Consider the following 72,089-nt stretch of genomic DNA (forward strand, 5'->3'; position numbering starts at 1 on the left):
AAACTATAATTTTTAATGAGTTAAGGCTTCATACAAGTTATTTGAAATGCCCTGGACTAATTGGACAATTAACTTTGTCCATCAACTGTTAAGGGAGAATATTTAAGTTAATCATTTTATATAAATTTTTGATAAATTTACTTGTACAAGCTTTTCATGCTGACAGCAGTGTAACTTTATTTCTCAGTTTTCCACTGATCTTGTTCCATAACTTTGCCAAAATACAGATGGAATGTTATAGCCAAATAGTTTTATATATGCATATTTCTGTTTTCACTCTTTTCTTGTTGAAACCCATGTCTCATAAACTCACTACCACACTGGAGTAGCAGGAAGCCTTTGCATTTCATTGCTCCAAGGACTTTGTTCTTCCAGAAGTTAAAGAGAGTAATAGAGTGATGTAATCACATATTGCATTAAAAAGAAAGACAAGGAGTATTTGATGGCAAAAGCAGCCATGTGTTTATCACACTGACCTTTATGGCTGTGTGTGTACGTAGTGTGTGAGGAGATATGTACTGTTATTATCCATCATATATCAGAAGAAGAAAATGTCAGGGAACTTGCTAAGTCTACTTGGACTGCTGTAATAAATTATCACAGACAAACTGACTTAAACCAGTGGTTTTCAACCTTTTTACACTTGAAAACTAGTGAAAAGAAGAGAATTATTTCAGGGACCACTAAGGCAGAAATCACCTGGAGCATAAATGAATTTGAGTAAGATCATTGGGTCTAAAAGCTTCATACATCAGGATGGTAAATTCTTTCATAGGCTGGCACAAAATTTCTGGTGGACTGGACCACAGACTGGCAGTTGAAAAACACTGACTTAAACAGCAGACATATATTTCTCACAGTATCGAGGCTGGAAGTCCAAGATCAAAATGTCAACAAATCTGACATCTGGTATCTGGTGAAGACCAGCTTCCTTGTTCATAGATGGCATCTTCTCCTTATGTACTCACATGGGGAAAAGGGAGAGGAAATCTCTTAGTCTATCTTATTTGTTTGTTTGTTTATTGAGGTGGTCTCTTTTATAAGGATCATCCCATCATCTGGGCTTCACTTCTGACTTAATCACCTCCATAAGGCCCCCACCTCCTAATATCATCACATTGGATATTAGATGTCAATACATAAATTTAGTGGGTAGAGGAGGGGCCACAAACATTCAGTAAGTACATAATACATGCCCAATATCAAAAAGCTTGTAAATTATAGAGCTGTGGTACAAACTCAAGCGACCTGGTTAAGGGTTCATATCCTTAAACACTGAGATATACTGTTCTTATTTTACCTGTGAAGACATATTTTATTCTATTATTATGTGCAAATATATTTACTGAATCCTAGACTAGTATATTTCATATATATATATATATATAAAATGTATCTCAATTAGAGACAAGTGAGTATTCACCTTATCACTTTGTATCTGTCATTTTAGTTGTCTGTTTGCCCCAAGATTCTTAAAACTCTTCAAGGCCAATACCACTTTATATTTAGTGATGTGTCCCCAACACTCATATAAGCACTTGTCCTAAGGTAATAGCTTAACTGTTTAAAGAGTGAATTAATAACATCAGTCTCTTATGCAACTTGAGGTTAGGCAAAAAAAAAAAAGCCATTGATGCATTATCAAAAGGTCATTCAGAACACAGTCTTGTGGATCAGGAAGATGGAGAAAAACTAGAGTGAAGCCTTCATGTTGTCTTGGTTTATGCAGGTTTGGATAGTTTTGTCACCTTTTCACCTGACAAATTTTGATAAATTGTGTCTTCTGTTGAAGCTTTTCTGACTACCTATGTGTTTTTTTCTCTCTATAAATTGGATTCACACATTTTTAGGGGAATAAATAAGTAATTTCTACAGAATAAAAATTGCAGTGTAGTATAAAATGACCCACATTTTATTATACTTCGGTAAGCAGGTTTGTTTTCACCATTGTACTAGGATATCTTTGAAGGTTTAAAATAATCTAAAATATCTTAGCACCCAGTCCTAGTTCATTTCCTGGCACATAATTGCTACTCAGTGAATTTCTTGAAATACAGTGTCCAATAAATCTTTAGAGACAAAAATTGTGAAAAAGTAAAAAAATGTATTTTAATAGGGATTAAACTAGGTATCATAATGGAATCTGAATGAAAAAGAAAATGTAACCTTTAGTCTGAAGAAGAACAGATTATATGAATTCTACAGAATAGTTCTTAGTAAATTTAATAAAAAGTCCATTGATTAAAAGAAATTGGATCTATTGCTCATAATAACATCTCATTGATTGAAAAGCACTCCTTATAATAGCTTCCTTCACTGCAGCATCTGTCAAGCATTAACCTTTCAGCCTCATGATCATGTAAAAGGAATTTCTTGCTTATATTACTGGTCATATGACCCCATCATGACATTTAATTAATTGCATCTATTGAACATAGATTTGGAGTTTTCTAAAAATAGAGAGACACCCATTAGAAAAACAAGATGTTTCCCCATGTATTCTATAAAAAATTTAACCTTATGATCTATATACCTGGAGACATTTTAGTAAACTTGATTATCTCTGGTAAATGATTTATACAAGTAGATAAGTAAGGTTTAATTTTTTAAACATGTATTGTTTGTATTGAGATATATTTAGTAGCTATTATACTATGTTGTAATACATTTTCAAATGCAGTGTATTAGTAATCTCATTCTAAAAGACAAGTTAAAATTATACCAAATTCTGTGAATATGAACATCAATACACTAGAAAATAGTTAACAAAATTTTATTATTAATACAGGTAATCAAAATGCATGTTTTAACAAATAAATAACAAAATAGATACATTTTACAAAGCATATTTTTTTCCAGCTTTAAATTTGTATTAGTTTTTTAAGCAATAAAAAAGGAAAGATAAAATGTTTTTAAAGTAAAATAAAACTGTTTCACTTTAACAAAATACCCAATTTTATTATTCACTTAACAAATAAAATCTATAAAATTTAGAGGTTATATAAACAAAATTGCATACCCTTTTATGCCATGTCTCAAAAGAATAAATGACTTTTCCTATTGATTGTCTATATTTTTTCATGCAATTACTTTAATCCTTGTAGAAGCAAAATTAATGATTAACATTTTAATTTAGTTTAAAATTTGAATCTGCAACTAACAAAATATATTTTATTGAAAATTCTCAAAAAGAGTTTAGAAGCACCTAGGATCCATCACACTCTACTCTTGGCAGTGTTTTTGCATTAATATATATATCCACTCTCTTTCAAAATAGGTTTTAATGGCCCTGGCAGGTTGGCTCAGCGGTAGAGTGTCGGCCTGGCGTGCAGGAGTCCCGGGTTCGATTCCCGGCCAGGGCACACAGGAGAAGCGCCCATCTGCATCTCCACCCCTCCCCCTCTCCTTCCTCTCTGTCTCTCTCTTCCCCTCCCGCAGCCGAGGCTCCACTGGAGCAAAGATGGCCCGGGCACTGGGGATGGCTCTGTGGCCTCTACCTCAGGTGCTAGAATGGCTCTGGATGCAACAGAGTGACGCCCCAGAGGGGCAGAACATCGCCCCCTGGTGGGTATGCCGGGTGGATCCCGGTCGGGCGCATGCGGGAGTCTGTCTGACTGCCTCCCCATTTCCAGCTTCGGAAAAATGAAAAAACAAAACAAAACAAAAAACAAAAAAAAAATAGGCTTTAATGAACTCACAGGTTTGTAAATGATTGCTGATCTTAATGGAAAAATAATTTCAAAGAAAATCCTCAGCTATTCAAATGTCTCTCATAAATACAGCAGAAAGAATTACAATAGAGGAGATAAACAGAAAGTTGTGGTCATGAAGTTTATCTGCACCTGATAAGAATGAATCCATTAGTACTGTAGAGGATTTTGATTTCAGCCTTGCCCTGCATTTGGCAAAATGCTAGAGCTAATAATGCTCTTTCTGGCACTTCTGTAATTGATGGCCATATCTATTTGTATCATGCCCACACAGAGGCAGTGTCTAGATAATAGCAAACCAGTTGTTGAAAATTGAAATAATCAGGAAAATTATTTTGACAGCACAATTTTTAAAAAGTGTTTTTCACTAATTTAGTTTTTGATCAGAGTTTAGATTTAAGTGAGAATTATATCATTCCTGATTCAACCAATACATTAACATTTCTGGTTTGCTATGAAATAAACCAAACATAACTCATAGCCAATGGGTAGAAAGAAATCAAATGGCAAGTGATAATTCAGATTTTTCTTTCCAGTGTCCCTCAATCCATGAAAAAAAAATTGAAATTAGAGGTAATTTGATCAGCTAGTCCCCTACCATTTAATCAGACAGTTCAGAACATTGCTTGAATAGACCAGATGAAATGAGGTCAGAGTGACAAATGGCTTCTGCTTAATGATCACTGACTCACAAATCCCAGACTAAAGAGAGAGAGAGAGAGAATTTTCAAAAGATAGAATACCAAATATGAGTGAATTGGTGCATTATCCATTGGTTCAAATAAACCAACAAAAAAATCTCAGGAACACATGACCCCATGGGATTTTCTCATTTGTTTATTCATTAATTCAGCATATTTACTGAATGCCTGCTTTGGGTCAAGTACTATTGTTAGTTACATTTACTGATATCTAGCATATGCTATATTTCAGTTCTTCTTCTTTTTACTGTTGGTTTTTATCTTCAACAGCAATGTAACCCCAGAGTGCATGGACCATAGGCCATCGGCTCAGTGCTTTTTCTCCAACAACCAAATAGTGCCTGGAACTTAGCAAGCACCAATAAATATTTGTTAATAGAAGTAATAAACAGATTAACAATCTATTGTTTATCAATCAATCAATAAATACTATGAAAAGACAAAAAAAACAGGAGGTGACATGCAAAGGATTTCACAAACAAATGAACAAAACTGATGAACAATTTTTTTATAGGAAAAGCAGGAGCTCAAACACTGTTAAGCATATAAGAGAGGCTCAAACTTAGTAGAAATTAAGTATATGTAAATTGAGTTTCAAAAGCAATTCCATTTCACACTCACTGAATGGGCAATATTTAAGAAATATGATAATATAAATTACTGGTGAGAAAATGAATCAATGAAGCTTTAGTGCACTGTTGGTAAGAATTCAAATTGGTAAAACCACTTCAGGAAACAATTTGACATTATCTGGTAAAGTTAAATATCTATATACTTCTAAATTTATTTATTTTTATTTTTTTATTTTTTTACAGAGACAGAGAGAGAGTCAGAGAGAGGGATAGAAAGGGACAGACAGACAGGAGTGGAGAGATGAGAAGCAGTCAATCATCAGTTTCTCATTGCGCATTGCGACACCTTAGTTGTTCATTGATTGTTTTCTCATATGTGCCTTGACTGCGGGCCTTCAGCAGACCGAGTAACCCCTTGCTAGAGCCAGCGACCTTGGGTCCAAGCTGGTGAGCTTTTTTGCTCAAACCAGATGAGCCCGCGCTCAAGCTGGGGACCTCGAGGTCTCGAACCTGGGTCCTCGGCATCCCAGTCCGATGCTCTATCCACTGCGCCACCATCTGGTCAGGCAAATATCTATATACTTCTACAGCCCAGCAATCATATTCAGAGGTGTGTGCCTTGGGAAATTTTGCTTATGTGTATCTGGAAATATTTATAAGAATAGTCAGTGCTGTATTGCTTATAAAAGAAAAAAACTGGAAACAAAGTAGGTGTTTATCAACAAAAAGTGAGTAAATAAGTTATAATATAGATTTCTAGTAGTCAATTTTATAAAGCAATAAAAATGATAGTTATGATTGGTATATTATTAAATATATTAAACCTTTATATATGTAATATATATGCAGGGTGGGGGAAAGCAGGCTTATAGTTGTTTGTATAGAAAATTATACAATAATTAATAAATAATAATACAAAATAAACTCTGTGTTTCTTATACTCACAACTGTAAAACTACCTTTGCCCTACCCTATATGTGTATACACACACACACACACACACATCTGGGGTTGAATCCCCCATATCTTGTCTTAGGCATTCAATGCATTACCAAGTTAACTCCATTCTTCCAATATATTTCTTCTAGTTTGCTGTGTTTACACACCTGAACTGCCAAAAAGGACTCATGACTTTGCCTTAACTTTATTTTGTATGTTTTAAAAACAAGCTCTTACATGGCCAATACAATTGAAAATCTATCACACCACTCTCCAAAAATCATCCAAAAGTTTCATACCCTATTGGGATAAAATGCGAACATTTTTTTATAACTTACCTAGATCCACAGGACATGGTCCCTTCCTACATTTTGAGCTTCATTTCCCTGATCTCTTCCATGCAGTTTTGGTGCCACCGTACCTAAGCAGGTATAGGTTGGCACATGCTTTTTGACATTTGCATTCCTTTATGCCTTTGCACATACTGTCTCTGAGATAGGCAACCAGCATACAGGATGGGGCATGGGCTATGGAATCCTTCTGACCAGACTCAAATGTTTCTCTGCCCTCTACTTGTGCAAGTTACTGACCTCTCTGCACCTTACTTTTCTTTGCTGTCAAATGCTGTTAATAATAGCTCCTACCTCATAGGATTGATATAAGGTCTAATAATTTAATATTTGTAAAGTGTTTAGAACACTTCTTTGGTACTGCATGAGCTCTATTTAAATTGCATAAAAATAACTGAAATGCCTCCTCCAATGTCTGTTCAGAAATTCCTCACTCAAGCCTTTTCATCTTTGCAAGGTACTTCAGAATCTCATGGCTCTTCCAAGTCCCCTGGAGACGCTTAACATCAGGTAACACACTGGTTTATCATTGTCTGTTTCCTGCTCCAAGTTCATGATCTCTCTGATGAAGAAATCTCTTTTCAGCCTCTATTTTTTAAGAATTATGTTTCATATGTACTATTCTGTATCATTTGTGCATTGTACTGTATGCTCACCACCTAAATTCAAGTCTCCTTCTATCAATCACCATGTATCCCCTCTTTATTCTCTTCTATCTCCCATAACCCCTCTTTCCCTCTGGTAACCACTATACTGTTATCTGGACCTATTATTATTATTATTATTTTGCTTAATCCCTTCCCCTTTTTTGCCCAGCTTCCCAACCCCTCCCCTCTAACAGCTATCAGTCCATTCTTTGTATCTATGAACCTTCTTCTAATTTGTTTGTTAATTCAATTTGTTCATTGAATTTCTCATATAAGTGAAATCATATGATACTTGTCTTTCTCTGATTGGCTTATTCTACTTAACATAATACTCTCCAAGTCATTCATGCTGTTGCAAGATAAGATTTCATTCTTTTTTGTGGCCACATAGTGTTCCATTGTGTAAACATACAAGAGCATTTTAATCCACTCATCTATTGATGGGCATTTGGGCTGCTTCCAAATCTTGGCTACTGTAAAAAGTGCTGCAATTAACATAGGGATGCACATGTTCTTTCAAATTAGTGTTTTGGGTTTGTTTTGTTGTTTTGTTGTTTTAGAAAGTTCCATTTAAATTTTTAAGGTAACTCCATACTGCTTTCTACAGTGGCTGCACCAATTTTCATTCATACCAACAGTGTAGAGGGGTTCCCTTTTCTCTGTATCCCCTGTCGTATTGTATACTCTTATCTCCTTTATCATATATTAATTGTCCATAAAGGCGTAGGTTTCTTTCTGGGTTCTCTGTTCTCTTCCATTGATCTATATGCCAGTCTTTATGCCAGCATCATGCTGTTTTCATTACCATGGCCTTATAATATAGTTTGATATAAGACAACATGATTTCTCCAACTTTTTTTCCTCAAGATTGCTATAGCTATTCAGGGTCTTTTGTGGTTATATATAAATTTCTGAAATATTATTTTTACTTCTGTAAAATACACCATTGGTATTTTAATTGGAAGTGCATTGAATCTGTAGATTATTTTGGGTAGTATGAATATTTTAACGATGTTAATTCTTTCTATCTATAAATACAATATATGCTTCCATTTATCTGTATCTTCTTTGATTTCTTTTTTCAGTGTCTTATAATTTTTCAAGTATAGATCTTTTACATTCTTTGCTAAATTTATTTTTAGGTTTTTTATGCAGTTATAAATAAAATTGTTTTATTAATTTCTGTTTTTGAAAGTTTATTATTGGTGTATGAAAATACCAATTAATATTTGACAAAGGAGGTAAAAACATACAATAGGGTAAAGATTATCTATTCAGTAAATGGTGTTGGGAAAATTCGACAGTATATGCAAAAAAATTAAATTAGTCCACTTCTTACACTATACACAAAAAGAACTTAATGGAATAAAGACTTAATTCCAAAGGCTTGAAACCATAAAAATCTTAGAAGAAGAAAATATAGGCTGTAAAATCTCAGACATTTCTCATAAAAATAATTTTTACTGATGCATCTCCTCAAACAAGGGAAATAAAAGAAAAAATCAACAAATGAGACTATGTCAAACTAAAAGTTTTTGCGCAACAAAGGAAACTATCAATCAAATAAAAAGTCAACCTAGTGAATGGGAGAACATTTTCACCAATAATACATCTGATAAGGGGTTAATATTCAAAATTTATAAAGAAGTTATACATCTCAACACCATAAAAAAAGAAAGAAAATCCAATTAAAAATGTGCAAAGGACTTGAATAGACACATCTCCAAAGAGGGTACACAGAAGGACAATAGATATATGAAAAGATGTCACAAATCATCAGAGAAATGCAAATTAAAATCACTGGAGATGTCACTTTACACCTGTCAAAATGACTATCATCAATAAATTGTTTCTGTAGTTTATGTAAATGTCCAGTTCCCTGAATAAACTGTGGAAAAGCTTAAAGAATGATAAACTGAAGTAAAACGAACAGAAAAAGACACAGGACATGAGCTTGAGGCAGCATAGTTACCTCTGTGTATGCCAAAGTGGAACAAATGGAAGGGTTCATCTTGTGACAAATAAGAGTACAGAGATATGTTGAGACAAGCTTGTTTTCAATTGTGAGGGCTGATTGATAAATTTTCAGAAATATAGCAAGCTAGTTGCTAAATACAGACATTATTAAAAATTAAATTACATGGACTTATTGTTTAAAAACTACATTAAAAAACAAGGTAACACATACTCAAAACTTTTTGCTTCTAATATTTTACTGTTACTTATGTTCGTGAGGTTATTTATATCTATTGTGTCTCTATGATGGGAATACCATATAATCATGTGCTACTGTGCACTTCCTCCTAATATGACTGACATTCAGTGACTAAATGTTGGTGACTTGAATTCCATAAGAAGAGGCAAACACTACCAGTCAGTACGTGATTAAATGTTTGCTCAACTATGTAGACTTAAGAAAACAAGAGTAAATACTAAGGTGAAAATTAAATTTAAACATGTGTAGTATCCACAGCTATTAATTTGTAAAAAGCACAAAAAATGGTGAGATTTTCTCCCAGTATTTGACATCCATTGTCTTACTCATCAAAAAATCAATCACATCATTGATGAAATAGTGAAGTTCTGACATATTTTTCTGTTGCTTGACTTTCTCTAACTAACGTCCATGCCAGATCTATGCTTGCCATCAAATGCAACCATAGGTTGCTTATGGAGATACAAATTTGGAAAAAATCAGTGAAAGCCATCTGTATGAGAATCAATTAGCTATATGGAATTTATAATAACTTTTATTGTGTGTTATTATTATTATTTTTTTTTTGTATTTTTCTGAAGTGAGAAGCAGGGAGGCAGAGAGACAGACTCCTGCATGTACCCAACTGGGATCCACCCGGCAAGCCCACTAGAGGGCGATGCTCTGCCCATCTGGGGTGTTGTTCCATTGCAACTGGAACCATTCTAGTGCCTGAGGCAGAGGCCATGGAGCCATCATCAGCACCTGGGCCGACTTTGCTTCAGTGGAGCTTTGGCTGCAGGAGGGAAAGAGAGAAATAGAGAGAAAAGAGAGGGGGTGGGGTGGAGAAACAGATGGGTGTTTCTCCTGTGTTCCTTGGCTGAGAATTGGACCCAGGACATCTACACACCAGGCCGACACTCTACCACTGAGCCAACCAGCCAGGGCCTTGTGTATTATTACTTATAAGTTGTGTGCTACATCATCTTTATATCAGTAAAACATATGATGAATATATGTACACATATAAAATGTATTTTTTCAGGGCCCAATTGTTAAACATTGACCTAAATAACACTGAAATAATATAGAACATGTTTACAGATAACTGTGTTGAAATTGTCAATGAAATCCAGTTTTGGTTGTAAGGCAAGGACCAATGTGCTCTAAAAATCATATAGATAGTAAGTAAATGGCACTAACGAATAAGGAGCAACAGTCAACTTCAGATTTGTGGTATAGGCCAAGGAATGGCCATTCTGTATTAGAAAATTTTGGCAAAGAATAGTCTCATGTAAGACTTAAAAATAACTTTAGATAATAAATGCTAATATTGACTAAGTATATAATGTGTCAGGAATTTTTGCTTTTTAAATTTTTATTTTTCTATTACAGTTTACATTAAATATTATTTTGTATTAGTTTCAGCTATACAATATAATTGTTAAATAATTATATACTTTACAAAGAATATAATTTTTTTGGTATCCACCTGGCACCGTCCATTTTTAATGTTATATATTGCTTATTATACTTTGCTTAATTATGACAATATTATTAATTTAACAATATTACTAATTATGTTTCCTATGCTGTACTTTATATTACCATGACTATTTTGTAATTACCAATTTGTTCTTCTTAATCCCTTCACCTTTTTCAACCAATTCCCAAACCTCTCCCCTCTGGCATCAGTCTGTTCTCTGTGGCTATGACTCTATTTTAATTTTATTTTGTTTTTTTAGATTCCACACATAAGTGAAATTGTATAGTATTTGTCTGTATTTGATTGATTGATTTTACTTATCATAATACCCTCTAGTTTTACTTATGTTGTCACAAATTGTAAGGTTTCATTCTTTTTTATGGCCAAGTAATATTCCATTGAATATATGTACCACAGTTTTTTTACTCATTTGCCTATTGATGAACATTTAGGTTGCTTCCATATCTTGGCTATTGTAAGTAACACTGCAATAAACGATGGGTACATATATTATTTTAAATTGGTGTTTGGGGTTTCTACAGATATTTATATATACATGTTTGGTGGGTTTTTTGGGTTTTTTTTTTTTTGTATTTTTTAAGTGAGAAATGGGGACACAGAGAGAGAGACAGTCTTCTGCCTCCACTCAATCAGGATCTACCCAGCAAATTTATTAGGGGGTGATGCTCTGCCCATCTAGGGCATTGCTCCATTGCAACTGGAGCCATTCTAACACCTGAGGCAGAGGCAATGGAGCCATCCTCAGCACCCATGACCAACTTGCTCCAACCAAGCCATGGCTGAAGAAGGGGAAGAGAGAAAGAGAAAAAGAAGGGAGAGAGGGACGGGTGTACAGCAAATAGTTGCTCCTCCTGTGTGCCCTGATTAGGAATCAATCCAGGACATTCACACATTGGGCTGACACTCCACCACTGGGCCAACCAGCCAAGGCCTATACACATGCATTTTTAATGTCATACTTTGCTTAATCCCCAAACTGTCCTGTGAGTTGATAATATACTTATCTCTGACTTACAAATTAGGAAACTAGGTCTAAAAATTTACATAATTTGCTTAAATTCATACTGTAAGGGATTTAAACCTAGTCATTAATTTCCTTGAGCTCATGCTTCAAATCTCTCATTAGAAATGGTAAAAAAGACTACAAACATATGACATGATGTGGGAGAGGAATAGAAGTAAGAATCTTTGGAGGGGTCATGTATAGTTGAGTTGCAACCTCTAGAGAAGTCGGGCAGAATCTAAGGCTGGGGAAAGAAGACTATGTCATTGAAATTGATCAAACTGAAGACTAAGCCCCATTTAAAAAAAAAACAACTAATACTACACAGTTCATCCAATCTCTGAGCTTTGTTGGGGCAACAGTAGAATAGGGATAAACACAGAATTAGGGCTATAATTCTATGCTACACATACTTAAATTAGAGCAAACAAGAGATTGATAAAACAAGGGTCAACATGAAGTTCCACAGTAGAGCCCAGGTAAGGATAAAGAACCATTATTAAGGAGTTCCTTTAATTGGAGGTCTGGTGTTCTCTATCAAGACAGTCAATATGGCCTGACCTGTGGTGGTGCAGTGGATAAAGCATCGACCTGGAAATGCTGAGGTCGCCGGTTCGAAACCCTGGGCTTGCCTGGTCAAGGCACATATGGGAGTTGATACTTCCAGCTCCTCCCCCCTTCTCTCTCTGTGTCTCTCCTCTCTCTTTCTCTCTCTGTCTCTCCCTCTCCTCTCTAAAATGAATAATAATAATAAAAAAATTTAAAAAAAAGACAGTCAATATGATAAAGCTCCAGAGCTAACCCAGGGAATTACAAGAATTAACCTGAGATAATGTACTTTTAAAACCATGTAGTGCTTCATAGGTACTTCAGAGTAGATTCTCACCTGGATCCCCCAAACAGGCCATTAGGATGTTATTCCAACTGTTATATGATAAACAGAAGAGCCTTTTTTTTTTTTTTGTATTTTTCTGAAGTGAGAAGCAGGAAGGCAGAGAGACAGACTCCTGCACGTGTCGGACCAGGATCCACCTGGCATGCCTACCAGGGGGCGATGCTCTGCCCATCTGGAGTGTTACTCTGTTGCAACCGGAGCCATGCTAATGCCTGAGGTGGAGGGCATGGAGCCGTCCTCAGCGCCCTGTGCCAACTTTGCTCCAATGGAGCCTTGGCTATGGGAGGGGAAGATAGAAATAGAGAGAAAGGAAAGGGGAAGGGTGGAGAAACAGATGGACGCTTCTCTCGTGTGCCCTGGCTGGGAATCGAACTGGGACTTTCACACAGTGGGCGGACATTCTACCACTGAACCAACCGGCCAGGCCAGAAGAGCCTTCTGATGAGCTGTCTGTCCTCAATGCTGTTGTTTAGTGTTATTTCAGGTGTAAACTTCTCCTCTGAATAATAATATAAATGGACTCAGCCTTTTAACCTATGAGAAGTTACCTTTCCCACATAGGGACGATGCTCCCACAGTTTTGTCCAGCCTGAGAACATAGTAAAGCTAGAATCACCTCAGGATGAGGGAGAAAAGGGGTGAGTTCTCTAGTGAATATTTTTTATTGGTACAAATAAAGTTATTGCTAGGAAATGTCTTCTTTAGAGGTACTGAACATGACTGCTTAACAAACCTTGATTGATGAAAATGGCAGCATGCAGAATGAGAAAAAGTATTTTTCTGCTTGTAATGGTCATGGACTCTCTGAATGTGAATGCCCTTCAGTTGGCTTCTTTTGCTTTTATACCATAATCATTAGTTTTTTCCTATAGTTCAACAATAAATGAAGATGAATGAAGTGGATAAAACCTACAAGACCATGTACTATCTCAGCTTTTGGGTGAGCCAGGCCTCACCTTTCTGTCTTTACTGCACATAGGGATTTTGAGGAATTTCTGGCTAACCTTGATAGAGACACAGAAGAATAGCTACAAAGAAATGGAGTCAGAAAACAATTTGCTTATTTTGAATGCTTTGGTGGTCCTAGGCTGAGAATGAAATAAAGAGAGGACCATGGGACAGAGATTAAATGAACTACAAATAGAAATTTTTATTTTGGATATATTTATGACAAGAATAGATGAGTACCAGCCTCTAATCTTGCTCCTACTAGAAAGTACCATGTTCTGAGAAGCTCGCAGACATTCTCTTGTCCTTACTCAGTTAATGAGTTCGCTGGGTCTTCTTGTAAATCAGGAATTTTTAAACTTTATGCAAATCAAAAAGAAATTCCCTTTTGCATTCAGGGATCAGCTAAAAGTATGACATGTTTAAATTTTCTAGGAGTAATGTCTGGTTAAATGGAAACTAGTACTTCTCCAGTCATCTTAAAATATCTTTCTCCTAGAATCTCCACACCAGTTTTCTAAATTTCAGTTGCTACAGGACCTAATAGTTATTGGACATAATTAGTAATACAGTCATTAAGTTATGTTAATTAATATTACTAATAAATTAACATTAGTTGCAAGTTAATGGAAGGTTAAATTAGACATGACATTTTATTATTGTTTTAAAGAAACATGAAGGAATATTCAGATATACCTTGCTCAACAAAACTTGTCACTACAGAAATTTTACAACACAACAGAAAGTCTCCTTTACAAAAAGTACTTTAAATAAAGAAGTAGGTGCAAAGAAAATTTAAGAGTTATGACCAATTTTAAAAACTATTAAACGGTTCATACATGTTATTATATGCTTCTCCTGACCAAAATACATTTTTCAGCCCAAGGATAAAGAAAATTAACAAGGCTCAGTATTATTGCCTCTGCCAGTGGATAGTGAATTATTTTTATATTACTGTGAATATGTTGGTACTATAGTAATTTTGTTTTAGCAGCCCTTGGCTCATTTTATCAAACACTGAGTTAGCCATTTAATACACAGGGGACCACAGTGATGTGCAAAATGCCATATCAGTCTACTTGCATTGAAAAAAAATTGGAAACGAAACTTTTACAAACACCTCTGATGACTTAACTATTGAATTTATTTTTATGTTTCTTTATTATATGTTATAAAACAGTTATTACTTCTGCTAAGTAGTGTGGTATATTTTAAATTAGATCAAAAGATGAAACCTTGACACGGAGATGAAACCTTGAATGACACAGAGAAATGACACAGAATACATGACACACTAACTTTCTAAAGAAGGGGGAAAAAAGAAAAAGCTATCCCACGGCCTTGAAGTGTTAGGGTCATCAACTGATAAAATTATCCAGAAAAGCCTTAGAGACATCAGAATATTTCCCATTTAAGCAGCAATATGTTGAGGAATAAATTTCCATTTTTAGTAGCTCAGTTCTATTCTCTATAAAGCCCGAAAGGGGAATGTTGTTCAATACATCTTTGTAAGGACAAAATTGAGGCTGTTTACTGTGCTTATTTAACCAGCTAATGTTGATCTCCATGTCTGCCTCTTAAACACACTAATATTGAAGTAATGTCTTTTGTTAGTTCTTCCTACAAGGAATTCTTATAAGGGTTGAGGAAAACGATATTCTATAGAATACTTTGGCTTTCTTTCTTCACAAATTTATATATTGGTAGATTTAAGTAATTAAAATATTATAAATGAAATGGCAACCTTAGAACAGTATTTTTTTATTTATAGTACAAGTACCCATTACACAGCACATATTACCCTAAAAGCAAGAAATTATGTCAGTTTATTAATTTACTGAGATATTAGAACATTTGGTGACAATCATATTATCTGTAAAATCAATTATATGAATAACTTATTGCAAAAAGCCTAATTTTTTATGTAAGTCAAAAATAAATAAGTTTATTAATGTCATGTATCAACATAATAATCATCTATTAAGTAATTGTCCATTTTTATAATCTCAGCTAAATAATATAGGCATAATTTCTTACCTGTAATTTCAGTAAATGCATTTGGGAAATAGAATCAAAGAGAATAAATATACTGTTTAGATTGAACAATAGTCTATTTTAGTCTTAAAATAATGTACATATTATTTTATTTTAACTTTATATATTTCTTGTGTTAGAGAAAAAAAGCAGTCACCTAAATGAAGGAAAATATATCTTTTAAAAAGTACATATGAAAGGAGAAAGGAATGAACAGGCAAAGCAAAAAGGATTTTTAAGGCAGCGTTACACTAACAGTGGATACAGGTCATTAGACATTTGTTTAACCTATGAAATGTAGAACACTAAGCATGAACCCTAATGTCATCTATGGACTCTGGGTGATGATAATGTGTCAGTGTTGGTTCATCAACTGTAACAAATTTATCATCTTGTGGAGATGTTGAAAGTGGAAAATGATATGGGAGAGATAGGAAATATATTTGCAATTCTGTATTTTCCACTCAGTTTTCCTGTGAATCTAAAACTATACTAAAAAGTAGTTTAAAAAGTATGTCTTTTAAGAAATTATATGGCTTTTATAGTGAACATATATATATTTCTGTATACTTCTTTCTATTTTATTTTTAAGACAAATGATTGTGTAATGTTCCTATTACACAAAGAAATATAAGGAATGTCAACTCTAATAAAAATAATAATAGTGTTTATTAAATATAGTGTATCAATATTGTGTCATTCATTGAATCAAAAGTATCATACTAATGTAAGATAATAGAGTAAGGTGTTGGGTAAAAGGAACCTCTGTACTATTTTTGTGTATTTTCTACAATTATCCTAATAAAGTTTCAAGTTTCTATAAAATAAAAAGCATACATAAAGAAAACATGGAAAACAAAATAAAGCAAAAAATTAATGTATTAGAATATGTCAAATTAAAAATTTTTAAAAATGTATACCTAAAAGGGATGGAGCTTTAAAAAAACTATCAAAAAAATCTGGACATATATAAAAACCATAAATTTAATTATAAAATAAAACTTATTTGCAACTTGGTATAAGCAATTTTAGTTTGTATAGGATATAAAATATTGTAGTGGGCCCCAACTTACCAAATCATTACTCATAAAGCTGACAAAGGGAGAAAAACAAGTTTTTTTCCTGCCATCTCTGTGTGTATTCTTAGTTCTAAGTAGTTGATGAGAAAAATATCCTTCTTTAACAAAAACTTTCAGTTAATAATTACAGAAGGAATGATAGAATTAAGACATAACAATCTTACAATCCATAATAAACTTCTTTTTCACAAAATTATCAATTAGGTTTTAAAACCATAAAAAATTTTGATGGAGAACTTTCTGATCAGGCTGAACACACTCATTAATCTTAACATCAGTAAAATGGGACAAACAGACACTATGTGCCAAACAACGTGATACAATAGAGAGAACATAGCACCACCTATGAATCATCCTGTCAGAATCATTACACCTGAATCTAGTCAAGGCACTAGCTCTAAGGATTATTGTACAAAAAGACAACAAAGTGAATCATTCAGCAGAGTCACAAATGTGAATTGGACACATGTCCTGGTTTTCCTAGCTTAGGTGAACATGACAATAAAGCAGTTTCATGGCTAAGTCAGTGGCATAGAAAGAAAAAAGGAAGGGACAGTTAGAGAAAGATGCGATCTATTAATGCTGGGTGAGGTGTGCCAGCGGCATGGAGTCTGCACTCCTGTGATGGGGTCTGTCTTTCAGAGAGCCAGTGCCCTTCGCCTGTCTTCTCAGATATCTCTCCCCCTGAGTAGGACAGGATGGTGGCACTGAGCAGCAAGCAGCTAGGACTCTCCATCTCCCAGGTCCATTAGGAGTGAGATGATACTCTTAGTTTATCATTTATAGACTTCAACAGTTGTAGAAATATGCACGTTTAAATAGTCTTTTACATACTGGATGTAATTTTTATCTTTTAACAAATTTATAACTCTTTGTGGAATCTATGTGTATGTATATTTATGCTCTAGCACCACACTCTTTAAATTATAGTCACTTAATATATTTTTATTCATCAGTTTCTATACCTACATTATTTTTATTTATCACAAATGTTCTTGCTAATTCTGCATTTTACTTTTTTACCTATAAATTTTAGGGATTAACAAAATAGAGAACTTTAATATCTTTTAGATTAAGTTAAATTATAGATTTTTTGTGTAACAATAAGACATTCATTTTGAGATATTTTACCTACAGTAGAAATTTTTTTTATCTAGTGTTTTAAATTTATTATTTTAATAAGAAATGAGATAAACAACAATAAAATATTTTATGTTTTATTTAAATATGACTTGTAGAATGAAAGTAAATGTAAGTCATGTGACAGTGGGATTCCATCTGGGAAAATCTCAGTTATAAAAACCTTAGTTCACAAACAGCACAATACATAGACATCAAGTATTTTCTGATACGTTTCTGCTCTGGGGAACACTGCTTTGGAGCAGCTGCACCAGGAAATTGGCTCAGGGATTCCACATTGGCTCAGGGATTCCTGACAAGCTCACCATGAAGGTAAAGGATTTGGTCTTCACAAATACAGAATATTTACTGGCAAATAAAAACAAAATGTCCAGGAGTTGGACACCGTTCCTACAGCAGCTGTAGGAAGAGAAGAGTCAGCACAGAAACACCACCTGACTCATTAGAGATGCTAAGGTTTTTCTACTTCCTCTGTTGTTATGGACACCATGCTTGTGCACCCTCGAAATTAATATGTTGAAGCCTAAACCCAGGGTGATGGTGTTCAGAGGTGGGATTTGAGGAGGTGATGAGATCATGGGGATGGAGCTTCCATAGTGGGATTAGGGTTCTTAAGAAAGAGACCCCAGGAGCCTCCTCTCTGCTTCCATCACCTGAGGAGCAGGAAGATGCTGTCTATGAACCAGGGAGGGTTCTATCTATGGGTCCCGACTTGGGCTTCCATTTCCTGGAACTGTGAGAGAGGAAAGTCTGTATTTCTAAGTCCCCAGTCTGCAGGGTTCTGTTACAGCAGCCAGAGCTGACTGAGACAAACCAAAGCCATGAAGAACAGATGAATGTCATTTTGAATCAAGATATTGATTATAAAAATCTTATAATTGTTCTATTCTAATCATCATTTTCTTGGTTCTTATGTAGAACAGACAGAGCTAACTATATTTTTTTAATGTTCCTTATCTGAAATCAGATTTATGTGATGTAACTACATTGAAGTTTCTCAATAAAGGTCAATAATCCCAAAAACATAACAGAAAACATGACAACTACTTTAACGTGACATGTAAACCTTTAGTTAAGGGATTATTTAATTGCTAGTTAGAAGAAGAATGTTGCACTCATGTGGTAAGGAGGGTGTGCAGAGGGCTGGTGCAGACAGAAGGCCAACAGGCTTCTGTTACGAACAGGACTGCACGACACTTCCTGGAACCCATCTGCAAAAAGGTCATAGTGGGATCCGACACCTGGAAATGATTCCACCTTTTCGTAAAGTAGTCAATTATAATCAAGAGGAAATAATATGAAATTACTATTGAAGTAATAAAGTATTTCACAGGTTTGCTCTGCTGTCCATTTAATTGGCTTTAGTTTATGCTTGCATTACTACCGTTAGCATATGTTATCTTTCAGCAAGTGACACACACAGGTGAGAAATTCTTCTCTAGCTTAAAAAAGGATCCCTATCTCACAGCCTGGATGGTCACAACAAGCTGAAAATCTCTTTGGAAATGAGGTTTCTATAAGATTATGAAACAGAAATGATCAGTAGACCTGATTTCTGCTGAATGAGAAAACTCACTACCTATGTCAGGCTGCTGCATGATTCGGTTAGCATTTTGGAGAGTTAACTCAAAGAGGAAATTTAGTTTATCAATTAATTGAAAGATGTAGGGCTAAGGAGACTTTAATGAGGGGTCATGTTCTTTTACATTACATTTGTCTTTTTTCTTCTTTTCTCCTCCTTTTGGAATGAATTAGAGAACTATAAAACATTTTTTAAAATATAGTATGATACTTCATTTTTCTCTCCTTTTTCTTTTTTCATCCTTTAGCCTTGCCAAAACAGACCTGAATTGCTTTCAAAATGGGAACATATAGCATTTCTCTGGAGAATATGATGCTGTAAAATATCAAAAGAGAAGATGGCAATTTAATGTGCTTCATGAGTTCCTATCCATGCACATATTTGTGCTTAATCATGTGCAAAACCCTCTTAGCTAATCTTACAGAGAGAGTCAGCATTCTGACTTCGTGAATGCTTAAAAAACTGTCTAGACAGGTCTGTTTTTTAACTCATTGGCATAAAACACTGCAAAGTCTTCTTACAGACTGTGTGTTCTTGTTCATAGGTCCATTAACCAATAGAATTATTATATTGGCAGCTCTGGTTGGTATAAATATATTTGCTCTTTAATATGTTACTCTTTACTTTTATATTTTTATATTTCCATCAGTGATGCTGTACTGCATCATTCCAAGATCTGGTGGTTTAAACAATGAGTATTCAGTTAGTGCATGAGGGGAGGATTGACAGTTTAGCCTGGGCAAGGCTGGGTGGTCCTTCTAATCTGAGCTGATCTCACTCACACATGGGAGCTTTGACTGCCTGCTGGCTGACCTAGACTGAGCTTAATGACAATGACTTGTGCAACCAAATTCTGCTTCATACTCCAGAAGTCTTGCCCAGGTATGTTCCCACAACAAGACAGGAGAGAAATCCTAAAGGCAGACACACAAGGCACTTAGGTCCAGACCAAGAATTGACACGTCTTTACTTGGCTGGATGCTATTGGCCAAAGCAAAGCCTCTCCATAAGACCAAAACCCCCAGTTTATCTCTGTTACCAAAAATCCAAGGATTTTTATTCAACCAAATAGCCCAGTAAATTATAAAAAGGACTGCAGATCATTTAGTCAGGAACATTGCTTTGTTGCCATAAAATGCCACAAAAAACAACAGAGTTGAAAAAAAATGCTAAATTGGAAACGAGGTTCAATATATATATAAATATATTTGGTATATATTTCTGTTTTCATTTGTAACTATAGCTGATGTTAATATTATATAATATTTATAACCAGTATTGTCCCAAGACAGTATTGACCTGCATTAACTCACTTCATCTTAATAAAAAGCTCATTATTGTTACCACCTCCACTTTCCAGATGAAGAAACTGAGGCAGAGGAGCCTCTTGCCCCGTGTTATTATAACCACAGAACCAGCCTAAACTGGCACTAGCCTATTTTTAACAAGATACTGAGTTGTTTTTCAGAGGCAACAGATCCAAACTGCAAGTTATGCAGCCAAAGCACATGCAGAGGAGAGAATCTTGACCTCCTGCTGAACCAAAGGACCAGGACATGACAGGAACACCAAAACCCTTTCATAAACAATCAGTCTGTTATCCACGAAGATCCAGTGTTAACAATCCTTTTCCATAAGTGGCCAAACTCCAAACCTTATGACCCACTAGCACTTACACGTACTAGCCAGTTCCCCCAAGCCACTCACACTCCCCCAGGCGCCTCGAGCTGAGAAAGGTGTGTGCTTTGCCTCCTGTCTCCTGGTAGTTGACTTCACAGGAAAGCCTTTTCTCTTCTCAAAAGTCAGTGGCATAGTGCTGGTTTCTATGCCCATCAAGCAGTGAGCTCTTGCTCAGCAACATACGTAGCTCTTAAATATTAGAGTCAGAATCTAAACTCAGGCAATATCTCTACAAGGCTAATGCTTTTAATCATTATGCTATGCTAAGTTATCTCTTAATAGCTTTCCTTCTGAATAAACAAAAGCATAAATAGTAATAAAAAATAAAACCAGTAGAGAATCCTAGTATTTTAGAATATTAGAATTAAAATATTTTTAATTACATATTTGGAGCTTGACCAGTGGTGGTGCAGTGGAGAGAGCATCAACCTAAGGTCCCAGTTTCAAAACCTGAGGTCACCAGTTTGAGCGCAGGTTCACCAGCCTGAGTGCAGGGTTGCCGGCTTGAGCATGGGATCAAAGACATGACCCATGGTCACTGGCTTAAGCCCAAAAGGTCACTGGCTTGAAGTCTAAGGTCTCTGGCTTGAGCCCAAGGTTGTTGGCTTGAGCAAGGGGTCACTGGCTCAGCTGGAGCCCCCCAGTCAATGTACATATGAGAAGCGTTCAGTGAACAACTAAGGTACTGCAACTATGAGTTGATGCTTCTCATCTCTTTTTTTGTCAGGCTCTCTCTGGTACTCTCTCACTAAAAAAATTAAAACTTACATGCTTGGACTGTTTCATTTTCCAGTTGAGAAAACAAGCCATGAGAAGTTAAATGAATGTCCCTGGTTATAATGCAAACAAGTGACCAGCCAGATCCCAACCTCCCATCTCATTTGGTGCTTGTACAATTACAACACAGGTGGCAGAAAATCAAGTTACCGAAACACCAGAAAATCCATACAGAAAAGACAAACTTAGAATAATGAGTGATAATTTGAAGAGGAGTATAAGTTTTGATGACACTTGCCAGACATAGACCATTTCTAGAAAAAATATGAACTTTAAATCTGAAACTCTGAGATTTCATTTGATGTAATATTTATCCAATAAAGTTGTGTGTCTTTATAATCAATCTTCAAGTAAAAATTTATCCAGTTAACATCACCCAAATTATATCCAAATTGGGAAGTTTAAAGATTTATTCAGTAAACTGGAATCACAGGTGGAGAAGGGGCGTTATGAAAAAAAGAAATGACTAAAACTCTGGAAGTTTATCAACCAGTACGCGATCCCTTTGAAACAGAAAATTATTATAATGCACAGAGCATATGGAGACGTGGGCTGGAGTGGGCGCAGCTGGGCTGGGCATCGGGATCATCGCTGAGGATTCTACCTCTCCCGCCAAGCTATGCCCGAGTTAACAGAACTCAGCTTTATTTTCTTCACTTGTAAAATAAAAGTAACAAAATCACATATTGAGAAAATAAAATGAAATGCCATGCATCTTATCTTTATGCATGCATGTATATTTACCCATATATACTTTATACCAGTGGTCCCCAACCCCCGGGCCACAGACCGGTACCGGTCCGTGGGCCATTTGGTACTGGTCCGCAGAGAAAGAATAAATAACTTACATTATTTCCGTTTTATTTATATTTAAGTCTGAACGATGTTTTATTTTTAAAAAATGACCAGATTCCCTCTAAGACTCACTCTTGACGCTTGTCTGGGTCACGTGATACATTTATCCGTTACACCCTAAAGGCCAGTCCGTGAAAATATTTTCTGACATTAAACCGGTCCGTGGCCCAAAAAAAGGTTGGGGACCACTGCTTTATACTATGTGTTTTGTAAACTTTCAAGCGTTATCTGAACATAAAATATTATAATTGTGTACGTCATTCGCAAAACATACTTCAAGCCGTTTTTGCCTTCTCCCACTGATTTATTTTTTCTGTTTTTGGTTGAGTTCTATTTATTTGGCTTACTTGTCTGAATTATGCAGTAGATGTCAATAGCTCTTTATCATTTCTGCACAGGTCAGACTGTTGCTGTCCAGGGACCCAGTGTCCCCTGACAGACGTGCTCTGGGTAGGGTGACGGAGAAGGTGTGGCTCTGGCCGCATGCCAGGACTCAGTAAAAATGCCAACCAACCCGAGACCATGGAGTTGGGGAGAGAGGCCAGGCCTGGCTAGTAGACTGGGGAACTGCCAGAGAGTAGTGGTCACTGACTTTCAGACTTCTGGTGTCTCTTTACTTAAAAGCTGACTATGGTCTCTTTTGTTTAGACTTTATGAAGTAGCTTAGGTCAATTATCCACAGTCCGTTGGCCGTCCTCCATCACCTCAGTGTGTTTCCCATGTGCTGGGATCAGAACGAATTCTATACTCACATCATGGACTTCAGTTCACACATCATTCTCAAGTGTCATCAGCCGTTCAACTGCTTTGTGTCAGCAGACTGACCTTACAGTTACTTGTCCAAAGAAGTAAGGTCATTTTATAAGCAGTTTCATCCCAATTTCCCAAATGTCTTTTCTGATTAGAAAACCCTATAAACTACTGTGGCTTCAAATTCACAGAATCATTATTTCTGAAGGTTTTGCTGTCCTTCATGCTCAGAGATGACATCTGTGACCCAGGGGTGGTGGACATGTTCTCTGAGCTGTGCAAGTGATCACTTCATTCTGTGCTGCCCACACCATGCCATGTCATCCAGCAAGTGACGTGTGAGTGTCAATACCTACCAAATTAACACAGTCCATCCAGTTTAGTTGTCCCCAGCTTTTTGACCATGGTCAAGAGCAGAAAACACATTTTACTTAACAATACAGAATACATGTGCACAGATAGACATTACAAACACACACACACACACATATAAAACAAAAAAGTAACAGAAAAAATATTTTGCTTTAGTAACAATGCTTTCTATTTTTATCCCTATTTTTTGCATTTACAGAAAGTGTTGATATGAATTAATTTGGTTATTATTCACAATTATTCATGGTTTGAAATATTTGTCTGGTGTGTGGTAATGAAATCTATATAATCTTGACCATCCCTATAATAGTTGTGCATAACAAACCTCACAAAACATTGATGGCACACTAAGTGAGCCATGATTATCACCACGACTGAGTGTGTGGTCACAGTTGCAACCTGGGTGGGGCTGACTCCCTCAGGGCTCTCTCTGGTCTCTGGTCCAGCCAGCGGTTTAGGGATAGCTGGTAGCAGGATAGTCTGGAATGGCCTCAGCAGGAATGACTAGGGAAAACCGACTCTGTTCCACATATGACATCTTCCAACAAGCTAACTGAGGCGTATTCTCAGTGTCACATGGGAGGCTAAGAGTGACAAGCTAAAATCTGCAGGTACTTTTCCGGCCTCTGGTTTCATCACCCCCACTCCCTGGATAAACAGTCAGATGGAGCTGAGTCGAGTGGACACATGAGGCGTGACTGAGAAGTTGAGCGCATTATTGTCATCTACCACAGAGACCCTGTGAGTAAAGGTTGTACATTCGATGACTCCAATGTCAAGTGAGCTAAAATCAGACCATAGGGAGTGTCCTCAATATCTGAAAACAAAGGTCTGATTCCAAGGGCAGCACGTCTGCGGAGTCATTCATGCCAGCCAACCTTCTAAATTATGCAAAGATTTGGATACATGACAAAGGAAAAGGAGATTCTGAATGCATTAACTATTGAATGAAATAGTATGTACAACAACCAAGTTGTGGTTTGAAAATAAAGGAATTATTTTAATGCACATACTGGATATGGAGATACCAATTTCACCACATGAGTTAAAGATATTTTTCCTCCCTAGCAACCAAAGCAATTGCAATTTCTTATATTCTTTTCAATGGAAAATTGCCACAAACAAGCCAAAGCAGCTCTGATCATAGCAAGATTTTTCTGATGAAAACTGACAAATGGAGAAAACAATTTTTGCCAATACACATATTTTTAAAAATCAGTTTACCATCACTGACAAATGGTGATGGTTGTGGCAAAATTCTATTCATATTTCTTTTTCAAAAATATCTCTGTTACCTAAAATTTAAATAATGTGGCAGGATGTTTGTGTTCCTTTCCTATTATGGGTTATTTCCGTTACTTGCAATTTTCATAAAGTGAGATTATTTTTGTATGCATGGGAAGTAACAGAGGATAACACAGTATGAAAGAGCCTGGTGCTCTGAGAACTCAGACAATAAATTCTTCACATAAGTTACTTTAAGCAATAAAGCAAAGCTGTGGCTAGTGAAATAAATACAATTTCCTTTATGTAAAAATGTATGTCAAGTTTCCTTTAGGTCAAATGTTAATTTTCTTAGAAGATAAGTTTGGGAAATTTCATAATCATATATCTTTTAGAAAAATTCTATATCCCAAATATCTGAAATTTTCTTTAGAAAGTCCCCATATATCTTTTGCTGTTTGTAATCTCTGTGCTTCTAAGTGTGTGTAATATATAGCTTTTGCCTTGATTTTCCCTGGCTTCAATTCTTGAAACCTGTCAAGAATAACTTAACCTGTTTTATTGTGCCGATAAATTCATATGTAACTGCTAGCTAAATCCAATTTGTGTCAATCTGTCTTTCTTTGTAACCTATTCTAAATCTCCCAGCATGATTCACAAAAGTAGAATCCTATTAACACCAAATAACCAGCTCTGTATTTTATTCAGTAGTTATTAGAGTCACTCCAATGTGGTAGTGCACATAGATCCTGATATCACTACTGGTATAGCAAAAACTTTCAAACTTATTCTTCTGTGCGATATGTGTATGTATGCTCTGAGGGTCTACAGGGTTTTATAGATGTTGGCAATACCCAATATTGCCTTTGTTTTCAATTTACATCATGTCCAACACAAATTAAAATGGTTTAATAAGGAACTTCCAAATATTACTGAGTATAAATAGCTTCACATTATAAAAATAAATATAGTAGCATTATATTTTAAAATTTAACACTAAAAGTGAGTTACATAATAATAAATTTTTTTAAATTTAATCTATGTGCATAATTTAATTGATTTTATGCACATTGCTATATAGTAACCTCAAAAGATATTTGAAGTGTAGTATACATGGAAGCACTTGGGGGGGCATCCAATTTATAATATTAAAGAAGTTCAAATGTACACTCCAATACTCTGAGCTCTGCTTTGCACATTATCTAATATGCCTACTAATTTTTATTCCACTGGAGATTTTCATGTTGAATTAGTCAATACCTATAACTCTAAAATGCTATCTCTTAGAAAGGTTTTTTCTCACCATGGCATAACCTTAAAGCTTGATGCTGGTGTTTCTATATCAACAACTTCAACTCTTTCCTGAGGTACAGAATTACATATCTTTCTGTCTACTGGATAGTGACAGCTGAATTATTGCCAATTCAATAGAGTCAAATATGAACTTAGCATTTTCTCTCTAAAACATGTTTCACTTTCTACATATCTTATTTAATAAACATTGCAATACTGAAATCATATTTTTTCCTGTACATCTTTTTTGTGAAATTAAGAAATAACACTGAACTGTGCAATTTTTAATTTCTATCCCTTTATTTTCATTTTACCTGCCTTAGGCTAACATTTTGTTACCTTTTTATATTAAAAATATTTTTTATTTCACAGAGGTTTTTTTCCTAAATTAAATTTCATATGAAATACCAATATGCATAATATACTGCTCACAAAAATTAGGGGATATTTTATCTCTTCATACTCATTTTGAAATATCCCCTAAGTTTTGTGTAGTATATATAAGATTGGAAATTTAAAACATTTAAACATTTGTCAATATATAAAACATTCTTATTACAATATAAATGAAACAGATTTTTAACATTTTAAGATGTTTAACTTCTAATTATACCTCAAGATATAGTAGATTCATTTTTATTTCTACTTATATAAGGATTTATTCTTAAAATTTTACTAATTTTTCTAGTCTAAAATTCTTTTCAAAAGATATTTTAGATACCTAAATAGGCTGTGATAACACATTTTTTAAAGTATCTACCTACAGTACACATCTTTAAATGGTCAGTGCCCCATGTAGAGAGAGGAACATGGATAAGAATTAAGTGACTTTTCATCAGAAGTCATGCAAATAAGACAGTGAAGTGAAATATTTAAATGTTTAAGATATTAGAAGAGCTCACCAAACTAAAATACTATATCCAGTAAATTTATCCTTCAAAACTGAAGGAGAAATGGGTCATCCAAGAAAATAAAAGAAAAAAAAAAGCTGAAAGTCCTTACCAACAGCACTATATAAATTAACTTTACCTAACTGACATTTGGGGGATTCTCCATCCAACAATAGCAAAATATATTCTTCTCAAGCTCACGTGATATATTTTAGACCACATTTTGAGTCATAAAATATACCTTAGCAAATAACAAATTTTAAAGATATAAATTTCATAAAATATATTCTCAAACCACAATAAAATTAACCTAGAAGTTAATAATAGAATTATACCTGTAAATTCCTAAATGTTAGAGAATTAAATAACACACTACTAAATAACATGGGTAAAAAAATGTCTCAAGAAAAATTTAAAAGTATTTTTGACTGAGGGAAAATGAAAATGCAATACATCAAAATTAGTGGTGTTCAGAGAGAACAGTGCTTACAGGGAAATGTATAGAATTAAATGCATATGTTAGAAAAGAAGAAAGATATAAAACCAAGATTGAACCTTATGGAACTAGAGAAAGAAAAAATTAATCTCAAATCTAGTCTACAAAAATAAAGAAAACCTACTAGGCAAGTAAAAATAGAAGGGGACCTTCTTCAAGTACAAGAATGTCTTCAAAACAAGTTTACAACTATATTTAAATGTCATGGTGAGACATTGATCATTTTTCTGTTAATGTCAGGGACAGGCAAAAGTAACTTCCTGTACTATTCTTATTCAGCAATGTGCTGGATAATCTAGCTTGTGTAATAAGATAAGAAAAATACAGACATGCATATTATAAAGGAAGAAATAAAACTGTCTTTATTCACAGATGACATGATCTCTTATGTAGAAAATAGCACTAATAATTTAAAAAACTTTGGCAGGCTTTAGCCAGTTTGCTTGGTTGGTTAGAACATTATCCTGACATGCCAAGGTACATGTCCCTGGTCAGGGCACACACAAGAAACATCAATGATGGCATGAGTAAGTGGCACAACAAATTGATGTTTCTCTTTCTCTGTGTCTGTCTCTCCCTTCCTCTTTCTCTAAATATCAATAAATAAAATCTAAAAAAAAACTTCTGAAAATATCAAAAGGTTGAAAGATACATGATTAGTATGTAAAATTCATTTGCTTTCTTATATACCAGCAATGAATAATTGGGATTTAAAATTTCAAAAAGCAATTCTATTTACAATAACACCTCCCCCCAAAATAGTTGAGTATCAATCTAACAAAATTAACACAGGGTTTGTATACGGAAAACTGAAACAGTGTGTTTTAAAAATAATTTAAAATGACTTAAATAAATGGAGTCATTCTTTATTTTCATTGATTGAAAAATTCAATACCATTAAGTAGTTAATTCTTTCCAACTTGATCTATAGATTCAATGTAGCCCTAATCAAAATTCAACCAAGTTATTTTGTAGATATAGACAAACTGACTCTAAAGTTTATTGAAAAAGTCAAAAACCTACAGTAGTCCACACATCATTGAAGAAAAATAATGTTGAAGGACTCACTACCTGACTTCAAGACTTACCAAAATGAGTGGGGGAAAACTAAGGTTCCAGCTGTCTATATGAAAAGTAATGCAATAATTAATAAATAATACAAGAATAAAGTCTTTCACATACTCACACTGTAAACCTACTTTTGCCCCATCCTGTATATCAACCAATAAATTTTCTTTTACCTTAATTCAGTCTGGGGCATGCTCTCTTAATTTTCAGTAGAAAGAACCTGCTTGCTGGAATCAGCATTGGATTTTCAAGATGCACAATTGTCCTTGAGCTTTGACTAACTTAACATGAATGTATTCATAGATGGAAAAGGATCTGAAGGAAGACAAGATGTTCTTTCATCTACTAGGGGCTGATTAATGTAGCTTTATAAAGATTAGCTGTATCTCTTTATATCTAAGTCTTCACCGATTTAATAAACATATTAAACATCTATGATATATGAGAAAATTGAAAACTGAGAGTAACCAAAACAATGTTCTTGTACCTAAAACTATGAAATCGCAGCTATTTAAAATCTGAGTTATTCTGAATATGGGATATTCAGAATATGCTCTGTGTTTACAATAAACAGTATGTGTGCTGATGATTTTTAAAGGGAACCCTTATCAATTTATCAGTAGTCTCCTTGCCTTCTTAAATAATGTACTGTGACTATAACTTAATTTTACTTGGTTTGCCAGGTCACCATCATGCCAACTAGAGGGTGGGGAGAGCATTTTTTTTTTTTTTTTTTTTTTTTTTTGTATTTTTCTGAAGCCGGAAACAGGGAGGCAGTCAGACAGTCTTCTGCATGCGCCCGACTGGGATCCACCCGGCACGCCCACCAGGGGGTGATGCTCTGCCCATCCGGGGCATTGCTCTGTCGCAACCAGAGCCACTCTAGCGCCTGGGGCAGAGGCCAAGGAGCCATCCCCAGCGCCTAGGCCATCTTTTGCTCCAATGGAGCCTTGGCTGCAGGAGGGGAAGAGAGAGACAGAGAGGAAGGAGAGGAGGAGGGGTGGAGAAGCAGATGGGTGCCTCTCCTGTGTGCCCTGGATGGGAATCGAACCCGGGACTTCCACACGCCAGGCCGACGCTCTACCACTGAGCCAACCGGCCAGGGCCGGGAGAGCATTTTAAAGGTGAAGATGGGGAAGGATGTGGCGCACTGAGAGTGTTTCCCCAGCACTGACCTCTGTGTCCCTACTTTGTCAATACTGTTCTGAATTTCCGAATCATGGAGACCTCCAGATTTCTATAACTGAGTGGTTCCTCTTCTTGTTTTTATTCCCCTTCCACAAGGACCCTAAACCAATGATGTTCAAATGAGGCACATAAAAGGATTTGGATTCATAGACCATGAGTTATCTCTCTGCAATGAGATCAAGGCAACACAGGTGACCACTGCGAACTTTTTACAGCCATGTGACAGTAATTTTATGTCTCTTGGATATCAGAATAAAAATGTTGTTACAGGATGTTTATGTCTTTTTATTTTTCGAGTATTTCTTTTTTATTGTATCATTCAGAAGTATTGATCTTCAAGAGATTAGAAGTAAAAAATAATAATAATAACAAAACCAGAAGTGGTCGGTCCTATGAATGCTTGGAGAGGCACTGCTCTAGCCAGTGCTTCCATCACCAGCTCCATCACTCACCTTCTCTTCACTGACCAGAAACTGGTTTATGTCTTCGGTATGCTTCTGACACTTACCTTCTTTTTTCTTGTGTTAGGTTTACATGTAAACACGTTAATTCAGACTGCACTTTTAACCAGAAACTCTTATCCATTTATGTGTGAGTTTGTTATAAAGAGTGTTGTTCTCACCATCTGACAATAGTGATATTTGTTTTATTTAATAATTAGAAACCCTTGGAATTCAGATAATAATGGCACAGATTTATGGGCAAAGTAACAGTAAACAGGCTTGAAGTGGTGAACTGAAAATCTTTCCATATCTAAGATCAGGAGTCTGAGTTTGTAGAATCTGCACAAGTGTGAATGATCAAGTTTTAACTGTGACATAATTGCTGATGAATCTTTAATATTTCAGTTTCCCAACCCTTATATCTCTAGTCTCACACCCTCCTTCACTCATTGAGCAGTATAACTGATGTGTGTGTTTGTGTATAAGAGTGTATATGTATCTCATATATTAATAGCTTTATTGAATGATTCCTAAATAGGGCAGCATCTCATCTACTAAGTAGAGAGGAGACCCGAGGAGCTGTACAAAATAGGAAGTATTTAGGGGCAGAAGGGGAACAGATAAGAAAACAACAAATTAGCTCATCTTCCTCTGTAGGAGAAAAGAGGTCCAGTCCATGTGGCAGGTGACTTCATTGGAGTTGACTAGTTAATTCCAAACTGATTGTTTAAGACTACATTCTGGGGAAAGTCAAAACTGCAATTAAGCCAGACATTAAATTTTTGTATGGTATCTTGGGCTTAGCCTAAGAGACCTCATTTTAAGCCTGTAGTTTCTTTTTAACAATTCCATCACTATAAATCAATGAATTACTTAACTTCACAAAACTTTGTAGTCCAAAAAATTAAGGTTTTAATAAATTTGGCAGAGTACCAGGATACAAGTTAATATTAAAAAATCAGGGGCATTTTTATACACCAATAAGAAATTATCTGAAAGAGAAATTAAGGAAAGAATCCCATTTACTCTTGCAACAACAGCAAAATAAGGTACCTAGGAATAAATTTAGCCAAGGAGGTAAAATATCTATACTTGGAAAATTATAGAACATTGAAGAAAGAAATTGAGGATGATATAGTAAGTATAAGCATATACAGTTCAGGGATAGTAAGAATTAGCATCATTAAAATGTTCATACTACCTAAAGCAATCTATGGATTCAGTGTAATTCTTATTAAAATAACAATGGCATATTTCACAGATCTAGAATAAATATTCCAAAAATTTATATGGAACCAAAAAAGGCCCTGAATAGCCTCAATAATCTAGATAAAGAAAAACAAAGTTGGAGATATTACACTATCTGATATCAAACTATACTACAAGATTATTGTAATCAAAACAATCTTGTACTGACATAAGAACAGCCATATGGATTAATGGAACAGAATAGAGAGCCTAGAAATAAACCCATTCCTTTTTGGTCAATTAATATTTGACAAAGGAGGCAAGAACAAACAATACAGTAAAGAAGTCTCTTCAACAAATGGTGTTGGGAAAATTGAACAGGTACATGCAAAAAAAAACAATGAAACTAAACCACCGACTTACACCATATAGAAAACCAAATTCAAAATGTATAAAAGGTTTAAATGTAAGTCATGAAACAATAAAAATCCTAGATGAAAAATAGGCAGTAAAATCTCAGACAACTCTCATAACAATATTTTTTGCCAATATATCTCCTCAGGCAGGGGAAACAAAGGGAAAAAATAAACAAATGGGACTACATCAAACTAAAAAGCTTTTGCAAAACAAAAGAAACCATCCATAAAATGAAAAGACAACCCACTGAAAAAGAGACCATATTTGCTGATACATCTGATAAGAAAGTAATACACAAAATTTATAAAGAACTTATAAAATACAACACCAAGAAAACAAACAATTCAATTAAAAATGTACAAAGGACCTGAATAGACACTTCTCTCAAAAGGACATACAGATGAACAATAAATACAGGAAAAAATACTCAATGTCATTAATCATCAGAGAAATGTAAATTCATACAATGAGATATCACCTCACACCTATAAGAGTGGCTGTCCTCAACAAATCAACAAACAGTAAGTGCTGACAGGGATGTGGAGAAAAGGGATCCTACATGCACTATTATTGGTGGGAATACAGACGGGTGCAGCCACTGTGGAAAACAGTATAGAATTTCCTCAAAAAAATTAAAACTACATCTGCCTTTTGATCCAGCAATGTCCAAAGAATACCAAAACATCAATTCAAAAAAATATATATACCTCTATGTACATAGCAACATTTTTTACAATAACCAAGATCTAAAAACAGCTTAAGTGTCTGTCAGTAGACGAGTGGATAAAAAAGCTGTGGTACATTAACGCAATGGAATGATATATAACCATAGAAAAGAAAATCTTACCTTTTGCAACAGTTTAGATGGACCTGGAGATTTTTGTGCTAAATGAAATGAGCCAGTCAAAGAAAGACAAACAATGTATGATCTCACGTATATGTGAAATCTAATGAACACAATAAATTGATGAACAAAATAGAACAGAGACATGGACACACAGAACAGATGAACAGCTGTCAGAGGGGAGGGGACTGGATAAAAAAAGGTAAAGGGATTAGTCAAAGAACATATATACATAACACACAGACACAGACAATAATGTGATAATAGCCAGAGGGAAAGAGGGATGGGGCATGGTGAGGTGGGCAATGGGGGGAAAATGAGGATGGAAAGAGACTGCTTGGGCCAGATGCTGCACAGTGCAGTGTGCAGATGGGTTTTATTGAGTTGTACACTTGAAATTTGTATGGTTTTGTGAACCAATGTCATCTCAATAAATTCAATTAATAAAATAAAAGTATTAATTGACACTATTAAAATTGAAACTGTCTTTTGCAACAAATAAGAATCTTAGTCATATACTTTAGTTCTAAGGAGGATGGAGCAATCATGGTTTTCATTTTACTAATAGTAATTTCAAGTTCTCAATGAGTAAGTAAGCTGCGACTGCTGGGTGCAAACCAGTCCACATTCTGAAGCACGACCTTGAACAAACTTTATCTTTGCTGGCAAAGCAGAACTGCAGCATGGTCAGTCTTTTTAAAGCAGAGGCACCTCAGAACCTTGGCATCGCCATTTCCATATCAATACTGAGGCTCTTTCAATGATAAGGAACTTCAAATTACTGCTAGGGTCAGGGATCTGCAGTCTTACAGAAATGTCTGCACAAGTTTTATTTAACTCAATCAATATTATGTAATATCAAAGTTTAAAAAGTTAGTTAATGGCGTTCTGAAATGTTCCCAACTGAATTTAGGGAGATAAGAGGGTGAGAAAGGATAGAGAGTAGTAAAGAGAAACAGTTAGAAGGAAGGGTACCTCAAGGAGACTGGTTTGTGATTCAAATACTACATTTAAAATATAATTCATGACAGAAATAATGTTTGTTCTCAATATATTATTAAGCGTCTGCATTTTAGTTTGTTCATGATAATTACCTATGAATTCAAACTAATTGGAAATGAGAATAGAGAAAATCATTAAAAATTTAAGTTGGGTTATTTCTCAAAGACCTGTAATATTATTATATAAATAATTCAGGATTTAAGATAAAATTAAATATTCCTCTAATTTCTTCCTTTAGATAAGTTCCAATAAAGAGATAGGGATGATTAGTCATTATAATACCACTATTTTTATGTAAAGGTTGTTTCTAAATGTTTATAAAAACAGTTATTTTCTTGATTTGGTTAAATATATTCTTATAGTCTTGTTTATAAGATTAATTCTCAGAGTAAACTATTTATATATAGAAGAATGTCAACATCTATTTTTGGTATCTGGATTGACCCTAGATCTGAAATATAAAATCCAAATTAATACAATTTTGTTATAGTAATGTTGCAAATTGCATCACAGATGCCCACTTTTCATTTAAAAATTTGCTAATGTAAATATGATTGGAAAGAAATCATGGTTTTGAGATTCTAAAAATGGCATGCTAAATTCACCTGAAATCATCCTGTGTTTTGAAGCACTGCAGAAATGAGCTCAAAAGACAGAAAAATAAATCCAGATGCTCTGACTGGGGACAGGGGTGCATGAAAGTGATGGAAGATACTTTTAGAAATGCAAATTCAAGGGCTAATTTTTATTGTCTAAGAGATAAAAGTTGTGAATCTTGGGACCAGAGGAAAAGCTGTGATCAGCGTAGGGTAGCTATTTTGTAAACATTTCTGAATATTTTACCTGAGTAAATGGCACTGACACCCAAGACTCTATAGTTAATCCAGACTGTGGAAGACAGTAATTTCAGTAAAATGGTGAGGAAAAACCATCCTTATACCAATACAGAAAGCAAACAACTCTAACTGAAAGGTTAAAATTAAAAAGAGTAGGGGTGTTGTACCTGGCACTAGCTATTACAAAGAGAGCTAGGTAAACATTCCCATGGAAACTATATGGCCAAGATGCCCAAACCTCTAAAGATGAATCTTACAAAAATAATCACAAAGTTTATAACTATCTTCCCCACACAAGAATCAACACCAGAATAGACACAAAGTTAGACTCAAGACTTGCAGATGTTAGAAGAATGATCAGAATGTGGGGAATGAAGGGTTGATAAGACTTTTTTTTATATCCCCAGATTACAGATCAGATGCAAAACAGAGGATGAAAAGTCATCCTGTAAAAGAGTCTAAAGAGTGCTAAAAGTTTTTAGTAATGGTAGTCTGAAGAGCAGCTCCCATACCCCAAATAATGAAGTCTGTAGAAGCAGAACAGAGAAAAAAGAGAATGTCATCAGAGGTGTACTCACTCTGGCCAGTGGAGATTACTGTGTCTTTATTTTCACTTCCTCTTTGGAGAGTATAAAAAGGTGCTTTGTTCCAGCCCTGCTCCCCAAGACATTTGAGTGAATTCTTAAAAAATCAATGTACCTGCAAAATGAGCAATCTGGAATCTTATTGCATTCTCACCATCCGCTTATTTCATCATTTTGCTGACTCACAGCATGTGTCCCCATTGGCCCATGGAGGGGAGAGTTGTAGCAAAGTGGAATTGGGACTTCCAAGAAAGAATCCACACTGTTAACATATAACCAAACACAGATATCAGTGTTCCCCATATGTCATGAAATGTGAACCATGTTGCCAGAACCAGAAGAGTACAATGGGAGCCTCTCATAGGTAGGCTTCCAACAACAGAAGAAGTGGCTGGGAGATGAAGGGAACCTGAAGACACTGCACTAGTGTAGAAACACCTGTTGGGGAATTATCCAGTGAAAAGCCTCCACGGATGCTCCAGAATTCATCATAACACCCTGAGGGATCAGCATTTGCACACCTGCCATACAAAACATACCACCAATGGAGACTTCAGTAGCAGTCAGGTTAATGAGACACTTGTCACTCTCTATTATTCTCCTCTACAACGCAACACCAGAAAAAACACCAGAAATGAATAACATGTTACTTATAAATAGAAGTATTTTAGACTGTAATATTATAAAGTAAGCTAAAAAATTAAATACATTAAAATAAAAAGAATTCTTAAAAAATAGAAAATTTTTAAAAATTTATTGATTGACATTTTTTGAAAGAGAGAGAGAAACATCAATTTGTTGTTTCACTTATTTATTCATTCACTGGTTGATTCTTGTGTGTGCCCTGACTGGGGGTCAAACTTGAAATCTTGGCATATCAGGATGAAGCTCTAACCAGCTGAGCTACTTAGCCAAAGCTAGAATATTTTGAAAAGAACAAAATATAGTTTTTAAAAATCAAATAATAATTGGTAAGCTTAAAAACTCATTGAATGTTAGTGTTCAGAGCAGAAAATGGAAGCCAAGACTTCAGACAGAAAGATATTCAATATAGAGAATTGGAAACTTAACTTAGAATGAGAAATCACAGAGTCACTGCTATTTATTAATTCCAAATTTCCTCCATGTTTCTGATACCCAGGATTCATTCCACCACAGTCCTTGATAATTATACTACTTAGACAACCACAATTTTTTCTCAACTCTCAAAGCTGGCAATGAGAAATGAGAAGTTTAATACCACCAAGAAATAATAATTCTGCTTATACTTTCAAGCTTCCTTTCCAGCAGTAACAAAAGCAGTTGGCTTCCACATCATAGCCAGTTGTTAATTCTAACATGACGATTTCACAAGGATGCAACTTAAATCTAGAACTCTGCTTGCAAAAGAGTATAGATAACACAGTATTTAACTTTTCACCACTTTGGTGGAGAAAATTCCACATTTCTTTGGTATACATAAAGTATAACTATAACTTAGAAGGAGATTATTAGTATATCCATACTTGTTAATTATATTTAGGATTTTGAAAAGCTGTTTTTCCATTACTCTTTTTTTTAATGCAATACAATACTTGAGAGAAAACTTCCTACAAAAAAATAGATATTCTATTCTTGAGTTCAATTTTACTGTTAAAATACATAAAAGGCAAGATGATTAAGAAAGATTAGAAGACTTTTTGAGTTTTGATTTTATAATCAGAAATTATTTTAATAAAGATAAAAAGAAATCTCAAGTCACTTTTTCAATGAAAGTGAATGCATCATATTACCACAGAGCTCAGATTTGAGAAGAATAAGTAAAAAAGTTGGAGAAGGTTACGCATGCAAGGGCAATTTCAAGGAGTGGTGCAACCTTGTAAGTTATGTCAGGAAGACTAATGAGTTATATCAAATTAAAACCAAGAAAGAGCCGATGCTGCAAAAATCCTTGATAATGGCAAAAGTGTGATTATAAAAAAAAGAAAGAAACTAAAGCTTTTTAGCTACATAAAAAAGCAGGAAGAAAAAGAAAAAAGTGATCCCATTTTGGGGGGCAGATATAATGTGAAGGGGTGCAATAAGTTTGTTTGGCCTAATAGAACATGATGGAAAAGTTATTCATTGTTCTCTACAACCAATAGTTATTTATCACCCAAACCATATTTGAACGCTGTTGCATGGTTCTAAGCATTATATATGAATCTATTTGATTAAGTTCTAAACCTCAGGTTTTATTTCCATGCATTTGCTGTTGTTGTTGTTGTTGATAAGCCAGGCTTTCATGAGATTGTTATAAAAATGGTAAAATTAGTAAAATTTAAAAAATGCAAGATTATCAATATTATTTCTTCTATTTTTATCTTAGTAAAGAAAGATATTTCGGTTCTGCACAGTAGATTGTATATGTAAAAGACACTAAATCCCAATGTAGGTGAGGAGATAGAAGTGGAAGAATATATTTAAGTTAATTCAGATTTTATATATTTATCAAATTCTTCCCTTAACACTAAAATATTAAAGTATAGCTGTTATTAGGAAGCTAGCTACAGTAAGAATTTTGAAGTTATATGAAGAAGGGAGAACACCAACCTGTGAATTTTAATTTTCAAAGGCCAAAAGTTACAGAATCTACACCATCCAAGCAGGTAAACTTGAAAATGATCTCAGAATCCTTTTGGTACTTTTCGTTAAGAGGGTGAGAAAGAAAGTAATATCTGATCATTACTGGATCATTAGAACATGATCAACCCAAACTAAAAATCCTATAGCTTTTTAGGAAAATGTCTAGACTATTTTGGCCAGGTATAAGTAATTTTATCCTTGTGAACCAGTGAGAATTAAGTCAATAAATATTTTGCTTTTTCTTATTGTGGTGTATTTAATATCTTACTTGCTTTTGTTCTTCCATAGTCCGTCAATAGTTTCTTATTTTTTTAAGCATTAAAAGAGTGTGGGATTTATTGTCAGACACTCCATGGTTGGAATCTCAGACATTCTACACAGTAGCTACAAGACTAGGTAGTTATCTTAACCATTCTGGCCAAAGGACCACATATCTTAGATGGGCTAAATGACAAGTGAGTCAGATGATCAATAAGATATTTGAAATGCTTAACTCATACTATGTGTTTTGCAAATATCAGCTAATACAAGTTATTTATTAGTATTACTAGTATTTCAATATCCAATGCTGGATTTTGAGACCCTGCTTGTACTCAGGATAGCCCTCTGTTAAATTAGAACCCAGAATTCTCTAATTCAAAGAAAAGAAACTCTTATTTTAAATACTTTTATTTCTAATTATCTTGTCATCATTTATATTGATGTGGAGTTGCTTTATGATTCTATTTTATATCTTTATAAGTGATACTAAACTCTAAAATCTATAAAAAATAAAGTTCTAAATCTGAATTATCCTACAGTTTTATCTAAAACTGATTTTCATATTTATACATGTATTGTATCTATCATCTATCTACAATATCTACCCAAGAAATACTTAGAATGATGAATTTTTTGAAGTCCGAGATCACATCAAAATTAACGATATCCATAATAACATGAAGTCAAGTTTTATTTCACCTCTGATGGCATCATGGTCAATAAGCATACTAAGAATTAGGAATTTCACAAGCCATCCAGTTTTAACATTGAAGAGAATAACTTCACTATCATTCTATGATATAGATGTTATTTGTCAAGTTACTTCAACCAACCTGAGAAACGCACCTGAAATGCAGAGCTGATTGATGTCATAAAAATACATTTTTATTCTACAAAGACTGATAACAAAAAAAGAAACAGATTTCAGAAATATGCCACTCAGAAAATACAGCGATTTCCTTGTAATTCCATCTCAACTTGCCTAAACTTTTTATACAGTCCATTAACACTGACCAGAACAAAATGATTTCTTAAATCACATAATAGCATTATGGTATAATTTTAAATGAAAAGTTTCACTGGAAGCTCAAAAAGTGAAAAGTTTTTTACAAGATTTGTTTTTAAATCACATCTTTAAATTGAACAGTGTGCTGCAGAACTCTGTAGGAATATTAGAGAAGGACCTTCACTCTGAGGATGCTTTTTCACATTAGCAAATACTTTAAAGATAAATTTTTAAAATTTTATAAGTAACCTTCTATTAAGTGAAAAACAATACAAGCATCCAAACTGGACCCCTCCCCCAAAATGCTAAATACTTTAAACAAATATTTCCTGAAATATAGCCTTAGTTTTTGTAATATTTTACCCTCGTATCAATGTCTATATTTGTGTTTGTGGTGTCCTTTTTTTATTTTATTTTTCTGAAGTTAGAGGCGGAGAGGCAGTCAGACAGACTTCTGGATGTGCCCCACCAGGATCCACTTGGCATGCCCACCAGGGTGCAACACTCAACCTCTCTGGAGCATTGCATTGCTCCACTGCAGTCGGAGCCATTCTAGCACCTGAGGCAGAAGCCATAAAGCTGTCCTCAGCGCCTGGGCCAACTTTGCTCAAATGGAGCCTTGGCTGCAGGAGGAGAAGAGAGAGATCAAGAGGAAGGAGAAGGGGAAGGGTGGAGAAGCAGATGGGTGCTCCTCCTGTGTGCCCTGACTGGGAATCAAACCCAGGACTTCCACATGCCGGCGATGCTCTACCGCTGAGCAAAATGGCCAGGGCTATAGTGCCCTTTTATGCATTGTCCCCTTGCATTATTTTCCTGGGCTCTAATCTGCAAGTGGATTTTATTCTTCCCAGTTTAGGGTTTAAATAAATGGACTCTGTCCATGCATTGCATACACTTCACTATAGAAGACAAAATTAAATTTTTGTTACTCGGTTTGCTCTGAAAACATTCAGAAAGCTCAGAAAAATAGCTCTTTTTAAATAAAAGGTTATATAATTTGTTGTCTTCTTTCCAGCATCAAGTTCACATTTTGTGCAGTTTTTATCTACAATGTAGTTATTTCTTTGTTGGTGATTTATTATTTTGAAATTATACATGATTACTTATTTCTTAGAGTTTTGCTTAAACAACTAACAAGTATTTTTTCCCTTAAAAGGAAAATTGAGCATGTCAATATATTTCTGTTTTCCTGTGTTTTAAAGCTTAATTTGAAATAAAATGTCTTCAATTTTATATTTTTAGAAGATTTGACTTAACTCAAAATCTTGATGTTAAATTCTTACAGTATATTTAGAATATTTATATCTCCCTACTTGCATTGAATACTTTACATTTTCCGCTTTCTTGGATATTATATTCATATTAAAACTTCTAGTTTTGGGATGTTCATATTATGCACAGAATTAAGAAGATAATGTTCATGATCTGAGGTCTATGAAGCAATGAATAGATTTCTCAGTTGATTAAATGCTGAAGGAAAACGAAGACACTTAATAAGCTGCAAGCACCATTTATTTTTTACATACTGCTGGTGTGAACAGTGTTACAAAAGGAAAATACAGTAAAATAATTTCAAATACTTTGGATTCCAGTCTACCTGGGGTAGCTAGGGGGTGTGTGTATCCCAGGGAGGTGAGGGTAAGATGGGACAAAACAAAGAATATGTGCTTTTGAAGAAATTTTTTTAATTTATTTTTTATTTAGAAAATTGAATATAAAAGGGTGACATTGATCAAGAAGAGTAAATAGGTTTCAGATAAACATCTCTATAGCATTTGAAATGTTGATTGTGTTGTGTAGCCATCACTCAAAATCAAATCACTCTCCAACCACATTCTTGTCCTTCTTTACTCCCCCTCTATCCCCTCTCCAACAAGCTCCTTCCCCTGGTAACCACTTAATTTTATCTGTGTCCATGAGACTCAGTTTTATATTTCACCAGTGTGAAATCATATAGTTTCTTAGCTTTTTTGGATTTAGTTATTTCATTCAGTATAATGTTCTCAAAGTCCATCCATGTTGTAAATAGCACTATGTCATCATTTCTCATGACTGAGTAGTATTACATTGTATATATATGTGCCACATCTTCTCTATCCATCCAATCCTCTACAGAAGGACACTTTGGTTGTTTCCATGTCTTGGCTGCTGTGAATAATGCTGCGATGAACATGGGATGCATGTGTTTTTACATACCAATGTTTTCGAGTTTTTTGGGTAGATACCCAGTAGAAGGATTGCTGAGTCATATGGTAGTTCTATTCTTAGGTTTTGGATGAACCATTGTATCAGTTTACATTCCCACCAGCAGTGAATGAGGTTGTTTTTTTTCTCCACAGCCTCTCAAACCCTTGTTATTACCTGTCTTGTTGACAATAGCAAATTTAACAGGTGTGAGGTGGTATCTCATTGTAGTTTTGATTTGCTTTTCTCTAATGGCTACTGAAGTTGAGCATGTTTTCTCCTGTATCTTTTGGTCATTTGTATGTCTTCTTGGGAGAGGTATCTATTTAGGTCCTCTCCCATTTTTTAATTGGATTTTTTGTTTGCTGCTAAGCTTTGTGACTTCTTTGAATATTTTGGATTTTAACCCCTTATCGTAGTTGTTGTTTGTAAATATCATCTCCCATTTGGTTGCCTGCCCTTTTGTTTTGTTGTGTGTTTCTTTTGCTGAGCTGAAAATTTTCAGTTTGGTATAGTCCCATTCATTTATTTTTGCCTTTACTTCCCTTTGTCTTTGCGGTCTAATTCATAAAATGTTCTCTGCGGCCAAGGTCCATAAATTTAGTATTTAGGTTTTCTTCTATGTGATTTATTGTTTCAGATCTTATATTTAGATCTTTGATCAATTATGAATTAATTTTTGTGCATAATAAGAAACTGTAGTCAAGTTTCATTTTTTGCTTGTGGCTTTCCAATTTTCCAAGCACCATTTATTGAAGAGATGTTCTTTCTTCCATTGTGTATTTTTGACTCCTTTGTCAAATATTATGTATTTATATATGCAGTTTTATTGCTGGGCTCTCAATTCTGTTCCAATAATCTGTATATCAGTTCTGCTAATACCATGCTGTCTTCATTATCATGGCTCTGTAGTATAATTTTAAGTCAGGTGTGATACTTTTGACTTCATTATCTTTTCCTCAGGATTGCTTTGGTTGTTTGGGGTATTTTATGATTTCATACAACCTAATGATTTTTTGTTCTATCTCTTTAAGAAATGGCACTGGGATTTTGATGGGGATTGCCTTAAATTTGTATCTTTCTTTGGGTAATATGACCATTTTAACTATGTTGATTCTTTTGATCCATGAACATGGAATTTTTTTCCATTTTATTGTGTCTTTTAAAATTTCTTTTAGTAATACTTTGTAGTTATCGGTATATAGATCCTTCACATTCTTTTTTAAGTTTATTCTTAGGTTTTTTTAAATTTTTGGTTGCAATTGTAAAAGGAATTATTTTTTCAATTCATTTTCTGAACTTTCATTATTGGCATATAGGAAAACAGTACTTTTCTATTTTGATTTTGTATACCATGACTTTATTATATATGTTTATTGTTTTTAATAGTCTTTTGGTGAAGTCTTTGGGGTTTTTCTATACACAGGATTCTGTCATCTGCAAAAAGTGATACCTTTACTTCTTTTTCCCCCAATATAGATTTTTTTTCTCTTTCCTGATTGTTCTGGCTAAGACTTCCAGCACTATGTTGAATAAGTGTGGAGAGAGTAGGCAGCCTTGTCTTGTTCCTGATTTTAGAGGAAAAACTTTCAGTTTTTCAGTATTCAGTATGAAATTGGCTAATGGCTTGTCATTTATGGACTTTATTATATTGAAGTACTTTCCTTCTGTACTCATTTTATGGAGAGTTTTAAACATAAATGGTTGTTGTATCTTATCAAATGCCTTTTCTGCATCTATTAATAGGATCATATGACTTTTGTCTTTTGTCTTGTTGATATGGTATACTACATTGATCAATTAGCATATAAAGAACCATCCTTATGCTCCTGGGATGAATCACACTTTATTGAAATGTATTTTTTAAATGTACTGTTATATTTGATTAGCTAGTCTATTATTTAGGATTTTTACATCTGTATTCATTACAAATATTGGTCTGCAGTTTTCTTTTTTGTGTTGTTCTTGCCAGGTTTTGGTATCAGGGTTATATTGGCCTCATAAAATGTATTAGGGAGTATTGCTTCTTCTATTTTTTGAAAGACTTTGAGAAAAATAGGTACCAAATATTTTTTGAATGTTTGGGAAAATTCACTAGTGTAGCCATCTAATCCTGGAGTTTTATTTTGGAGGTTTTTGATCATTGTTTCTATCTCCTTCCTACTTATGGGTCTCTAGGTTTTTCACTTCTTCATGACTCTGTCTAAGAAGATTGTATAGTTTTAAGAACTTATCCATTTTTTCTAGATTCTTATATTTGGTGGCATATAATCTTTTATAGTATTATAGTATAATCCTTTGTATATCTATGATGTCTGTGATAGTTTCTCCTCTTTAATTTTGGATTTTGTTTATATGAATCTTTCATCTTTTTTTCTTAATGAGCCTAGCCAGAGAGTTGTCAATTTTATTGATCTTTAAAAAAAAAAAATTAAAAAAGCTCTTTTTTTAATCGTATTTTTATTAATTTTAATGCAGTGACATTGATAAATCAGGGTACATATGTCCCGAGAAAACATTTCCGGATTATTTTGACCTTTGATTATGCTGCATACCCCTCACTCAAAGTCAAATCATCCTCCGTCACCTTCTATCTGGTTTTATTTGTGCCCCTACCCTCCCCCCACTCCCTCCCTCTCCTTCCTCGCCCCTTCCCCACCCCTCCACCCCACTCCGTGTTACCATCACATTCTTGTCCATGTCTCTGAGTCTCATTTTTATGTCCCATCTATGTATGGATTCATATAGTTCTTAGTTTTTCCTGATTTACTTATTTCACTTCGTATAATGTTATCAAGGTCCATCCATTTTATTGTAAATGATCCGATGTCATCATGTCTTATGGCTGAGTAGTATTCCATAGTATATATGTACCAAAGTAAAGCTGGTTTTTCATTACCATTGTGTTGACCTATGCATCCTGATCCACCATGAGTATCTTTAATTTCACCCAAATGCTGTGTGCATATAACTAAAAATAGGTTAGTGTTATTAGTTCAACTTATTTCTTTAAGGAAAACAGTTTTCAAGCATATTTTCCATTATTTTACAGGCTGAAGGCTTCCTTATAATCTTACATCCTATGACTAACTCTTGCTACCAACAGATGCAGAGGTTAAAGACAATCAAGGCATTGTTAAAACCTATTTGTTGGGATTGCTTAAATAGCAGTAAAAATATAACTAACACCTTTCCATAATCGATACACTTTTAGAACATTTTCACACTGAACTCATCTCAAAATTGCAGTGTGCATTTCCTAACACAGTTGAAGATCACACAAAATAATTGGTCCTATTACATTATCAAAATACCTGCTAAAGATAAACCTACCATCATAAAGGTAATTAAGATCTAAATCTAGTATTGATATATTCAATTACATCTCAACACTGCTTTTGTAATTTTGGGAATTCTGCCTTAAGAATGAGCTAAAGTTCAGTTCAGATTTTTTCTAATACATTGATCTAGAAGACAAGAAAGTTGGTATCAATATGCACATTTTTATTTTTTCCCTAACACTTCAACTAGCATTGCTGTAGCCAGCTCTGCATAGCACAGGGTGGGGGAAAAGTGGTGAGACGCATGCCCACGTGCAGACAAGCAGATGTACACAAGCAGCTTCTTCCAGGGTCTGCTCAGTTGATGATTGTGCTAAGTAGAAAACAATTACAGTGTCTACATCCTTAATGTAGAAAACTAATGATAAGGAAAGAAAACAGGCATTTGGGGATTATATTTGTCGGAAGGGACAGACAGATTGTTCTGTGATTCTTAAATCATAACAGAATTGATGAGGGGTAAACCTCCTAAGAGTTGGCACAATGAAGCTGAAAGCTAAGAAATCTAAATCTCATTTTAAATTATGCCTCCAATGTTTGTACTTTCCAATTGACAACCATCAAGTAGAAAGAAAAATCACTGCAGTGTCTTAAAGAAATACTGTGACAACATTTGAAGATGGTTCCCAGTACTTCTTACATCTAAATTTCAACCATTTTGTTAGGTTGAGAAATGATACAACAGAAATTCCCTGTAAGAATGTGAACATTTTCCTGAGGAGATTTGAAATTATGCTTTGTCATCGTTAATGAACAATAAGGATTTAAATGACATAGCTCATTATAAAGCTCATAATGTAAGGACACAATGGTTCCAAGTTAATACAGACCTTACATTTTGTGATCACTGTCTTTCCATCTTCATTCCAGGCAAAAGGCACCACATGAGTTCTTTTTTTTTTTTTTTTTTGTATTATTCTGAAGCTGGAAACAGGAAGAGACAGTCAGACAGACTCCCGCATGCACCCGACCGAGATCCACCCAGCACGCCCACCAGGGGCGACGCTCTGCCCACCAGGGGGCGGTGCTCTGCCCCTCCAGGGGGTCGCTCTGCTGCGACCAGAGCCACTCTAGCGCCTGAGGCAGAGGCCAAGGAGCCATCCCCAGCGCCAGGGCCATCTTTGCTCCAATGGAGCCTTGGCTGCGGGAGGGGAAGAGAGAGACAGAGAGGAAAGAGGGGAGGGGGGTGGAGAAGCAGATGGGCACTTCTCCTATGTGCCCTGGCCGGGAATCGAACCCGGGTCCCCCACACGCCAGGCTGATGCTCTACCGCTGAGCCAACCAGCCAGGGCTACCACATGAGTTCTTAATCTAAACTTTAACACTTCCTCCTGCATTCCCTCCTATTTTGAACACATTAATTAACATTTCCACATATCCCATTCTATCCATCCTTCTAAGTCTAGTTCAATTTTAAGTTCTTTCCTAAAACACTATCCCTAACACTTCCATATTTTGGACAGCAAACCCACAGTTTTCTCTCTCTTATAATAGTCTATCTCTGCTTAACAAATATTTGCTAAAGTGAAGTACTCCATATCCTAGATGAGCAGTACAAGACTGAACAGAGCACCAAAAATAACAATGAAAATAACAAATTTTCCTAAATGTGAAAGGCTACAGTCTAAACAAGGAGGAAGAGACAAAAGAAATAGATGAAACACTGATTATTCATTTTCACTAACTAAATTTCTTAGTTCAGAACATATTCTCCAGACTCAAATGGTGATTAAAGGAAAAGAATTTTCTTCCTTTGAATTACTTGAGAAAATATGTCACAGTTGCATTTTACTCAAAGAGCTATTTTTAAAAGTTGACAAAAACCATTATATCAAATAGTAAGTTTCAAATTTGAATTGGAGAAGTTTGTTAATCTAAAAAAAAGTTCTTGATGGCATAAAATAATTTATTAGAATAAATTATATTTGTGTGGTTGAATAAATATTTTAATGAAGATACATTCTTCTTATTGGTTTGGTTATAACATACTATCTTTCTTAGTATTATCAAAATAAGCCTATTTTTCCCAAAGGTACAAGAGAATTGTCATTATTTAATGAAAATTAACACCCAAAAGCTATTTCTATATTATCAATGTTTGAAGCGAAATTTCACATAAACTTTTTTCTTCAATTTTCAAAAATAACTTGTTTTTATAACTTAGCTCCTATATGTATTTTTAAGTTCAACTTTCTTTCTATATGTTCTTCATTCTTCAAGAATAGAATTTTGAAAAGAATTTAGAAATAATCAGAACAGTTACTATTCTTTCCAAACTGAATTGTTGACCTACAGCTTGATTACTCTGAATTACAGTGACACAAACTACCTTTTTAATGTACATATGTTGATTTGCATGACTTTCAGGTAAAGATTACCACAGCCACAATGATGTATCTTCAGGGAGATGTGGCCCATGTAGTGAGAATCAGAAACTCCTCATAGCACCACTGCTGTAATGTGGATAACACCCTCCCCCAACAATATGCAATTGATATCCTTGCATTTATATAAACAATCCTTGCTCACTGTTATCTCAGAGAATGTACAGATAATAAACTATTTAGCATTATTTCATGGTCTATGATTATCTTTTAAGCTTTGGACTGCTGCCTTATACACGTTGAAGTTTAAGGAAATACGATTTACACAGAATGATACACTAGGATTAAACAATATGACAGATAAAATAATGCAGAAATTAGGATGGCACCTCAAAAGAAACCTAGTTGCGTATAGGATTATCTGTGAACTTTCTTTCAGCCTTATGTCAACTAAACTACACAATGTCTCTAATGAGGCATTATTTTTATTGTATTATAACTTTATAGAAGGCTGGAAGAGAAAATAACTTTTTAGCTACTGTATCATCGGATAAATTGCAACTATTAGTTAAAATTAACCCACTTCAGATCCAGCTAAAATGAAGCAGCCCATGCCTCTCAGACATTGTTTTCTCTATCAAACCTGACTGAAACTGTTCTCTATGACTTATTAAGAGGTTCAATTTAGTTCCCAGCATTTTCATTTTACTAGTTTTTATCATCTCTATATAGTTTGCAAGACATGACCTTAAATTTGAATGCAAGTTCTGACTATCTTTGCATGTGTTTGCTTTTCAAACTTGATTGTGATACATAAGATGACTCACCTTCTACTACAAAATTCACTTTCTCCTTTTACAGATAGTAATTAACTATTTTCTGCAACTTATATTTATTGGAGTACATCAAAGATTTTAAAATGTGTCAACTACCACTGATAAATTTTAAATTACAATAATCTATTTAAGGAAAATAAAATGTTAAGGCAATACTAGATAGATAAAGATTTTTGTACAGTCTATAGCTATTGTACCTGTTGCATTGTGTGATTTATATAGAAAAGCTCACATTAATCACAGATTAATGTTGGATTCAAAAGCCAGTGGAATATATTACATATTTCATGAACTCTTCAAGGATAACAGAGTAATAGAAAGTGGCTTAATGTTTTAAAATATAATTACAAAAATTAGGAAAACCTTAGATTATTAAATGTCAATGGAAAAAAGTACTGGATTACTTTAAAATAGTCATCAAACTATAATGATTTATATCACCTTTGATTATTATGTTTAATAAATACATTATAGGTAAACTTTATTTTTTTATTATTAATTTTAATGGGGTGACATTGATAAATCAGGGTACATATGTTCAGAGAAAACATCTCTAGGTTATTTTGACATTTGATTGTGCTGCATTCCCATCACCCAAAGTTCAATTGTCTTCTGTCACCTTCTAACTGGTTTTCTTTGTGCCCCTCCCCTCCCCCAACCCTCTCCCTCTCCTTGCCCCCCCACTGTTACCACCATACTCTTGTCCATGTCTCTGAGACTCATTTTTATGTCCCACCTATGTATGGAATCATATACTTCTTAGTTTTTTTCTGATTTACTTATTTCGCTCAGTATAATGTTATCAAGGTCCATCCATGTTGTTGTAAATGATCCGATGTCATCATTTCTTATGACTGAGAAGTATTCCATAGTATATATGTACCAAAGCTTTGTAATCCACTCGTCCACTGATGGACACTTGGGCTGTTTCCAGATCTTCGCTATTGTGAACAATGCTGCCATAAACATGGGGGTGCATTTCTCCTTTTGAAACAGTGCTATGGTGTTCTTGGGGTATATTGCTAAAAGTGGAAGATATATGTTTCAAGTAATTTGTCCATTTCATCTCTAAGTAATTTGACCATTTCATTATATGTTTCAAGTAATTTGTCCATTTCATCTAAGTAATGTGTCCATTTCATTATATGTTTCAAGTAATTTGTCTATTAAAATATTTTGTATTTCTGTTATGTCAGTTGTTATTTCTCCACTCTCATTTCTAATTTTATTTATTTGAGTTCTCTCTCTTTTTTTCTTGGTGAGTCTGGTTAAAGGTTCATCAATCTTGTTTATCTTTTCAAAGAACCAGCTCCTGGTTTCATTGATACTCTGTATTGTTTCTTTAGCCTCTATGCCATTTATTTCTGCTCTGTGATCTTTATCATTTTCTTCCTTTTACTACCTCTGGGCTTTACTTGCTGTTGTTTTTCTAGTTCTTTTAGATGTAGGGTCAAGTTGTTTATTTGAGCTTTTTCTAGCTTCTTAAGGTATGCCTGTAATGCTATGAAATTCCCTCTCAGGACAGCTTTTGCTGTGTCCCATAAAATTTGAGTTGATGTATGCTCATTATCATTCACTTTTAGAAATTTTTTTTATTTCTTCTTTGATCTCATTGTTAACCCACTCATTATTTAATAACATGCTGTTGAGTTTCCAAGTGTTTGAGTATTTTTAAGTTTTTTTGTTGTGGTTGATTTCTAGTTTCATGCCATTGTAATCAGAGAAAGTGCTCGATATTATTTCAATTGTCTTAAATTTGTTGAGAATGCTTTTGTGCCCTAACTTGTGGTCTATCCTAGAGAATGTACCATGAGCACTTGAAAAGAATGTATATTCTGCAGCTTTGGGGTGAAAGGTTCTGAAGATATCTATTATATTCAGTTGCTCTAATATGTTTTTTAAGTCTGATGTTTCTTTGTTTATTTTCTTTCTTGAAGATTTATCTAGTGATGTTAGTGGGGTATTGAAATCTCCTACTATTATAGTATTGCTGTTGATCTCACCCTTTAAATCCATCAAAGTCTGTTTTATATATTAGGAGCTCCTATATTAGGTGTGTAGATATTTATTATGGTTTTATCTTCCTGTCAGATTGCTCCCTTTTTCATTATGTAATGATCTCCTTTATCTTTTACTGTAGCCTTTGTTTTAAAGTCCATTTTGTCTGATATAAGTATTGCTACTCCAGCTTTTTTTTCATTTCCATTTGCATGAAATATTTTTTTCCATCCTTTTTTCTTTGGTCTATGTCATCTTTTGTTTTCAGGCATGTCTCTTGTAGACAGCATATGTATGGGTCCTGTTTTCTTATCCACGCAGCTACCCTATGTCTTTTGATTGGATCATTTAATTCATTTACACTTAAGGTTATTACTGATATATAGTTGCTTATTGCCATTTTATTCTTTAAAACTATATTCCTCTTTTGCTATATTCTTTTTACCCTTCGATCTGTTTACAACAGGCCCCTTACCATTTCTTGCAGCATTGGTTTAGTTGTAGTGAATTCCTTGAGTTGTTTTTTTGTGTGGGTTTTTTTTTTTTTTTTTTTGGTCTGGAAAGCTTTTTATTTCTCCTTCCATTTTAAATGATAGCCTTGCTGGATAAAGTAGTCTTGGTTGTAGGCTCTTGTTCTGCATTACTTTGAATATTTCTTACCATTCCCTTCTGGCCTCAAGTGTTTCAGTTGATAAGTCAAAAGTCATCCTTATGGGGACTCCTTTGTAGGTAATAGCCTTTTTTTCTCTAGCAGCTTTTAATATTTTCTATTTATCACTTAGCTTTGGTATTTTAATTATGATGTGTCTTCGTGTAGATTTCTTTGGGTTTCTCTGTAATGGAATTCTCTATGCTTTTTGAACTTGTGTGACTTTTTCCTGCATCAATTTAGGGAAGTTTTCAGCTATGATTTGATTGAACAAAGTCTCTATCCCTTGTTCTTTCTCTTCTCTTCAGCAACTCCTATGATGCAAATGTTATTTCTCTTCATGTTGTCACAGAGCTCTCTTAGAGTTTCCTCAGACTTTTTGAGTATCTTTTCTTTTTTTCTGCTCTGCTTCTGTGCCTTCATTTATCTTGTCCTCTAACTCGCTGATTTGATTCTCAGCTTTATCCATCCTGCTTTTAATTCCTTTCATTGTGTTTTTTATTTCTGATATTGTATTTGTCATTTCTGACTGATTCTTTTTTATTATTTCAATGTCCTTTTTTATACTTGCTATCTCTTTATTTAGGTGTTCGTAATGACCATCTATTGTTGTTCTAAGATCTTTGAGCATCCTAACAATCGTTATTTTAAACTCTGCATCTGGTAATTGGGTTATATCTGACTCGTTCAGGTTCTTTTCTGGGGATTTCTCTTGATTCATTTGTGTTGCATTTCTCTGCCTTCTCATTTTGTCTGTGTAAAAGAAGGTTTTGGCTACTGAAGTCCACTGGGTGTGGCCTCTGTGTTCCTTAGGTGTGGTCTGTCTGCAGGCCCGCCACCCCCTCTGCTGCTGCTGCCTAAGGCATTCCGGTATGGGGGTTACCGGTGCCAGCCCACTGGGGCTGTTGTTGTGGTTTCCACCTCTCCTTCAAGTGAGGGGCTCTAATCACATGCTCCTGTGTGCAAGCCTCATTGTCCTCAGCCTTTACCCTGTCCCCACAGGTGGGGTTATGCACCATGCCTAGCTGCAAGCATTGGCTCTGAGGCCAGGGGTAAGCACCTTTGCTCAGCTGCAGGTCTCTGCCTGATTCTGGGCTTTCACCCCACCCCTGTGGGAAGAGCTCGCTCATGGGACGGCTTCAAGCCTTGGCTCCATGGACCAGGCAGAGCTGCGTGCCCCGTCTTGCGGGACTCTACCTGTTCTGAGCTTTTGCTCCTCCCCTGTGGGAGGAACCAGCTCCTGTGTCAGGCAGCAAGCCTTGGTTCCCATGGCTGGGCGAGGCTGCGCTTCTGTGCCCTTACTCAAGGGTGGGTCTCTGCCCCTTCTGGAGCTCCTTCCCCTGCCCCCCTCCACAGGCTGGATTGCAGGCAGCCCACAGCTGGGCTTGACCACTTTCATGCATCCCCTCTGCCCCAGCCCAGCAAGACTCTAAACTTTAAAAATATAGATTAATCAATGTATATGTTAAAAAATTCTTTGGGGTGACATCATCATTTCAGTTTATATTCCAATAAAAATATTACTTTTATAAGTTTAAAAACATTAAAATTACAGATAGTTTTTATCTTAAATTATTAGTAGCTCAGTGATTTAAAAAACCATTGAATTGAAAAAATTAAATAATTTCTATGGATTTTACTATTTAAAGAAATGCTTTTTTATTCTGTACTATGAATAATTTTCAGTAATGTGAATGGTTATATTAATTAAATACAGTCAAATTTTTATCTAAGTTTTGTTATTTCAGCCCCTATGCTATAGTATACATATTGCAGCCTTCTCTTTACATGACTGATTTCCAGACATTTAAAGTCCTTAAACCCTGCCTAGTTTCTGCCATAAGCCCTGTAGAAGTCCTGGATGCTCTAACAGGAACCCACATGGAGCATCCCACCTGACCTTCCTGCTTCCATGCCTTCTCTAATTCAATAGCCCACATGTCTAACACAGGCAACAGGAAGTGAACACCCAGGAGCACAAATCTCAACACAAGAAGCTGTAGCTGATGGCGAAATGACACATCTCCTACTGTTAGACAAGTAAATCTGGGTGGCTTTCAGTTTACTCCTCAGAAGTTCTGGCAGAATGCGGACCCCTTTGCTATGTCCCTGACATCCTTACTTTGACTTTCCACAGGACATCACTCTGCTTTACCACATGGATGACCTCATGCTAATCAGCTCTGGGTAATAGTCTAAACACTTCATTAATGCTTCATTGATGATGGATCACTGATTATTTGCAGTATTTTTGGTTTTGGGCTTAATTTTCTCCTACTATCTGGCAAAAAATGTCTTCTAGTGGCATTCAGAGCCTATATTACCTTCCCTGTTATACAGCAAAGAACTTCATCTAGGTATTTAAGGAATGTCAGTACCATTTAGATGGCCTGGTAGGGATGGGAGATGAGACAGAATCAAAGACTGGGTAAGAACTCATGGCAAAACTAAGAAGGAAGGACAGAGGCCACATCCTAAGATAGACCAAAGAAAACTGAAAGTATGGTAGAATATGCATACTGTTAAAGGTGATATATTAACAATTTGAATTGTAAAACAATATTATCCAGAATTTTAAAATAGCCATAAATAAACTGTAAATCATGCTTAGAAGCTTACCTATTATACAATAGGTTAATTCTATGTAGCTTGATTATAAAACAGTGTTAATTACATGTAGCTTGATTTTAAAACAGTCATAGTAACTGAGATACCACCAAAAGTCATTCTTTATGTATGAAAAACAGAAGGGCCATACTGTATGAAAAAGTATTACAGGTAGCTGGCTTTATTTCCTCATCTGAAAGAAAAATGACTCATATGCAAGAACAGTGAAACTAAATAGAACATGTTACTGCTGTTCACCATTCCAAACTTTCTGAGCTAGATTTGTAATATTTTCACACTTTCCCATTAACTTGTTTGTGATACAATTTTCACACTTTCTTATTAACCTGCTGGTAATACAATTTTTTCACTTTCTCATTAACCTGCTATTACAAAGTACAACTCAAGTATAACTGTGCAGCGATTAAAATGTCTATAGCTGAGAAAGTCAAGTGAATATAACCCACACAGATGGTGTGAGTAATCTAAATTTTAAGAAAACAACACACTTTTAAAGATGAACTTAAAAAGAATAATTTTTAATGACGATTTTCAAGGCTGTTTCCATACTTACATTTGCTTGTTACTATTTAACATGTTTTCAATAAACGTGGAGTTAATTTTTCAGCACTTGAATCACTTATAGAAAAAAAAAGTCTACATCTGAATATAGTTTTCTTATTGAAATGGCACTTTCTGCAAAGCCTTGTATTTATTATTCTCAATAAGAAAATGACTTCTACATTAGAGAATGTAATATTTGTTTAACAAATTGACTACAGGCTAAATTAAATTGTACAATGACTTCTTTTGATTGTGAGGTTTGAACAGATCGCTGGGGTAGATAGTAGAAATTGTAATAAATAACCCTCAGGCTTAAGGCATCTGTAATCTAATTAGTAAAGAAAGACTAATCTAGTTATTTTCAATTTTACAGAGTTGCTTCAAGTAGTCCAAGCTACTTTTCTCTATCCTTCTTCCTCTTCATTTTTTAAAATTAAATTTATTGGGTAAAAGTGTTAAGAACATACAATTTTTAAGTATAAAATTCTATAACACTTCATCTCTATATTTCATCATGCGCTCCCCACCCAGAGTCTGTAGGCTCCTTCCATCACTATGTATTTGACCCCTTATCCTCTATATCCTCCCAACCCCCCATCCTTTCGGTATCCACCATAATGTTATCTGGGTTTATGAGTTTGTTTGTTTTTTTGTTTATTGCTTTATGTTTTATATTACATATAATAATGAAATTATATAATTTTTGTCCTTTTTCTGACTTATTTTGCTTAGCATGATACTCTCAAATCCATCCATGCTGTCACAAAGGGAAGTATCTCATCCTCTCTTGTGGCTGAGTAGTATTCCACTGCATACATACATCAGATGTTCTTTTTCCAGTCATCCATAAAAGGATATTTGGATTATTCCCATGTCTTGGACACTGTGAATAATGCTACAATAAACATAGGGGTAATATATGTTTGAGAAAAATGTTTTCAAATTTTTCGGGTAAATACCCAGAAGAGAGGTTGCTGAGTCATATGGTAACTCTATCCTTAATTTTTTTGAGGAGCCTCCATACTGGTATGCATAGTGGCTATACCACTAACATTTCCATCTGCAGCATATAAGAATTCCCTTTTCTTCACATTTTCTCCAACACTTGTTATTTATTGTCTAATTGATAACAACCATTCTAACAGGTATGAGGCAGAACCTCATTGTGGTTTTGATTTGCATTTCTCTTATAGCTAGTGATGTTGAGTAACAAACCAGGCTAAGAAAGTGAAATGCTGTGCCCCGGGTCCTAACCTAGTTGAAGGCAGAGTCCAGGCAGGATGGACAGGCCACTGACCCCCGTGCAGAGGGCCTCCCAATGCCAAGTGCCTTGATGCTTCTCCTTATGGCTCCATATGTCTCACTGAATGACCCAAAAACAGGCTAAAATAAAATCACTGCCTCATTGTTACTTCTGGATAATCAAAATAATTAAGAGAGCAGAGAAGAGATGTGTTGACAGGTTGTCATTTTCCCCTGAATATTGTTATGATGTAGAAAATACAATAATACAGAAGAAATTATATGAAAACAACAGGGAGTGCCTCATTTTTCTCACCTCCCTGGCTGCTTCCCACAGGCAAATCGTGCAAATTGTTTCCAACTTGTTTTTTCCAAAAGTTCCCCAATAGTCACTAAATAACATACACCACTATTTTAGATATATCACTTTATGACAATAAAGTGACAATATTTAAAGATTCCCTGTTATAAAATACAAGGATTAAAAATAAGTATGCCATAGACTTAGTCTTTCTTCTCTCAGTTTGACTTGGTTGTTTTCTTTCTATTTTCTCCCAGCTATAACTTTGTGTCTATGTTGTCAATTATATTTACATGCATTTCTGTATTAACTTTTATATTATCTGTATTTGATACATTATTTAATTCAAAAGGGTAAAAACTAGGAAATGTATTATATTATTGTAATGATGTAAACACTGTTCAGTGTAAGGTCAAGCTCTGTTATGGCCATCCTTTCTTTCACCATGAGATCTTTGTCAACCATGCTGTAGATTCCAGGGAAGATGTTTGTAGCATTTTAGAATGTACTATTCACAAAATTTAGGGGATATTTCAAAATGAGTGTGAAGCGATAAAAAGTATTTGATTTTTTTTATTAAACAAGAATATCAGAAAAGCAAATAACAAGTCAAAGAAAGTTGCTCTATTATGCAAATGAGATGCAAAACCAACTTTTATTTCATTGATGAAAATGCACTATACAAAAAGCTGAAAGTTCTGGAGTATCTGCACATTCCCTGATCCTGTAATTTTTGTGAGCAGTGTATATCACCTGCTGAAAACCATGCCTATTTTACTTTGCTGTTCATATGTACTAAGTTTTTCTGACAGTTTCCTTCTACTTTACAATGTAATTGCAAGGTATTTATATTACTAGTGCCTGGAAGAGGATCCAAGTTTAATTCAGGAAATCACAAATATTATTCCACTTCTGTTTCATAGAACCAGTTCCATTTGATGGTTGGGAGACTTTCTTCTTAGATCCACTAAATCATTCAGTTCATTATATCTGAGATGCCCAAATATAATCCAGAATCTTATTTTTACTCATCTAGTAATTTCTATGAATTATTCATCTTTTGATTCGCTGAAGGAGCACAAAATAATTTCTTGTGAAGTGATCCATGAAAAGTAAACTGTCGATGTCCCAGGTTGGATTCCTAGTCAGGGCACACAGGAGAAGTAACCATCTGCTTCTTCACTCCTCCCCCTGTTTCTTCTCTCTCTCTGTTTTTCTCTTCCCCTCCCATAGTCATGGCTCCATTGAAGCAAGTTGGCCTCAGGTGCTGAGGATGGCTCTATGGCCTCACCTCAGGCACTAAAACAGTTTGGTTGCAGAGCAACCGAGCAATACCTCAGATGGGCAGAGCATCGCCCCGTAGGGGACTTGCCGGGAGGATCCCAGTGGGGGTGAATACGGAGTCTGTCTCTCTGCCTCCCTGCTTCTCACTTAAGAAAAATTAAAATTAAAAAACAGAAAAATAAACTGTCTTATTTCTCCTATTCCACAAACATCTTCAAATATCTCACTGACTGTGACAGCTTGGAATAGACTTCTAGGGTCACATTTTCCCTCAGAACTTTTGATGGAGAGCATAGGTGATAATTAACACTGACATACAGTAAATTTCTCACCAAAATTGCCAAACTGAGATCTCTGGAGATCAGCTTTGGTTCTTTTGTGCTCTTTGCATATATGCCTGCTAGTGTCTAAACAGTTAGAGCTGCTCAGTAAACACTTGTTTAATAAATGAATGGATGCTTATGTGCTAACACTGGAAGTCATACAGAAAAAAAAAGTAACTATGAGAAGTAAGCGCAATCTATAACAAAAGAGTAAGTGTACTCAAGTGTTGTTCTAAACATTTTTCATTAGTTTTTCCATAGCCCTACCCTTATATAAACATGTATAGGCCAACTACTAATTCTTTTCTTTATTGCCCTATCTTCAAAGTATAAAAATAAAATTAAATCAAAATATTCTTAACAGAATGAAAAGAATTTCTTTTAATATACTTAAACTTAGTATGTTTGATTTTTTTGTAAACATAGCAATAAAACATCTGAAAGATTTTCTATTCTATATCTAAGATTATTATACACAAGCTGCACTTGGTCTTTTTACCTGTCACAATTCTGAGTGTAGCTTCTGTTAGTTTTAATTGAGGGCAAAATTTATTCTATGGAAGGAATGTGTTCCACTGAAGGGTGGCACACAAGTAGGAAGGAAGGAATCTTTTGGAGATATATAGAACTTTTTTTGCCTTAAGAAATAATTATTGGTAAGATCAAAGAACGTAGAAATTCTACTAGCTTCAAACTCAATGTCAATGATATTTTTATTGGTGCTTTAAATGTTAGTACCATCACTCAGAAATGTTACAAAGAGAGAAAGAAGGAAAGAAAGAAGAAAAAAAGGAAATAGGAAGGAAAGAAGGAAGGAAGGAAGGAAGGAAGGAAGGAAGGAAGGAAGGAAGGAAGGAAGGAAGGAAGGAAGGAAAAAAGGAAGGAACAAAGAAGAGAAGGAACTTACTACTACTATTATGTAAATGGCTTTATAAAAGTAATGTAAACTTTTCAAAAAAATTTCTTTAAGGATCTCTTGCTTTTTGGGTTAAAATATAATTTTTTGAAAGTAATGAAGATTTAAATTTCTTGTTAAGCTCAAAACTCTGAATAGCACTTTTTTTTATTTTTATTGAGTTTATTGCAGTGACATTGGTTAATAAAATTATACAGGTTTCAGATGCACAAGTCTATAATATATCATCTGTATATTTCATTGTGTGCTCATTACTCTAAATCAAGCAATCCCCACTATTTTCTTTGTAAGTATTTTTTGTTGTTATTGTTCATTATAATCTCTTCATTTTTTCCACTCTTGAACAGTGTCTCTCCATACACTTTCCATGGGAGTTTCATTGAATCAGCATGGGCCAAATTACAACAATTCTATAAAACCAACCTTGATAAAAAACCTGAGATACTTCAGAGCCTGCACAATAACTGTGAAAAATAATGTGTTATTAAGCATTTATATTTTCTGAGAGAGATAAAAGACTTCAGCAACTTCTTGTGTATAAAATTTTTTAAATATATTTTATTCATAGTATTTTTCTAAATTTGAAAATTTTTAATATAAAATGAAGTTTATGCATATGTCCTGATATTTATGAAGGATGTATGTAAATTTTCTGGATTTGCACTTAGTTACTTATTATTCATTTTCTTCAAGTAGAGTTACCATAGTTTCTGAGATGTATAGTTTTAATGTATTATATTTTATGACACATGCTTTACTTAACTGAACAGCACATTTAAAGCTCTGTAAAAGAATCATGTAAGAATACCTTAGACCAGTGGTAGTCAACCTGGTCCCTACCGCCCACTAGTGGGCATTCCAGCTTTCATGGTGGGTGGTAGCAGAGCAACCAAAGTATAAATAAAAAGATAGATTTAACTACAGTAAGTTGTTTTATAAAGATTCTGCCAAACAGCAAAAATCCAACATAAAGTACTTGGTAAGTAATTATTATTATATGTTTTAACTTGCTGTAACTCTGCTTTATAGATTTTATAAATTTTTAAAAATGCTACATGGTTGCAAGTGTGGGGGTAAAAGGTGGCAAAAAGGAACACTTTTTCCTGTCACCAGATTGTGCTGGCCTTGTAGATAAAAGACACCTGAGATAAACTTCTTCAGTAAACTCAGTGGTAAATTCAATATCAGTCAAACAACTTTCTCATCCTCATGACATTTTGCAGCCTTGAAACTTGCTCTTGGGATCAATATCAGACACTGTGAAAGCATCATCTACAGTTTTAGTGCTAGTTCTTCATCTCTAACACAGGATGATTATTCAAAGTCAGAGAAATATTTAATACACAGACAAAATGGGCAGAAAGAAATATGACCCAAATGAATCAACAAAAGAAATTTCCCAAAAAATAACTAAATTAAATGGAAGTAACCAAACTACCAGACACAGAGTTTAAAAGTTTAAAATAATGATTTTTCAGATGCTCAAAGATCTTAGAGCAACAATGGGTGGTCAAAATGAGTACCTAAATGAAGAGATAGAAAGAATCAAAAAGGATATTGAAATTATTACAAAAAAAGTCAGAAATGACAAATGCAATATTAGAAATGAAGACAACACAAAAAGAAATCAACAGTGGGCTGTTGATGCAAAGGATGTAATCAGCAATTTAGAGGACAAGATAGACGAAAGTACAGAAGCAGAGCAGAAAAACAAAAAGAGGCTCAAAAAGACTGAGGAAACTCTAAGAGATCTCTGTGACAACATGAAGAGAAACAACATCCACATCGTAGGGATTCCTGAAGGAGAATGAACAAAAGATTAAGAACATGTTTGAAGAAATCATAGCTGAAAATTTCCCTAAATTGATGAAGAAAAAAGTCACACAAGATCAAGAAGCACAGTGATTCCCATTAACAAGGAACACAAGAAGTCTTATACCAAGACACTTCACAATTAAAATACCAAAGTTAAAAGACAAAGAAAAAATATTAAAAGCTGCAAGAAAAAAGTAGTTAATTACCTGCAGTAGAGCCCCGATAAGAATGACATATTACTTCTCATCAGAAATGCTTGAGGCCAGATAGGAATAGAAAGAAATATTCAAAGTGATACAAAACAGAACCTATGACCAATACTACTTTATCCAGCAAGACTATCATTTAAAATGAAAGGAGAAATAAAAAGATTCCCAAACAAAAGAAGACTTAAGGAATTCATTAAAACCAAACCAGTACTACAAGAAATGTTAGGGGGGCTGCTGTAAAAAGAGCAAGGAAAAAAAGAAATTGAGAGAAAAAAGATTGTACGTTTAAATAATAAAATGGCAATAAATAAATATATATCAATAATAACCTTAAATGTAAATGGATTAAATGCTCCAATCAAAAGGCATAGGGAAACTGCATGAATAAGAAAACAGGACCCATACATATGCTGTCTACAAGAGACCCAACTCAGAACAAAAGACAGACATAGACTAAAAGTGAAGAGATAAAAAAAAAAGTATTTCATGCAAATGAAAATGAAAAGAAACAGCCTGGGTAGCAACACTTATATTCAATAAAATAGCCTTTAAGAAAAATGTTATAGTAAGGGATAAAGAAGGTACATTATGCTATATTTTGATAAAGGGAGAAATCCAACAAGAGGATATAACCATTGTAAATATCTATGCACCTAATGTAGGAACACCTAAATATATAAAGCAGGTTTTGATGAAAGGGTGAGATCAACAGCCATACTATAATAGTAGGGGATTTTAATACCCCACTAACAGCATGGATATAACATTCAGACAGAAAACTAACACAGAAACAGCAGCCTTAAATGACATACTAGATCAACTGGATTTAGTAGATATCTTTAAAACTTTTCACCCCAAAGTAGCAGGATATACATTCTTTTCAAGTGCTCATTGTACATTTTCTAGGATAGACCACATGTTAGGACAAAAAATAAGTCTTAATAAATTTAAGAAGACTGAAATCATATCAAACATTTTCTTTGATCACAATGGCATGAAACTAGAAATCAACTACAATAGAAAAACTGAAAAAACATTCAAACATTTGGAGGCTAAATAACATGTTATTAAATAACGAATGGGTTAACAATGAGATCAAAGAAGAAATAAAAAATTTCCTTGAAACAAATGAAAATGAACATACAACAACTCAAAATTTATGGGAAACAGCAAAAGCAGTATTGAGAGGGAAGTTCATAGCATTACAGGCATACCTTAAGAAGCAAGAAAAAGGTCAAATAAACAACTTAACCCTGCATCTAAAAGAACTAGAAAAAAAAAACAAGTAATGCCCAGAGGAAGTAGAATGAAGGAAATAATAAGGATGAGAGTGTAAATAAATGACATAGAGCAGTGGTCGGCAAACCTCAGCTTGCAAGCTAAATGCGGCTCTTTGGCCCCTTCAATGTGGCTCTTCCACAAAATACCACTTGCGGGCGCTACCTCGATAAGGAATGTACCTACCTATATAGTTTAAGTTTAAAAAGTTTGACTCTCAAAAGAAATTTCAATTGTTGTACTGTTGATATTTGGCTCTGTTGACTAATAAGTTTGCCAACCACTGACATAGAGCCTAAAAAAAAAAATACAAAAGATCAATGAAACCAAGAGCTGGTTCTTTGAAAAGGTAAACAAGACCGATGAACCTTTAACCAGACTCATCAAGAAAAAGAGAGAGAGGACTCAAATAAATAAAATTGGGGATGAAAGTGAAGAAGTAACAGCTGACACCACAGAAATACAAAGGATTGTAAGAAAATACTGTGAAGATCTGTATGCCAAAAAAATTGGACAACTTAGGCGAAATGGATAAATTTCTAGAAACATACAATCTTCCAAGACTCAATCTGGCAGAATCAGAAAACCTAAACAGTCTGATTACAACAAATAAAATTGAAGCAGTTATCAAAATAACTACCAGCAAACAAAAGTCTTGGACTGGATGGCTTCACAGGCAAGTTTTACCAAACATTCAAAAAACTAACTTCTATTCTTTTCAAACTATTTCAAAAAATTAAGAAGAGGGAACACTTCCAAGCTCCTTTTACAAGGCAAAATTATCTTCATCCAAAACCAGGTAAAGACACTACAAAGAAAGAAAACTATAGGCAAATATCCCTGATGAACCTAGATGCTAAAACTGTCAACAAAATATTAGCAAACCAGATCCAGCAATACATCAAACAGATCAGACATCCTAATCAAGTGAGATTTAGGGAGGCAAGGCTGGTACAATATTCGGAAATTAATAAATGTGATTCATCACATAAACAAAAGGAAGGATAAAAATCATGTGATTATATCAATAGATGTAGAAAAAGCATTTGATAAAATCTACCACACACTTATGATCAAAACTGTCAGCAAAGTGAAAATACAGGAAACATACGTGAGCATAATAAAGGCCATCTATGACAAACCCACAGCCAACATCATACTCAATGGGCAAAAATGAAAAGCAATCCCCTTAAGATCAGGAACAAGGCAGGGGTGCCCCCTTTCACCACTCTTATACAACATAGTTCTGGAAGTTCTAGCAATAGCAACCACACAAGAAGGAGAAATAAAAGGCATCCAAATTGAGAAAGAAGAAGTAAAACTATCATTATTTGCAGATGATATGCTACTGTACATAGAAAACCCTAAAGGCTCAGTCAAAAAACTACTAGATCTGATATATGAATATAGCAAGGTAGGGATATAAAAGTAACATTTGGAAATCAGTGGCATGATACAACAACAATAAACTGTCAGAAAGAGAAATTAAAGAAACAATCACCTTTACTATTTCAACAACAACAACAAAAACAAGTACTTAAGAATAAATTTAAACAAAGAGGTAAAAAAACTTGTACTAGGAAAATTATAAGACATTGAAAAAAAATCAAAGAAGATACAAACAAGTGGAAGCATATACCTTATTCATAAATAGGAAGAATAAATATCATTAAAATGTCTATATTACCCAAAGCAATCTATAAATTTAATGCAATTCCTATTAAAATACCAATAGCATTCTTCAACGATATACAACAAATATTCCAAAAATTTATATGGAACCAAAAAAGAACACAAATAGCCTCAGCAATCTTGAAAAAGAAGAATAAAGTGGGAGGTGTCACACTTCCTGATATCAAGTTATAGTACAAGGCCGTTATACTCAAAACAGCTTGGTACTGGCATAAGAACAGGTATACAGATCAATGGAACAGAACAGAGAATTCAGAAATAAACCCATGCCTTTATGATCAGTTGATATTTGACAAAGTAAGTAAGAACATATAATGGAGTAAAGACAGTCTTTTTAATAAATGGTGTTGGGAAAATTGGACATGTACATGCAAAACAATGAAACTAGACCACCAACTTACACCATTCACAAAAATAAACTTAAAATCAATAAAGGATTTAAATGTAAGTTGTAAAATTATAAACATCTTGGAAATAAAACACAGGCAATAAACTCTCCAATATCTCTCATAGCAATATTTTTGCTGATATAACTCTGGGTTGAAGTGAAATAAGGGATAAAATAAACAAATATGACTATGTAAAACTAAAAAGCTTTTGCACAGCAAAAGACACCATGAACAAAATAAAAAGACAACACACACACAATGGGAGAACATATTTGTCAATATGTCAGGTAATGAGCTAATAACCAAAATTTATAAAGAACTTGTAAAACTCAATACCAGGAATGTAAACAATCCAATTAAAAAATGGGCAAAGGAACTGAATAGACACTTCTCCAAAGAGGACATACAGATGGCCAATAGGCAGATGAAAAAATGTTCAAAGTCACTAACCAGAGAAATGCAAATTAAAACCACAATGAGATACTACCTCACACCTGTCAGAATGGCACTCATTAACAAATAAACACATAAGAAGTGCTGGCGAGGGTGTGGAGAAAAGGTAACCCTCTTGCACTGCTGGTGGGAATACAGACTTTTGCAGCCACTGTGGAAAACACTATGGCATTTTCTCAAAAAATTAAAAATGGAACTGCCTTTTGACTCAGCCATCCCACTTTTAGAAATACATACTAGGCCCTGGCCGGTTGGCTTAGCGGTAGAGCGTCGGCCTGGCGTGCGGGGGACCCGTGTTCGATTCCCGGCTAGGGCACATAGGAGAAGCGCCCATTTGCTTCTCCACCCCCCCCCCTCCTTCCTCTCTGTCTCTCTCTTCCCCTCCCGCAGCCAAGGCTCCATTGGAGCAAAGATGGCCCGGGCGCTGGGGATGGCTCCTTCACCTCTGCCCCAGGTGCTAGAGTGGCTCTGGTTGCGGCAGAGCGACGCCCTGGAGGGGCAGAGCATCGCCCCCTGGTGGGCAGAGCATCGCCCCTGGTGGGCGTGCTGGGTGGATCTCGGTCGGGCACATGCGGGAGTCCGTCTGACTGTCTCTCCCCGTTTCCAGCTTCAGAAAAATAGAAAAAAAAAAAAGAAATACATACTAAGAATACTAAAACAGTGATTCAAAAGAAGATATGCACCCCCGTGTTAATTGCAGCATTGTTTATAATAGCCAAGATCTGGAAATAGCCCAAGTGTCCATCAGTGGACAAGTAGGTTAAAAAGCTGTGGTACACATACACAACGGAATACTACGTGGCTGTGAAGAAGAAGAAATTCTTACCTTTTGTGATGGCATGGATGGACCTGGAGATTATTATGCTAAATTAAGCCAGGCAGAGAAAGACAAATATTATATGATCTCACTTATATGTGGAATTTAATGTACAAAGTGAACTGAGGAACGGAATAGAGGCATAGGTGGGGTCCAGGGACCAGAGGGACAGCAGTCAGAGGAAAGTGGGTGAGGGGACAGGATCAGAGAAGGTGAAGGGATTAGTGAAATTATATATATAGATATATAACACATAGATACAGATAACAGGACAGCAAATCCCAGAGAGAAAGGCAGAGGGAGTTAGGAGGGAGGGGGGTAAAGGGGATATAATGGGGGATATAAAGGGAGGGGGGTAAAGGGGTTGGGGGTGATGGTGTTATATTGAGTGGGACACCTGAATCCATGTTAACACAATAAATTAAAATTAATTAAAAAATAAAATAAAATGGGATGATTTTGAGGGAAACTTCAAGCAGAGCTAACTATGTAGGAATCCTTGGATTGCATCCTGAACACTGGCACATTACTCTCCTGGATAAAGATGGTAATAGCCAGTTTGATCTCTCATCTAGCTAATTTAAAAACTAGAAAAAAAATTAATACAAATTAATGAAAAGGCGTTAATGTTGGCAGATGGTTCCTGAGTACAGGGGCTGTTCTGATACTTGTTTCACAAAAGTAGTCTGCCCTGCCACAATTCACAGCCATTGTAAGTTGATAGATAATCAACTACAGAAGAGGAACAAGGTACACAAAAAGGCTGCTACCTCTATTTCAGTCGTCTTTTACTGCGGGCAAAATGAAGGCACTAAATAGTGATTTCATTGTGTCTTTGCTGCTATCTTTCCCTGGGGAACATTAGGTCATCATTAGCACTGATGGATTAAGATAGGCACTTTATGAAGACTGCCAACTTCAAAGCACTGATTGTTTTTATTCTTTCTAAGTGCACAAATAAATTCTACTTAATTCCCTGAAGTTGATATTTCTTTAAGTTCTCTCCTTAATTGGATATAGTCACCCTGACTGTGAAAGCATTACTTACTCATATCCAAGCTTTCATGAGATGTCACCAAAGACATAGCAGCCTTAGTATTTATTGCGTTAAATGAGTAAGAGGAAATCCCACTTTGGAATGGTGGCACGAGGAGCCCTGTGGGTCCATTGCCAGTAAGATAATCATAACAACTGAAAATTATTTTTCAAGAAAAACAACCATTTAAAGTATCTATAGTTGTCTTAAGGGAATACAGCCAATGAGGAAACACTTATTTAAGAAATTTACTAAATCTCAGTAAGAACAGTGACAACCTATTACCCTTGAGTCCTGACTGCTCTCCAAGAGCCTCTCTCTCAGTTGAGCTTGACAGAAGCTCCTCTCCTAGTGGGAAAGGACAATAAGATGGGACCCTTCTCTGCTCAGCTCTCAACCAAAGGATGTGATATCCCACCAAGAGGGGCAGGTCATCAGCATTATTTATCTCCTCACTCTCTGGGTTTCAGAGACTATATTCATGGTGAGTGTGGCTGAGAGTTTGCAGCTTCTTTTCCTCTGCCCAACCCCCACATGGAGTGAAAACACTATTCTGGGCACAGCAGGTCAAAGATACTGGGATCCTGGTAGTCTTTGCCCCAGCATATTTGTAAGACAAGGGTCCAGGCAAAGAGAGACAAGCCAACAGAATAAGATTCTACCTTAATGTGCTCCCTAAAGGAACTGACTGTTTTTGAAACAGAGTATGGGGAAGTTCAAGGTTAAGGATACACTTGAAACCAAGAAGTTTCAGTGGTAAGCAATTAAGAAAAGGCATGGGGTTCTAGTCAAGCAATGAGATAAAGCATATGCAAGTGAGTTTTCCAGAGACACCTGGTAACACTGGTGATAACAGGTAAAAAGATAGGCTTCAAAGAGAACCTTTACCTGATTCTAACATCAGTAAAATGGCAAACAGGTCTTGTTACCTCAAGAAAACAGCCACCAAAGACTAGCTACTATATGCCAATGAAATGGCATCATTTAAACCAGGTCTAACAGGAAGTTGTTAAAATTGTCTCTTCCAGTAACACTACAGCTCCAGTGACATAAGTGGATGTACATAAATAAGAAAAATGAATGTATACTTTGAAAAATTGGAGTGTACGTTAGCTTGCTGTATCTTTTGCATATTAACCTTGACCTTATTATCTGAAGGGAAACAATGGTGGGGCCAGCATAAATGATATTGCTGCTCAAAAGTAAATGTGCTCATTTTGTGCCTACCAATTTCTGCAATAATACATCCTATAAAAACAATCCATTTCTTCACATCCAAAGTATATCAAGCAATATCTTTGATTATAGTTAATTAAAACTGACATTTACTTTTAATTTCTCTTTAGGTTTGAAAGCTATTAGAGAGTCACAAAATAGTATTGATGAAAAATATTTCTGGTGAAAATAATATATTTTTTCTAAAAATTTTAAGGACCAGACTGATCAAAACTTAGTGTTTTTAATAGTTGAATAATAACTTGTAATTATTCATACTTTTGTAACAGTACTATCTGAGTATGAATATTCATATTTCAAAGTGCTTAAAACATTAATTTTACAAGAAGCTTAGAAAAATAACAGAATTTGTTTGTTTCTTACAACAAAGAAATTATGAAGACATAGGTTTTAGGAATGTAAGAAAGAATTAGAATAATTCTTTAGGTAAATTTAGAATAATTCAAATAGGTAAAATTGATTCATAAAATGGAAAGACCAGTTTTTAAAATACAATAAAGCAGCATCTACCACTAGACTAGTAATCACTAAAAGTTATACTTTAAACAGAAACAAGAGATTGCTTTTGGGGGGAAGGAAATCACTTTAGGACTCAAAAAAAAGAGAGACTTTAATAGATTAGAACTACATGACAAGATTCATGGAGCATACACTTGAGATGGACCTCAAAAAATTCACTAATTCAACAAGCATTTACTAATATTTACTATGCCCTAGACTCTGTACCATGCTAGATAAGAGTTTCTGCAAGTGTATGTTGAATTAAAAGAAGGTATAATTAGGCAGGAGTTAAATTATTGGGAAAGAGCATTAATATTAAAGCAAGCAAGCAATTTGGAGTTACTGGGTTTTCTGAACAAACAACCACTTTACTTAGACAATGTATATCCACTGGTTCACACTTAGGAGAGACTGGAGGCACAGACATGTATAAGATCGTTTTAGCTATCCAAAAAGTAAGGTGCAAGAACCTACATTAGGATTGCAGAGGTGTGTAAAAGATGAAAATACCCACTCATTAGCCTAGAATGGAAGGGGAGAAACAAAATACTGACACCAAAGAGAAGAAGCTGAAGCCAAGAATATTAATTTGGGCAGCAAGTTTGAAAAAGATGATCTCAAGTAAAAAAGCAAGGAGAGGTGATTACTATTGACTCCCTCAAAAGGACCACCATAAAAGCCTGTTAATCAAGCAATGTCAACTTTATTCAACTTACTGCTATAAGAGAGAGTATCATCTAGACCAGTGTTTTTTAACCAGTGTGCCACGGCACACTAGTGTGCCATGAGACATGGTCAGGTGTGCCGTGGAGAAATTAAACATGGGTCCCCAAACTATGGCCCGCGTGCCGGATACGGCCCACGGAGGCTATTTATCTGGCCCGCCGCCAGCCACCTCCATCCGAACATAAACATTCCCCTCACAATCCCTCCAGCTATCAGCGACAGGAAGAGTGGAGGAACAGGGAATGCTCACTGACCAATCACATTCTAGGATTCATCCCAACCGCTAGCGATGAACCAATAGTAGGTGCCTCTCATCCACACCCAGGAAGGTCCCCGCTCGGGCTGCCACGCACTTGTCATTATGTGGCACCGCGAGTAGTTGAAGCTGCTAGTCCTCCCCATGGTCCCGATTTCTAATCCTGGTCAGGACTGGAGGTAAATAATGTTGCCACCACTAGATGAAGCCTCAGCCTCAGCTGGTTATGTCTATCCTGATGGTGTATATAGATATTTGACCTTTTTCTTTTTAAAGGAGGCCCCCACAGAGGGTGATATACAATGTATCACAGTGTTATCTAACTTTAAAGCTAAAGTTTGCTGATCTTCCTTGGACAGTTTTTGGTTATCTGTTGCCAAGGAGTTCCCCATTCTGGCCAACAAGGCTATTTTTACATTGCTCCCGTTCTCAACCACATATCTATGTGAGCTGAGCTTCTCAAGCTTGACTGTGATAAAAACTAAAAACATAGAGAGACTGAGAACTATTGTGGAAGAGCTTCGTGTGTGTCTTTCTACCATTCCTGCCAGGATATCCCTTTTATTTTCATCGAAACAGGCCCAGGTTTCACACTGAGTATAAGTACATTTAGAAACTATATTATTAACTATATGTATAGTATGTACTGTGTTAGAGTGTCATTTTGGTAGGTGGTGTGCCCCAGGATTTTGTAAATGTAAAAAATGTGCCGCAGCTCAAAAAAGGTTGAAAATCACTGATCTAGACAGAGTCTTAGTAATATCCCAGAAGGAGAAAATAAGGGGAAGATTCTTACAAACATCTAGGATTCAGATAGGTTGATTTAAGGTTGATGATCCAAAATTAAGAATTGGTTTGGTTCCAGAGAGTTTATGGTAATAACTTTGGGTTGGTGAGCATAGCAGGATGGGGTCTTGAAATGAATACTGATGACTAAGATGTTAGTCTTGGTAAGTGATCCATTTTTGTTTCTTCACATTCTTAATTCACAGGAGCAGTAGTATTTCTTGGAGCTGAGAGCTAAGCTACATTTGTCTGATCACAGAAGTGTTTAACTTCAAGTCAGGAAATAACCTCCATCACAGAATTGTCTACCATAAGGTTATGAGTGTACAGTAAGCCCTGAATTGATTATATAGACAGTAAATTATATAGGCTTTTCTCAAATTTAGGTCCCATTGTCCTAACAAATACAAGCAGATATTCTTCATCTCTCATGTGTTCTATAAAAGCCTCAGCAGCAAATCTAGGGGAGATGGAAAGAGACAGAAAAAGATAGAGGTAAGATTCTTGATACTTCACAATGCCAGCTGGCATTGATAAAAAGTCATAAAATAAACAGTCATTAATAAACTGAGCATAACAACTTAAAAAGCTGCCTTCTCGTGTCAATAATACATCTTTAGTCAACAGATAAAGAGCTGCAGTTGAGCGTCACTCCCAAGACAATTCTGGTAGCCCTCACTGGCCAGAAGTGACAATGGATAAGATAGTTTTATAGGCATTGCAGGGCCTTAGAAAGATAAATCAGCTCAGACCAACCAGATTCTCGCCAGCACCATGGTAATCTCAACTTTAAGATTGTGAAGATCTGTAAAGTTCTTAGTAATCTTTACTAAAAGAAGCAGCAGCTCTGGAAGCATAGACACTATACAGATGAGATTTATACAAAGATAAATCTAGTCATATAAAATATTTCAAAACAGGTAAGAAAACACGAAAGTTGCATTTTATGCCAAAAAAAAAAGTAGAACTATGAGAACTATGACTCAGGTCATAGGCAACCTGTGCTTTATACTGTCTTTCATGTATGGATTTTAGCCTTAAAAATTGGTGTTTTAAATTTCTATCATAAACCTTTAATAATAAAAGAGTAAGAAAGAAACTATTACTAATTAGTGACATTCCTTGGTTAACAATATAGCCACAAGGAAAAAGAGACAAAGAGGACTTGTAGAAACTCCTTGGCAGCTAAAGAGATCTGAGGGTAAAGAGAAAAGACTGCAATAAAAAATGGCTTGACCTGAAAGAAAAAGTGCTAAGTTGAAGTTAAAGTACTGCTTAATTTTCCTGTAGCTTTATATAAGCAACTTTATCTGTGGCCTTTAGTTCTTCATTGGATAATGGGAATGCTGGATTCAATATTCACTAAATATACTACTAGAACAAAAATATTAAAATTCAAAGATATATACAGGAGTTCTAGCCAGAATGATAACAACAACAACAAAATGGTACCAATAATAGAAATGAGAAATCCAAAGTAAATTGTTAGGGGAAGAAGGGAAAAGTCAAGTACCATAATTATGTAGGTTTCCAAAACCCAAAGGATATATAAGTAACAATGGATGCAAATGGATAGTTAAGAATTTTGCTGCTAAGAAGAGCTTATTTCTAGAAATATAGTCATACTTAGAAAAATATATGATGTTCTGAGAATATATAAACATTGTGAAGAAAGAGTTTAAATCAATGGTTCATTAAATAGTCCTGACCAGACTTTAACTCTAACATAACATCAAGAAGATACAAATATGCCTTTCAAGGAGAGATAAAATAGATAGTATGAAAAATTCTGTATGTATGTCTCCCCCAACCCTTTCTCTCTTTATTTCCAAATCATTGGTATGTAAAGAGAGAACAAAATAATAATACAGTATTTTGCTGAGATCTACAAAGTTTCTGATATTTTATTCTCCTTTTGAGCTAGCAAATGAGTCAGCCACAATTTCATGAATGCCATCAAAAGACACAAGACTCCTGGCTCAGACACAAAGAACTTTGTTAACTATGGAACGTGAACATTAGCACACCCATGTTTATTCTCCTTATCCACAAGAACAACATGGATCAGCCTAGATAGACAGCAGCACACATGGGTTGCATTACAGGAGAACACAGAGCTCTGAGCATCCAAATAGTTTATAGTGGGCAGTACACATGCATGCCCTAGGCTCCACAGGAAGACACAACTCCATTTTCCAAGACTGTTGACTACAGAGACATCCTTACAGACAGCTCAGAACAAAAGGTGGTTAGTGCCTGGCTTGTGAATTGTACTGAAACATGTAAGACCATGGAAGCTATCTTCTAATGTATCTGGGTGGAATGCCAGGGGGTTTAGTATATAATGAATGTAGCAGGTTGAAAGGGGTCTCCCAAAATATATGTTCACTTGGACCATCAGAATATGATTTTATTCCTCAAAATGTGAAATAAGGGTCTTTTCAGACATTCAGGTGAGGATCTTGAGAAGAGATTGTTCTGGACTAGACTGGACCATAAACCAGGTGAGGAGTGTCTTTATAAGAGACACAGAAGGGACAGAGAGAGAGAGAAAGAGGAGAAAGTAATGTGAAGATGTAGGTAGAGATTGAAGTGACCTATCAAAGGAACATCAAGGATGACAGGGAACCACCAGAAACTAAAAGAGAAGCATGGAATAGACTCTCCCTCTAAGCCTCTAAGAAGAATCAACCCCAAGACAGATTGGTTTTGGACTTCTCCAAACTGTGAGAAAATAATTTTTTGTTATTGTAAGCAACCCAGTTTATGGTAATTTGTTACTGGTCACCTGTGTGGCAATGGGGTGAAGTGTGTGTGTGTGTGTGGGGGGGGGGGGTATTGTTGTGTAGATGAGTTGAACTATAACAGGAACACAACTACAAGAATAAGGAACAATCATGTATCATTGTCATGACTAATGAACAAAACGCTTAGTGTTTCACCTGCTCCTTTCTTAGAACAACAGTTTGGCATCACACTGTTTGAGAGTAACACTGTGTACAACAGTATTTATTCTAAGAGCTGAAGGTGCCAAAAAGTAATTAACAAAGCATTTGTCAAAGACAGTATTTCCATTCAGGTGCTAGAATTTGGCAGAGGATTATCATGTTTTGTAACAATGTGGGGGTTTTGGTCAGAATACACATCAACAATGTTTTGGTTTTAAATTGTTTTCATTTTAGAGAAAAAAAAATATTTCCTTAAGTAATGATGCAATGTTTTCTCTTCAATTTTCATGCAAGCCTGC

The sequence above is a fragment of the Saccopteryx leptura genome, chromosome 5, assembly GCF_036850995.1.
Source record: "Saccopteryx leptura isolate mSacLep1 chromosome 5, mSacLep1_pri_phased_curated, whole genome shotgun sequence".
In the NCBI taxonomy this organism is placed as follows: Eukaryota; Metazoa; Chordata; class Mammalia; order Chiroptera; family Emballonuridae; genus Saccopteryx; species Saccopteryx leptura.